Genomic DNA, 72,089 nt, shown 5'->3' with positions numbered 1-72,089 from the left:
AACCAGATTAGTCCCATTGAGATCAAGATCTCTTTTGCAAGGGAGACCTGGACAATTACAAAGTTTCCATTCACCTAACCTGCATGTCTTTAAATGTGGGAGGAAACCGGAGCGCCCAGAGGAAACCCACCAAACAATGGGGAGAACATGCAAACTCCACCACAGAAATCCTTTATTAGGCATGGGAATTGATAGATTTGATTGATACTGATACCATTATCGACTGTGCTTGTTGGCCCAATTCTTTTTCAATTCCTTTATCCATTTATGATGTTTTCTGTGTAACTCAGCTTTTCTGGTTCCTACATGCCGAGTTTGACATCATGACGTTACATCTGAAATTATGACACGAGTTTACAAGGCAGAACTATCAGAAAAAAAAAAAAACATACCGGAATTGATAACACATACAGCTCCAATGGACTGAAAACTTTTGAACAGATTCTCCAGTGGAAGTGGTTCTTGATTCCCATCCCTACTACTACTACTAAAATTAATTTTAAAGTAATCTCTGACTACTTCAACACATGGACATCTGAACCAATCAATGGATCGATTTTAATGTTATAAATTGAATTAATTTTTCACTGCTACTTCTGATCAAAGGTTGGTGTGATGCTCTTGTGCGACTATTCAAGGAAGATTTAACGTCGCTAGGTGAAAAAAAATAAATAAATCAACATGTCCGATAGTGGTAAGTGGTTTAACCGGATAAATGTAGCCTATTTGAACTTTACTTTTCAGTTCACAATTAGTTAATGCTGTCATACGATGACTGCTGGGAAAAAACATAACACTCACTCTGCATCAGAAAATAAATACCGGTGGTCCGTTAGTGTTCAAGTGTACATGTTCTGGTTGTGCGAGGAAAGCTAACAGCTCAGTAACACAGTGGAGGCTGAATCCAAGTGAAATTACTTTTTAGGTGCAACTTGATGCATAATACATCAAGGCTTTGCCTCTTCTCCTTTTCATTTATGGATTTTCCTGTGTTTTCCTTCTGCCCACTTCAGTCGCCACTGATCCCACTGTGTGCCCCCCACCACACCACCAACCGGCCCCCCCCCCCAACAAACAGCCCGACCAGAGCTCCCAGCAGGGCCTCCCTTCTTACAAACTTGGATAACCACGTCACCCAGCCTGACAACTTCTCCCACAAGCCCCAGACAAAAAGGGAGCAGAGGAGGAAGAGGAGACACTTTCACATGGGAAAATATCATCTACATCCACATTCAAGTCACTTATGCTCCTCTCTGCCTCCTCCCTGACTCCTTCCAACTCTTCCTCAGTCACTTCTGCTGGCTGTGGGTCACTGACAGACACCTCATCCTCATGTTCCTCTCCTCTCTTTTGTCTCACAATCTCTGCCTGTCTCTTTCTCACCTTCTCCTCAGCTTGCTGGTACAGGGAACAGCTGAAGTATGGCGCCCCGCTGTCTTTCACAGCCTGCTCCACCTTATCCAGCAGCATCTCCACAGCCTTCTTCTCTCCAGCTTCTCCACTCCGTGTTTCCAGAGTGTGGTAGTGGTAGCCGCATCTTTCCACCAGCTTTTGGAGGTCCTTACGCCATGTGATAAGATATTCCTCCAGCTGCTCATCCTCATCCAGCTCATCCATGTTGGTGAAGAGAACAATTGTGTTCTGCTGACTGCATCAGAGCCAAAGAGCTTCTCCAGGACATCCAGCACTTTAGCTTCTCTATCGGCTGGCAGGTTCACAGGGACACACAGCAGGAAAGCATGTGGTCCAGGGCTGGAGAAGGTGATGAAGGAGGAGATGTGTCTTCTTTTTTCCTCGGATGCAGTGTGAACCAAACCAGTCTGGACTGGTGACAACCACCACCTGTTGAGACAGGCCAGACATATCTAAATCAGTGCACAATAACAAACATACACACACAACTTCAACACATTATGTAATTTTACTTGAGGTTTTTTTGTAATTAGTAGTACCTTACAGTCATGTTCAGAAGTAGTTGGACAGTGACAATTTGTGTAATTTTGCATGTTTACACCGCTAAAATGGGTTTGAACTGAAACAAAATATCTTATTTAAGTTGCAGAGCCCATTAATAATAGGAAATCTTGTCTTCAGTGTAAAGCATCAATTTTACAGATAGTTTTCTTTAGATAAGTCGGGCTGGATACACAAACGTTCCTAAGTCAATGAACATGTCTTGGATTTTACATCAGTCATTAAGAAATACAAACAGCAGGGCTGTGAAATGAAAATTGTGAAATCCGAGGAAAATTTGCAGGGGGTCTGGGGGGGCATAGGCCCCCAGGAGCCGGGGTCTCGGGACCCGGGATCCCACAAACCAAGTAAGTTTTTTATCTAATGATACAGCATCTTCTGGAACAAAAAGTCTCAAAATTAGTGCATATATAATGACCCTGTATTTAACCTTTCATTTGAACCATCAATGATAATGTTGAAATAACAGATATGATGTGGAAGTAGGACCTGGAATGATTTTCCTTTTAATTGTAAACCAAATTATGCATTAACTCAGAACAATGAAATTACATGAAATTCATGAAGACTGAACAGACTGTTAAAGCATTTCGACAAGCACAGCTAAAACTTGGAGAATATTGAAATATTGAAAATCGTGGTAAATATTAATAACATACCTTATAGTAAAACAGCCACATATTCTTGTATAAATTCCTGTAAATCTACTCAAAGCCACAGCGTCTTTTTCCAATGAAAAAAGTCTACATTAATAAAAACTCATTTACATTCTTGTGTAAATTCATGTAAATCCATTCAAAGCCAGTCTTTTTTCCAATGAAAGAAAGTCTAGATGAATGAAAAAAGTCACATAAACTTGTCTAAAATACAGTTTGAACAGTACAATGTTTATTTTCCAGAGAGTTGTCTGAGAGCACAGTTCGCTTTTCCCGTTTCTTTTATCTTTCAGATGTGTGATGAAGTCAGCGGCAATTCCACGGTTTCTCGTCCTTATCAGACTTTTTCAAACAGTCTTTCTTGCCATCTTCTCTCTGTCCGACGTCGGTCCGTGACACAGACATACTGCACAAGTCTTGTTTTAAAAACTTCAGAGCTCTCAAGGTTTGCGACGTCCACCTGCTACATTTAGCTTAAGCTTCACGCAGGAGCCATACAGCGGCACCACAGCAACCAACCAGTCCTGCTTTACGACAACTGTCGTAACAGCTACGCTTTTTTCTCCTCGAAACTACGCAGATCCGAGGACACTGATTTGTATCTGTAACAGTGATTTGTATCTGTATCAGTGTCGTGGACTGCCGCAGTCTTATAAAACTTGCACAATGTCGTAAAAAAAAGAGAGAACACTTTGCGATAGACATTTTAAAAACTCAGTGACGATCACGCTTGCAAAGTAAAACACTAACACACACACACACACACACACACACCAATGATGAAATCCGCTGAATTTTGTGGATCCACAGAGCTGTCAGAGCCCTGAAACAGTGTGACGCTGTGGGGTAATTTGGGCTGGAGTAGGCAGTTCTCAGAGACTGAGTGACCGTGCAAAATGGAAACTAGTGAGGGAATCCACCAAGACACTCAAACAAACCTGATGGAGTTATAGGCTTCTGTGGCTGTGATTGGAGAAACTGTGCAAAGTGCAACTTTTGCCTGTTGGACCATGAGTCAGTTTTGTAATGGAGTGAAACACAGAAAGCTTTTATGACAAGAAAACAGATTAAATTTAGGCCTGAGTGTCCCATATGGTTTCTCAAAAACTGTAGTAGAAATTTCATGCTCCCTTTTTAAGAAAATCCATTTCTGTGTCATGAGCTCAGAGTATGCATCATCCCTCTGATCCCTTATGTTACCCTGCAAGCCACCATGCAGGCAGGATACAGTAATCACTCCTGTGTGTGTGTGTGAGTGAATAAAATAACAGATTTCCACAAAACTTACAGGAACTGGCGTGTTGCCCGTGGGGATCCATGGGCTCTAGATTGGGTAGTGTTTATAAAATAGGTAGCTGGCATTTTTCCAAGGGTGGTAATAAATGATGCAAAGTTTCTATTAGGGATGAGCGAGTACAGCACTATCTGTATCTGTTCAACCATCTAAATGATCTGTATCTGTATTCATAGTGGGCATGGCCTAAACCGGAAGTGGGCGTGGTTTAACACGAAATGGCTGGGTCTTTAATCAGTACATTAAGTCTGAAATTGATATGGATTGATCAGAAGTTGCTGTATTTATTGTTTATTTGAAAACTATTTACAGAACAGCCCCAAAATTGAGATTCAAATCAATGTCTTTGAATATTCTTAAGTTTATGAATGAATATTTACAGAACAGAGAATTGATATTCAATGTTTCTGATCACAATAGTAAATTAACTATTTACAGAACAAGTTTTTTTAAACTCAGAACATGAATATGTTTTTGATCACAATAGTAAAGGAACTTTTTTACAGAACAAGTTTTTTTAATAAACTCAGAACATGAATATTCGTAACTGTATGAGTGAGTAACAGAACAGTCTCAGAATTGAGATTCATTGTAGTAGGAAATTATGAACTACTAAGTATGCATGAACAAGAGTTGTCATACTCAACACAACTTTTTTTTTTTAATTTTATGATCAAACTGTGATTTTTTTTCAATTAATTATTTGTTTTTACTACCTAACGTTCTTGGCATTTTTTTTCACAAAGTTAAACAATACTGATTAAGGTATGTGTGTGTGGAGAGAGGGAGAGCGAGGTTGCTCGACTGACCAGTTTATTTTTATGAACTACAGTGAGAAATAGTCAGATACTGCATGCACCCATATACAATAAAAATATTAATATAGGCTACTTTGTGTGTTCACCTATGTGTGTGTATGTGTGTAAATGGTCTGTAAGACTATTTATTTTTTATGATCTGTGTGAAGTTGGTGATTCATGCAAACATCCATTGATGGCAAACAGGGAAATAATGTCAGCCTTTTCACTGTATTCTTCTCAAAAGCACCGCGTTCAGTTCGAGCAAAGTTTTCCAACTTTTTTTTACTGACTTTTTTTTTACTGACTTCGAAGAGCAAACAAATGGTTAAAAGAAAAATAAATAACCTGACGCAGGGACCGACGCGACAGGAGCCGTTTTCAGCTCTATCTTGTCAAATGCTCCACGTACGACACGAAACAAGTTCACCAATTACTTTAAATATCAGACTAACCGAAAAAGAGGTGAGCTGAAGAAAATTTAAGAGTACTGACAGAGCAATGTGAGGTAGAATCCACCCAAGCACAGAGGGAGATCAGTTCCTGACTGTCTGTGTGTGTGTGTGTGTGTGTGTGTGTGTGTGTGGTGTGTGTGTGTGTGTGTGTGTGTGTGTGTGTGTGTGTGTGTGTGTGTGTGTGGTGTGTGTGTGTGTGTGTGAATGAGAGAGAGAGAAAGCTGCAGACAGACGTGTCTGTGTAGGGAGGGGCGGGCGCTGTATGTGACTGGCCAATCACAGAGCGTGAAGACAGTCAGTTAGCCAATGAGAATTTTCCTTCAGCACAAGTGAAAAAGTATGAGTCCATTGAGAAGCTGTATAACCAGTCAGTTATGACACAGGCAACAAAAATTGCTCAGACTCCACTCACCCACTGTCCTCAGAGTATGAACTTCTCCCTTCAGGAAGAAGATTTCGTATACCAAAGTGTAAAACAAATCGTCTCAAATGATCATTTGTTCCAGTTTCTATCAAACTGCTAAACAATGCAAGTAACTAGTGTAATAGTACAACGTGCAATAAACTTCAGCATCTGGCACTTTTCTCAGCACTTTAAATAGTTGAATGTCTCTGTGTTGTCACTGTAATGTATTTCCTGATTTTAGTCTAGATTTTAATTCTTGTGTTTTATGTGATGTGTGTCCTTTTGTAAATTGTTCTCTGCCCTGTGAAGCGATAATGTAGTGCAACGCCTAAGACAAATTTCCCTAATGGACAATAAAGTTGACCTTGACTTGACCTTGAGTACAGATATTGATGAGTTTTATTCGGATCATGCTCGTAAAAATGCTTTATCCGTACCAGATACTCGTCTGAAACAAGTATCCGGCTCAACCTTAGTTTTCTATAATGATTTTAACTGAAAGAGCAGGAAATTAAAATGAGAAAGATTTGTGAATTACTGTATTTATTATTTGGCACATTTAGTTGATGTCATGCTTTACAACTGGCAAGGTTAAGGTATTTCCTTTGTTCAGAGCTTGTCTGCTTACCAGGGACTGATTAATGGTGATATCAATGTCCATTGTTCACTGTTTTTTTACTCAATATCCCTAATTTCTCCAAAATCTTAGTCCCATCAACTTCCCGTTTCACGGTGTGCATGCTTGACCCAAAATACATTAGCATACCAAACAGCAAATGTCAGCTCTCCCCAGTTTCTCCAAGATCAAAGTTAGATATGTACATAGAGGCCACATGGATTTTAACTCTCTGGGGCCGACGCCATCGTATACGACGACTAAGACCAAGCTTTACTAAATTATAAATAACTTTTGAATATTATGAGATAGAAACTTACTTTTATTTGCTGAAAAGTTAACTCCGCGGACTTTTGAGCCAGCCATCAGCCATCTTTGTACTCCTCATAGAAGCTGTGTGATGACGTGCGCAATGTGAGTGTCCAATCGGAATTGGTTCACCGTCACATGGTTTTCCAAAATCCAATCATAGGGCAGATTTACCTCATGTGAAAAGCCAAAGATCGTTTTCAGGAGTGAATGTTACTGGATAACTCTGTTGCTTTCCTCTGCGTAAAGCACTGTTTACCATATCAATGGACAACAAAACGCATAGACCATTTTGTATATATTGTTCAAAATGTGCATTTGTGTTTATTGTTTGAACCTTTTTGTTGTGCAGTCTTTCACACAAGACCTGAAATTACCTTAATAAAGTGTCAAAATAGTTGTTTATTATAGTTTGCTGTGTGTTTTGAATAAATGTGTGTGGAAAATTATTTTTCGCTTTATTTTTTCCTTGCCTATTTTTGATTGTAACCTTTATTACACTTATAAAACAACAAAAACATATATATTCTGAAAGCACAGGTTATTCTGAAAAAGAAGAGACATAAAACTTGATTGTGGGATGCAGGGAGAGCTGTTAACAGCAATAATAAAACATTTATGCCAGGTGAGTGAACTGTCCAAAAATGTCCTCGGACCCCAGAGGGTTAATATATAGATATTACCTGCGTTAATATGTCAAGATGATTAACTTTTGGAACAGTTAGTTAAAGGTCAAGATGAAATACAAACAAAACACATTTAAAATAACATCTCCCACTACCAATATGGCTAGAGATTTGATCAAAAGCTCTAATCAGTAAATATTTGTGACTGAAGTGACTTTATGATGAAGTCCTACAACCCCTGGCAAAAATTATGGAATCATCGGCCTCAGAGGATGTTCATTCAGTTGTTTAATTTTGTAGAAAAAAAGCAGATCACAGACATGACACAAAACTAAAGTCATTTCAAATGGCAACTTTCTGGCTTTAAGAAACACTATAAGAAGTCAAGAAAAATAATTGTGGCAGTCAGTAACGGTTACTTTTTTAGACCAAGGAGAGGGAAAAAAAAATATGGAATCACTCAATTCTGAGGAATAAATTATGGAATCACCCTGTAAATTTTCATCCCCAAAACTAACACCTGCATCAAATCAGATCTGCTCATTAGTCTGCATCTAAAAAGGAATGATCACACCTTGGAGCTGTTGCACCAAATGGACTGACATGAATCATGGCTCCAACACGAGAGATGTCAGTTGAAACAAAGGAGAGGATTATCAAACTCTTAAAGAGGGTAAATCATCACGCAATGTTGCAAAAGATGTTGGTTGTTCACAGTCAGCTGTGTCTAAACTCTGGACCAAATACAAACAACATGGGAAGGTTGTTAAGGCAAATATACTGGTAGACCAAGGAAGGACATCAAAGCGTCAAGACAGAAAACTTAAAGCAATATGTCTCAAAAATCGAAAACGCACAACAAAACAAATGAGGAACGAATGGGAGGAAACTGGAGTCAACGTCTGTGACCAAACTGTAAGAAACCACCTAAAGGAAATGGGATTACATACAGAAATCTAAACGAACGCCATCATTAACATCTAAACAGAAAAAAACAAGGTTACAATGGGCTAAGGAAAAGCAAATGTGGACTGTGGATGACTGGATGAACGTCATATTCAGTGATGAATCTCGAATCTGCATTGGGCAAGGTGATGATGCTGGAACTTTTGTTTGGTGACTTTCCAATGAGATTTATAAAGATGACTGCCTGAAGAGAACATGTAAATGTCCACAGTCATTGATGATATGGGGCTGCATGTCAGGTAAAGGCACTGGGGAGATGGCTGTCATTACATCATCAATAAATGCACACGTTTACGTTGATATTTTGGACACTTTTCTTATCCCATCAATTGAAAGGATGTTTGGGGATGATATCATTTTTTCAAGATGATAATGCATCTTGCCATAGAGCAAAAACTGTGAAAACATTCCTTGCAAAAAGACACATAGGGTCAATGTCATGGCCTGCAATAGTCCGGATCTTAATCCAATTGAAAATCTTTGGTGGAAGTTAAAGAAAATGGTCCATGACAAGGCTCCAACCTGCAAAGCTGATCTGACAACAGCAATCAGAGAAAGTTGGAGCCAGATTGATGAAGAGTACTGTTTGTCACTCATTAAGTCCATGCCTCAGGGACTGCAAGCTGTTTATAAAAGCCAGAGGTGGTGCAACAAAATACTAGTGATGTGTTGGAACGTTATTTTGTTTTTCATGATTCCATAATTTTTTCCTCAGAATTGAGTGATTCCATATTTTTTTTCCCTCTGCTTGGTGTAAAAAGTAACCGTTACTGACTGCCACAATTTTTTTTCCTGATTTCTTATAGTGTTTCTTAAAGCCAGAAAGTTGCCATTTGAAAGACTTAAGTTTTGTGTTCATGTCTGTGATCTTCTTTTTTTCTACAAAATTAAACAACTGAATGAACATCCTCCGAGGCCGGTGATTCCATAATTTTTGCCAGGGGTTGTAACATGACATCATATATACTTTTTTAAAAAGTTCCTCAACTGTGTGGTCCCTCAAAGCTCGCTGCATATATTGCTGACAATAAGTGTTCAAAATCTAAACTTATATCAGTCAGTCATTGTCAGTGTGCCATGTATGGTACACATCAGCCATCTGATGACTTTGATTTACTTTGAAGTCTACTTCCAGTGATCAGCAGCTTCTTGCAGCTCTCACTTTATTTTCCTGCTATATGACACAAAACATCAAACACACTTAAGAGGAAAATGTCCACTTTTGCACAATATAGTAGAGGTGAGCGATACGGGAATTTTGGTATTGATCCGATACCGAGTAAATACAGGCCCAGTAGCACCAATATCGATACCGATACCGATACTTTTTCATATTTAAGCTTCACAGATCCAAACGATCCAAAAGACCTAGGATAGAATTTTGCCAAACATAGTACATGACAACAAAATACTTTATTATCACAATCAACATTTTTGTTTAAAAAAATATCACTCAACAGAAGTTAAAACAAAATCTCCTGAGGTAGAGGGCTGACAAACCACAATACAACAAAATTAACATACCACAACAAATTGGCTGGCACCACTGAGCCACGTGACGGTGCAACAAAAGACCAGAAGGGGGAGAGTGTGCTCCTCCGAGCTGTGTGACACAATGCAGCGCTGCTCTTACAGAGAGTAGACTTTGGTGAATCTGCATGCGCAGCAGTCAGTGCGTGCGGGAGAGAAAAAAACTTGAGTATCGATCTTTTTACTAGAGGTGGACGATACCGGGAATTTTGGTATTGATACGATACCAAGTAAATAACGGCCCAGTAACGCTGATATCGATACCGATAGTTTTCATATTTAAGCTTCATAGATCCAAAAGACCTAGGATAGAATTTCGCCAAACATTATATGTGACAACAAAATACTTTATCATCATAATCAACATTTTTGTTTAAAAAATATCACTTAATACAACTTAAAACAAAATCTCCTGAGGTAGAGGGCTGACAAACCACAATACAATATAATACAATCGTTCAATAGCAATACCAGTGTTGGTATCGATATTAGGATCGATCCGCCCACCTCTACAATACAGCCCCTTTAAAAGCTGCAGTTGTTGCTTTGTCATCGTACCTGCCTCCCTGCAGCTCGGCCTCTGTGCTTGAAGCGGTTCTGGTCGTCTTGCACACCCAGGATGGTGCAGACCGCTGAACTGGTCCGAGCCTCCTCCCGACCCAGCACCACCAGCCTCAGCTCTGTCAACACAAACAACTTAAACAGCTTTTTACACACTCTGAACAGGTAGCAACTGCTGTTTCTTACTATTTTTTGTCAGGTCGTCGTGGTGTTAATAACGGGGTTATTAATGAATAATTACAACTTGTGGCAGTGCCCTTTGCAGCTACCTCCCATTACAAACCGCATTAAACTAACACGGAAAACGTTTGTGTGTTTCTGCCAAGTTCACCGGCTCAGTCATCGTGTAACTTACCTGTCTGTGAATACGATTCCATTTTTCTTCTTGTGTTCTCTTCTGTCGTGTTTGGGACGAACACTTCCGCGTTTCCGCGGTGTGACTCAGCACTTTTAATAACTATGATGTGGGTCAAACACGTTTTTTTTTGTTTTTTTTTTCGCGTCAGTCCATTTGTTCCCTTCTATATTTAGAAAAAAAAAACAGGCGAAAGATCGCGCTAACATTTACCTCAGCTGTTTTTTTTTTTTTTCCAGATATACAAAATCGTTCTTTAGCATCCCATTGAAGCTGCGCCAACTTTGACGGCTCAGTTGGACGAGTCTGAAAGTGACGCAGCGATGCCACCTTTCGGTGGAACTGCGTATGTGCAAACCAAGCCGCCACTTCAGTGAAGGGAGCTATGAAAAAAATAAAATAAAAAATGCTAAGTATTTATCGTTTAGCTAAAAAAAAAAAAAAAAAAGTGAAAAAATTATGCATTTCTTTTTGTATATCCATGTATGGTGGACACTGGCTACTATGTTGACACAGAATCAAGCCACAGTAGATGTAGTGCCATCTAGTGGTGAAGTTGCAGATTGCACTATCCCGTTGCGTGTCACTTTTGTTTCCCTTCATGGTTTTGCTTTTTTTGGTGACTAGCATTCATGCTCCCTTGCCTTCTCTCATGACAAGCAGTATGTACAACCCTACCTTTCAGAATTTTTTTTTTTTTTTTTTTACTTTTTAGCCTGTACTAATAACCATTAGGCAGTGTATAGGGGAGCAACAACTGATGCCTTTTTGGCTATTTTAATCAATAGGACACTGCAACATGGTGGTGCCCAGGAAGGGGCCCACTCCTAAGTAGAGATCTGAAGGGTTAATTCTGAGCTTGTGAAAACATCAATTTGCCATTACAGGTAATTACACACTAATAAACATATAGCTATGAATGCTAGATTCCATTTCTGCTAACACAACACCCCTAAATTCTTCACACTGCAGCTTTGAAGCAGATTTTATAGTGGTTGTATATCAGTCTTTGCGTGAACAAAATAACTTCTTTTTGATTGGGATCAAACTTGGTTGATGGTCAGCCACATACAAAATGATTAATCTGAGAGAAAAAACAATTAAAAGTCAAGGTTGGTTACAGCTACACCGATGGTTACAATTAAATATTTATATGTCATATCACCTTTCTATTTGTCACATGACACGTCACACTTTGACCCTCAGTCACCTTGAAAATTCAAGATCAAGGTTATAAACAGTTTGGAGACAATATGGATGAAATATGGTGGAAGGGATTTGGATTAGTCTAGGATGAATTTGTTCTATTTTTGAACAGAATTGATCAAATATCAAAATCACACAGAACCATGTAATTGAATCAGAATTTTTTTTTCAACGTTGCTACGTTTACACGGACTGTAAAATTTCAATATTAACTGAAGACCATATTCTGAATAAGACATGGCCACGTGAATAATTATCCCGAATAAGGCCAAAGCAGTAATCTGATCAAGACTTGTGGAGTAGTGGAGTATACCAATCTTAGCCTTACTATTTAAGTGCATTGCAGACATGTAGCTTTAACAGCATTTTGCAACACAAGACATAGGGGGTGTAATGGGGTTGAGCCATTGTTACATCTGAGAGAATGATCTAAAACTATGATCTGTAACATAAGTATGAACATAAGTGAAATACTGTTTAAACTACTGATGTCAATTCTATAATATAAATAAGGTCAACCAGAACACTGGCGTCATGTGAACAGTCAGTGTCAAACAAGTTGTGCTGCCTCTTTTGATAAAGTTGTGCAAACTTTTTAAAATTTATCATATGCCTCATGCTGAAGGGAAACATTCTACTTCATATTTAGTTCAGACAGAAAGTGGCTAAATAACTGCCTCATGATAAAAATAAGCAGCATAAACGCACAGTCCATCTGAATTAACTACCTAATCTGCCTGGCTACATCATTTTATGTAAATAACCAAACTTTTGCCAATCCTCTGACAAAGTTTTGTCAAAATAAATTCAATTGACATTTTTCTGCTATAACAGCAAATGTTGAATCAGACATGCAATGTCATTTTTCATATAGATACAGAAACATAAGTATTGTATGTATTTGTATCCCCCAGATCAACTCAGTAAAATGAGAAAGCAGAACATGTAATTATATAATTTATTTTTGCCACTTCAAGTGAAACTGGACTGTAACTTCTTAAATAACTCTTGATTGCTATGCTGCACTGAAGTTTTTCCTCTTCCTTGTGAAATTCTACAGTACAGTAAGAAACTAAATGTCATATATCAAACATATAAAACTGCAAGGAATGATGGTGCTTTTTATAATGGTAAAAGAGCAAATAAAAGCAGATGTCAAAAAAGGAAAACTGTTTCTGTACATTTCAGTAAAAAAAATATAATGTTGCACAAACCACTGGTTGTGCAGATGCACATAACACACTGCAAAAGTCATACATTAACATTCAAACCCATTAGACTCCCATTCATTCCTTTACGTTAATATTAAACAGAATCTGACATGCCAAGAAATATTAAGGTGTTCCGTAAAAATTTTCATTTAAAATATCACCATTATTAAGACTGAGACATTTAAAAATACACTTTAAATACGCTGACACCAGAATATGTAAAAATTTAACTTATCTACGGTTGCAATTGCTAGGCAATAACTTAAAAGTTTAATGATGGTCCTATAAAGAACATCTCCAGCCAGATCTGATGACCGGAATGATCACTGTCCTTCAGTCACAGTCCCGGCATGATGTAAGCGATGTTGTCCAATGTATTTGACTGCCATAAGAAAAAAGAAACGGTTAGAAAACTGCTCCTGAACATTGTAAAAATGCATCTTATTGAATCATGTGGGTTTTTTTTCCTTTCATAATAAGCCAAATCAGCATTGTCAATATGCATGCACTGTGACCATGTTGAATCTTCCAGTCAAAGTTCACCAATACTTTCACCAATACCAATACTTACTAATCAAAGGACATATGGTGTATTACCGGAGTGTTCCATCCATTTAGATCTCATCCTTAATTAAAGCAGCATGCCAGGTCCACATTGTTCCATGGATGATACACGTGGGATGCAGAAGTTGAAAAAAGCAAATTTTTTCATCACAGGAGTGAAAACAAGGCGCTGCCACTTTTCCACTGGAATTGTAAGATCCCGACGGACGTGCTGAGGGAACTAAATTAGTAAATTATAATTATTACTTTTATCTGTTATACAGTTGTGCTCAAAAGTTTACATACCCTGGCAGAATTTTTGCTTTTTTTGGCCATTTTTAAGAGAATATGAATGACAACAGAAAAACTTTTTTTCCCCCACTTTTTTTAGTGGTTGGGTGAAGCCATTTATTGTCAAACAACCTTTTCCTCTTTTTAAATCAAAATGACAAGAGAACTACCCAAATGACCCTGATCCAAAGTTTACATACCCCTGTTCTTAATACTGTGTATTGCCCAGTGCAAAGCTCACACTGTGCATAATTTCTCCAATCACAACCACGTAAGCCTATAACTTCTTCTGGGTTGTCTGGGTGTCTCGGTGGCTTTCCTCACTCTTCTACTTCTTGCACACTCACTCAGTTTTTGAGAACTGTCTACTCCATGCAGATTTACCATAAAGTGCCATACTGTTTGTATTTCTTTGTAATTGATGTAAATAAAGTCCAAGACATATTCAGTGGCAGCTTTACCATCAGAGAGCCTCCTCCATAACTACCACAAAAGACTCCAAGCTGTCACTGATGTTAAAGGGGCAATACACAGTATTAAGGTCTGTATGCTGCCTTATTGAAATCAGCCGGTGTTTTATTATGTCTAACTTGCTTCTAACTGCAAGAACAGGGGTATGTAAACTTTGCTCAGGTTCATTTGGGTAGTTCTCTTGTCATTTTGATTCAAAAAAGAGGAAACACAGTTGTTTGACAATAAATGGCTTCACCCAACCACTAACCATGAGTGAAAATAAAGTTTTTGTGTTGTCATTCATATTCTCTTAAAAATGGCCAAAAAAAGCAAAAATTCTGCCAGGGTATGTAAACTTTTGAGCACAACTGTATAGCCAAATAAAACCAGATAAATAATTGATGATGTCTATATTACAGTAAACTACTGCACAGATCTGATGATTCATAGTGTGTCATAGCATGAAGTATCACTGCAGGGCTTGTCATTATTCTATATACTAATACACAGAATATAGTCTATATATTAAAAAAAAAAGAAATGGACATGTCTCAGTCTGTGTTTCATGGCCATTCAAGTTTTGCTCATCTTTCAGTATGAGATATTCGCTGCTGTGTTATCTTTAGTTTGTACTATGGGGGAATTTTGTAGTGTGAGTGCATAAGATAGGGCCACAAGTTCTTTCTTCCATTTCTCACCTTTTTTTTAGCCCTGTCTTTTGCAAAATTATTTCAAAATGACAACTTTCCAGTGCTCAAAATCTTCAAAATTTACATTGCTGTTAGAGCGTATGGTGCGTTTTGGGTAGTGGTGAACTTTGACCTGGCCCGGCATGCACTGTGTGGACACAGACAAACAAGCATATGATGCTTAACTGGCTTATTGAACTGTGGACAACTTGAACAGAAATCTATTGGCGCTATTAAGGTGAATTCAACGATAATGACAGGCAGTACTCTACCAGAACATTTCGAGGACATCCGTTTAACTGTGGTATCTGTGCTGTGAGGCAGGTCAGTGGTCCAAGGGCGCACAAGATAGAGTCCAGAAGTACAGAAAGACTGCCCGACACAGCCACCATTCCCTGACACAGAACAAATACCAGTCACATTGCTTCCATATGCCGCTGCATATTAATGTAACATCTTCCCAAACCCAGATATCACAATTTGCAATGAAAAATCAAAGTGACAGCAATTTGTGGAGTTGGTCGTGACTGTCTATTTACTGTATAGATTTTTGTGTGCTTTCACATTCATGTTATCACATATATTTGGAAATGTTATTTGTAAATCAGTCTTCTGAAAGATGTCTGCCCAGGGAGGGTTCAATCCAGGAGCCAGGGTGGTTCCATGGTGTGTTGGATGCAGCAATGGGTGGTGGTCTTGCATGCTCCCAGTCCCAGTCTGAATTAGGTTAACATTGATGATCTTATGATTCTAACAGTAAAGATGGAAGTTTGAGACAATACGACTTCCCTCACAAAGAACATGTCTTTCTTTTTATTGGAATGTAAATATTTGTGATGGTCCAGTCACTGCTGGTGAAAATATCAGGACTGTCATTTAGATGTGGATCCATGAAATTTTAAGTGTGAATTAATTGTGACACCACAGGATTTATCTGCAAAAACACCAGCTATTGTGATTGGAAAAGTAACACAGCCACAGTCATACAAATTATGGATGTTGAGAGTTACGTAAGAGCCCAATTCCTTCATAAAGTCGGAACAAGCTTAATACCCCATTTCATTTGATTTTTACTCAGTTTAAGCTATGAGCCAAAGTTAAAAGCATTTGATGGACAAGCATAACATCTAAGTCCAGAACACTGGACAAAAATGGACACAAACGAGATTAACAGCCTCTTTTGGTAACATATGGGGCAGCCTGACACTGTGGCACAGGCAGATTTTAATTCAGCAACACCGGGTTGCATGTTGCCAGCAGGAAGTAACAACAAACCTCATGCTGTGATTTGTGGGCCACAGTCTATTGATATGGTACTAAAAATCTACATCTGGTGTGCCCAACCAGTCGATGGATCGTAATTGATGAGTTCCAGTCGTTCGCATAAAAAATTTAAAAATCTGGACTTATAGAGAGGATTTAGTGCTGCTATAACAGACTGAATCAGCAGGTGGCAGCAATGCACCAATAAGGATGCTGGCTGCTGTTAAGAAGGAGAAACACCACAGAAGAAGAGCGACTTTGTCACTAAATTTAGTAACTATTCAGACCCCTCCAGCAACTTTTTTGTTTGTTTGTTTTTCGAAAAAGGGACTATCAAGAAATCTAGTGACTTTTCCTGGTGTAACTGGAGACTCTGATGTGAAAGCATATACTTCTCTTCAATGAGCAGTGGGTGCTGCTGTCTCTCGCACGGAAAAGGAGGCACACAGCCAGCAGTGAGTTAGCTAAAGTTAAAACAAACAAAAGAGGGGAAAAAACAAGTAACTCCGCTAGAGTGTCTCTTTGAGGCCACTTTTGTCGGTTCACAGTCCATGAATCAATAGAAGAAAGTTCATTTGTATTTCTAAACATATCTTTTTAATCACTTTTCTCCTACAGCATGAGATTTTTTTTACTGTTATTGTAACCAGTACAACGAAAGTTAAGGTGCAAGCCTTTCAATGCAAATATAAACAACTATAAACCTCAGTAAAGCATGGCCGACTTGAAAGGTCTGGAGAAGAAAAGAAAAATAAACATAAAATACAACCCCTGGCAAAAATTATGGAATCACCGGCCTCAGAGGATGTTCATTCAGTTGTTTAATTTTGTAGAAAAAAAGCAGATCACAGACATGACACAAAACTAAAGTCATTTCAAATGGCAACTTTCTGGCTTTAAGAAACACTATAAGAAATCAAGAAAAAAAGATTGTGGCAGTCAGTAACGGTTACTTTTTTAGACCAAGCAGAGGAAAAAAATATGGAATCACTCAATTCTGAGGAAAAAATTATGGAATCACCCTGTAAATTTCATCCCCCAAATTAACACCTGCATCAAATCAGATCTGCTCATTGACACTGACCCTATGCCATGACATTGACCCTATGTGTCTTTTTGCAAGGAATGTTTTTGCAGTTTTTGCTCTATGGCAAGATGCATTATCATCTTGAAAAATGATTTCATCATCCCCAAACATCCTTTCAATTGTCCAAAATATCAACATAAACTTGTGCATTTATTGATATGTAATGACAGCCATCTCCCCAGTGCCTTTACCTGACATGCAGCCCCATATCATCAATGACTGTGGAAATTTACATGTTCTCTTCAGGCAGTCATCTTTATAAATCTCAATGGAAAGGCACCAAAAAAAAGTTCCAGCATCATCACCTTGCCCAATGCAGATTCGAGATTCATCACTGAATATGACTTTCATCCAGTCATCCACAGTCCACAATTGCTTTTCCTTAGCTCATTGTAACCTTGTTTTTTTCTGTTTAGGTGTTAATGATGCCTTTCGTTTAGCTTTTCTGTATGTAAATCCCATTTCCTTTAGGCGGTTTCTTACAGTTCGGTCACAGACGTTGACTCCAGTTTCCTCCCATTCGTTCCTCATTTGTTTTGTTGTACATTTTCGATTTTTGAGACATATTGCTTTAAGTTTTCTGTCTTGACGCTTTGATGTCTTCCTTGGTCTACCAGTATGTTTGCCTTTAACAACCTTCCCATGTTGTTTGTATTTGGTCCAGAGTTTAGACACAGCTGACTGTGAACAACCAACATCTTTTGCAACATTGCGTGATGATTTACTCTCTTTTAAGAGTTTGATAATCCTCTCCTTTGTTTCAATTGACATCTCTCGTGTTGGAGCCATGATTCATGTCAGTCCACTTGGTGCAACAGCTCTCCAAGGTGTGTTCACTCCTTTTTAGATGCAGACTAACGAGCAGATCTGATATGATGCAGGTGTTAGTTTTGGGGATGAAAATTTACAGGGTGATTCCATAATTTTTTCCTCAGAATTGAGTGATTCCATATTTTTTTCCTCTGCTTGGTCTAAAAAAGTAACCGTTACTGACTGCCACAATCTTTTTTTCTTGATTTCTTATAGTGTTTCTTAAAGCCAGAAAGTTGCCTTTTGAAATGACTTTAGTTTTGTGTCATGTCTGTGATCTGCTTTTTTTCTACAAAATTAAACAACTGAATGAACATCCTCCGAGGCCGGTGATTCCATAATTGTTGCCAGGGGTTGTATAACCGAATGAAAGAGGTATGTTCAGAGCACAAATTAAGGAAAACAAAAGCCAATTATGCAAATTAGGCAATGATGTCATTTGTTGTTACCAGCCCTAGGTCTACTTGTGCTTATTCTTTGCACCATGCACATTTACTTCAATAATGTATTATTACTGTTAAAACTTTATCTTTGTGCTAAAAAATTGTATTATATTGGTACACAATATATTGTGCCTATGCTACAGCTTGCGGTATGGCTTGGTAGATCTCGATACACTTAACTTTAAAAGTAGATCTTGGTTCAAAAAAGGTTGGGCAATCCTGATCTAAATGCTGAAACATGAAAGACACGTGATCCCAATAGAAAGACTGATGTGTTATTTTGACCTAATCATGTTTATTTTAAGGCAGGCTTCACCAACCCTGCTCTGCATGTTTTCCATGTGTACCTGCTGTAAGCACAGCTTATTAGTTAAGTCTGGTGTTTCCTCTTTGTTGATAGGCTGAGCACACCTAACTTAGTTAGTCAGCGGTGTACAGAGCAGTAACAGCTGGAAAACGTGCAAGACAGGGGATATCCAGGAGCAGGGTTGGTGACCCTGCTGGTCACTACAAAAATCTAAAATGTTTCATAGGTGGTTTGTTGGTAGTTGTAGGTATAAACATAAAATAGGCTGCACACACGTTCTTATGAAGACTCACCTCGGTTTCCTGTAGACGGTGACCAATCAGGGACAGAGATTCTCCTAGTAGCTGAAGATGAGCTGCTGCATCAATTGGATCAACATCTGGGACCCGAGCTGGTGACAGGGATATCGTGCCAGGTGCTCTGCTTGGTGACACAACTGTTGTTCCTCCTGCCACAGCTGTCAAGAGGAATACATGATTTTAAGTTAACAATATGACAAGACAGGAAAACAGGGATAGGAAAGCATATTGTGATTTGGTAGTATATAAATAAATTGAACTGGGAGTTAACAACACTAATCAACTTAAAGATTTATCCATCAGTAACTATCTTACTAGTTAAAAGAGTCATATTGTCAAAAATCTGTTTTTGAAGAGACCTTCTGTCAAATCAAGCATGGGAGCATGTGCTGGTGCTGTGCTTGGCTGCATCCATGACACTGCAGAACCACCCTGGGTCCTGAATGGCAACCGCGTCTAAAATAACTATTTATCTGCCGCAGCCAGGTTAAGTGTGTGTGTGCCCTTGGCCTTCTCCAGCCACTGGCGTCCGCAACACAGATTCACCTGTGTGCTGGATCACGCACAGAGAAAAGCACCACATGGACAAAATGTTGACACAGACGCTCCCTCAGAAAGCAAGTGATACTCCTCATCTTAGTCTCCCCAAGTAACTGCTTATTTGACACAAAGTCATTCCAGCAGCACCCGAAGGTCATATGAAGAGACCAGTACCAAAGACATCCAGTCATCACCTTACTTCACTGGATAGCGTAGAAGTCACAAACACACACAGTAAGACTGGAAGCACCAGGACACTAAAGACTTGTAACTTTGTTCTTCTGCAAAGACATCAGCATCGATCTCAAGGGCCAAGAACCCACGCACATGAACGTCACTGCTGAGGTAACGGAATGGTTCTACAAGTTCAACACTTTCACAACATACAGATACACTTCTGATGGCTTCTTCCAGGAAGTTATTAAAAGCCTGGATCTTGAATCTTAATGCAGGGCAATTGCAAACCTAAATTCCTCACTTGGCTTCTCAAGTGCTGATTGAGGAATCAGAGTGTTTGGGTTTGACCCTTCAACAGCAAAATATGTTTCATGTTACAAATCAACAAATCTGTAGTCACAGATGTTTAAATCCCCATGCTGGAAATGAAATGTAGGCCTGAAACTGCTTGTTATAGACTTCTGTCATAGGCATAACAGAAGACATATTACTACTGATTACACTGTAAGTAATGGAAAATATCTTGTTTTTTTTTTTTTAAGGAAACAAAACCTGATTACTATGGGGCATTTTTGGCTATAAACTTTAACATGGGTCTTTAAACTCACCCATAGGTCTACATTAGCTTGCTCTGAGGTTATACAATACAAAGCTGATACCTTTGATTTTAACATCACTAGAGCTCTTTTGTTTGAGTGTGGTGGCCTCAGCTTTGTTCTGCTTGTGCTGAAGATATTGGGCTTTCTGCCTCCAGACCTGTACACAAGAACAACCATTTCAACAAACCATGACAGCTACAAGCAAAAATGATGCTGAATACAACTCGAAAATCCTACTAAAATGGAGAGATTGAGGATTTCACCAGAGGCTGACATTAGATCAAAACTTACTAATTTGTCTTTCTCAGGCATTGCCTTCCATACTTCTGCTAATTTTCTGCTGAGCTCACCAAAATCTGGAGATGAAACAAACAAGGACATTGTTTCTGTACACGACAAAAAGAAACTTTGCAGTTTATCAACAACAACTTTTAATGGCTACCACCATGTTCTCACAAAACCACCACCTCTTTCTGCTCCTTCAAAGAAAAGTAAAGTGATGTGTGCATTTATACCCATATAGCCTTAGTTCAACTGAATATAACAACTACTACAAAGCATACATGTCATAATGCATTTCTGACATCTGCAAATGAACAGTTTCAATGTGTTCTATCAGTAATTTTTAACACTCCCCAGTCTATGATTGTGCAATATGAAAGTCAATTTGACTCACCTAGTCCTGGCTGCTCTGCATTTATGTTGACTCTGTATTCCTTACAAAATACCTGATATGCTGTGGTGATGGCCTTCTTCTTGGGCTAAATCAGGAACCAGAAAAGAACACTTAATCTAACACACACATACAATACAATGCACACACCCCCAACTCCAAATCAAATAGTCACACACTCCAAAATTCAGTCATAAACTTGTTTTGTGTTGAATATTTAAATCCACAGGGATTATGATTAAATACCCACCTTATCTTTATCCTTCTCATGTCTTTCACGATCTTTTTCCTCCTTCTTTTTCTTCTTCTCCATCATTCCTTCATTGTTTTGGTGGTGGTGGGATGGAATTGGGGTTCCCATGGCATACATCGGACCAACAGTGCTGTGAGCAATGGTGGGATGAGAGTGACTGTGACCCCTGGATGCATCTGAAGAAAATCATAAAAACGTGAAATTGTATATTGCATACAATGTTTGAGTGACTCTATATGGAGCTCAAACTTTATTACACCCATATTGTAATGTAATTATTGTATGGCTTTTGCCTTACAATATAAAGCGTCTTGGGGCAACTGTTTGTTGTGATTTGGTGCTATATAAATAAAATTTATTTGATTTGATATAACCTGAAGACAACTTTGGCTTACAATTACTTTCCATTTCAATGCTTGATTGATCCAAGTGAAAAATGAGACAACAGGGGTATGAATCTTCATTAACCTCATGATTCAGAATGACGATTTAACAGTTATTAGCTGTGACATGCTAGTATCCACCAAATACTGTTGTCATTTTTACACCCAGCACCCTCATCATCTAATGAGACCACTTGTGCTCCAGTGGACATGTTGGCATAAAAATGAGGTGTTGTCAGAACGTTGATATCATCAATCACAAGAAAGCGTTTGACTCTTAGACCACCAAAAGCCTGGTGGTCTGAACTCCAGCACTATGTCTATTTACTAAAAAAGCAAAACTCAGGTGTGCCTTATGTAAGCAGATTCACAACACACGTACACCCTGCTTGCCTCCACATATTATTCCCACTCAATGGTGTATCAGAATGACAGCGTATTATGGCCACAGTGGGGTAGGGGGGACGCAACAAAGACATTGAGTTATATTACAAAGGCTAGAGGGCGCACCTATCACATGACCCTGTGTTGAAAAGGCTGCATAGTCACCATTTTGGAAGTGGACAAAACCGTACGTACGGAATCAGCTCTCTACCGCAGAAGTAAGTTTTATAAGTTTTTATAAGGATACATATCCCAGCTGGGATGCCTGAGTCAGAATGCCGAAGACTTGAACATGTTATGGTTGCACAAATTGGAACGAGACCAAAAACGTGTCTTTTCACAAGTGAGTAAAGGCCTGTTTACATGAACTTTGAATGTGTTACATTAAACATTAAGTTTACTTATGAGGGTGAATGACTCCAAAATTACGTCCATCGTCATGTCCATCTTTCCATACTCTTCCATAACATGCACATTCATAACAAAAGTCATCTTTGTTGTGTTTCACCTCGCTTCATTTATTGTGGCCAGCCTAAGGCAGCAATTGCGCTGTCACGCATCTTGATATGCCACACCTGTGAGGTGGGATGGATTATCTCGGCAAAGGAAAAGTGTTCAGTAACACAGATTTAGATAGATTTGTGAACAATATTTGAAAGAAATAGGTCTTTTGTGTGTATAGAAAATGTTTTTGATCTTTAAGTTCAGCTCATGAAAAATTGGAATAAAAACAAAAGCGTTTTTGTTCAGTGTACTACACAAATTAAAACTTAGGACTTAATTTCACAGTCACCTACTGTATATTTGTTCTTTACTATAGACTCACCAGCAGATCCTTTACTGTGTTTCTTGTCCCTTCCGCTTTTATCTTTGTCCCTGTCTTTTTCTTTGTCCTTCTTCTTTTTGTTTTTCTTGCTCTTCTTCTTCTTCTTTGACAGGTGTGTGTATGAATCATCTATAACCAGTTCACCTGCTTCCAGTTCTCCCCCAGATGAGGAGCTATCATCACCCATCCCACCTCCATAATGGCCTGTGTAACAGCAGGGAAGAGAATGGTGAAAGTTAATCAAGAAAACCCATGATGTCTGAACAATTCAAGACAAGCAATTGGGCATACTGGTAGGCAGTAAATCAATGTTCTAAGCTAAATATTTAATTTATGTCCATTTCTTCAAAACATCCCTCTTCCTAACTTTATTATTAACTTAACCTACTTGGTTAACTAGATCTATACTCATTTGGAGAGGAAGCTAGTGACCCTGGAATACACACTGTGGTTGTCCAAACTTATAGTGAATATATTTACTATGTGATTCCGGATGTTATTTTTATTATTCAACTTACAATGGCCACTTTTTTATCGTAATATACTGTATCAATCAATATGCAGTATACAGTATATGGGTCCCAAATAATATGGTACACTGAAGTAGTGTGGCTACATTCCATTATTTTCGATTAACATACCTTCCACCTCCACCTCTTTCCCCACAACTGGCAGTGGATCTCGACTCTGCTGTATTTTCTTCTTAGGTGATTTTGAAAGCTGCAGCCGGTCTTTGTCCTTCTCTTTCTTTACACCTATTTTGGATAAGTGCGGTGTAATTGGAATGTTCTCTCCCTCCTCTTTCTCTGACGACATGATGAGCTTCATCTTTAGCCCATCTGCCTCACGTAATGTTAAGGGCTCTTCTTTGGGAGCTCCACCATGGAACAGAGATGACTTTGAGGAAGACGAGAAGTGCTTCTTGGAGGAAGAGGATGATAAACAAACAGGGCGGGAATGAGAGAAAGAGTGGCTTCCTTTGCTTCCACTGCTGCTGCTCTCACGTTTACGGTCCTTGGATGAATGCGAAGAGAACGAAGGGTAGGAGGGTTTTTTGTGCAAGTGGGGGCTGGGATCTGAACCTGTAGCTAAAGGGGAGGTTATGGCCTGCAAGAGTCCCATAGCTGTATCTGTTGAGTGGGAGGATGAGGGGGAAGAAAGAGGCGGGGAGCGATCTATAGACTTGTGCTTTTTCTTGTGGGGAGGTGGACCAGAATCCTCGTGATCTAATACAGGAAAGAAGAAGGTAAACACAAGACGCTAAAGACTGGAACAAAATCAATTCTTGTAACAATTAAAGCTCATTTCACTTTATTATAAACACCACTCACCTCCATAGTAATAGTCATCACTATGTCTTTTCTTCTTTTTGTGCAGATCCCCTGCCAGCATGAACAATTCTGCGTCCTGATAATGAATGATAGATTGACCTTTCATTTATGTATACAGAATTTTATTTATTTATTTACTTAAGATATTGTGAACAGATACAACTACTCACCTTGGGACGTTTCTTAGAAGAATTACGGACCTGAGCAGCAATCTCCTCCTCCTGCCTTAGAAGATCCTTGTAAGATCTCCTTTTCTCTCTCTGACTACGACCCGCTACAAGACCCCTGTCTCCCTCCATACACAAATCTGAAATGCATGAAATTATCATTACACTTGACTTTCAGAACAAAAAGTGATTATTTTATTAATGTCCACTGGAAAATGATTCACAGTGTTTACATGATGGAAGTAAATCTTGTGGGGGGTTTTTCTTATGCAAACTTGTGTTCAGTATTTTTAAAAACATACTTTTAAAATACAGTGGTAATAATAACAATAATAATAACAAGAACAACAATATATATTTATCCATGATAGCTCAATTACATGTACACTTTGTAATATTTCTAATTGTCACCATAAACATAATATTAATGTGGTCATCTCACAAATGTGCAGTTATTCATTATTAAGAGCTGAAATATGTAATTTTCAAATGGGTGGTGATCTATCATGTTTCAGTAGGCCACTGAAGTTTTTTTTAGGGGAAGCTATATTGTCCAAACAGACAAAAATTATGTTTTGTATCCAAAAATCCCTTTGGGAGGAAAATTACGGCTCTTTTTAGGGTAGGGGTTAAAGGGGCCAAAACAGTGACATAGTCAAAATGTGGATATTGACCTTTGAATATCTTTGTGCATTTTCCTCATTAACCCACAAAAACACCTTCTTGGTATCTTTATCATGAATAGCAGAGATATAGAGGAACATAAAACAGGTTTCACTGAAATCCATAGGGGGCGCACCGAGATATGGCCAAATATCGCGTTCTTAACATAAGGAGTGCCACCTATGGAAAAGCTCGTAACTTGGCACAGTCACACGGCACTTAAGGAAGGGTGACGAAGCCTTGACGAAACCAGAAATCTGGACTTTCGTTGACTGTCGTTGGCATCTTTTAACCTTCGCGCAGCTTCGTTCCTGCAGCGGGAGCTTCGTCAGGATTTTTAAACTGTTGAAAAATTTGAACGAAGAGCAATGAAAACCTCAGTTCGTCTGTGTTTCGTTTTGCTGTCGTTCTTGACGTTTTTTAAGCGTTTGTGTAGTTTTTGTAACGTTATTGTTTAATTTGACTTCGTTGGAGCAGCTGAATGTTTTCACACAGTGCAGAAGCCGGTTTGTGAGCGCTGAGGCTGCTGCTGCGTTCATGTACCGTCGGAAATTACAGGGCAAACTCAGCCTGCTTGCTTGGATTTTTTTTATCTGTGTGGGGGGGCAGCTTCAATGGGCTCAGGCACATTACATAAGACAGAATTAATCTTTTGTGTGAATATAATTAATTATTTTGCCACAAGCAACTGTTGAATTTGAAACAATGAAAAAGTTTTGTAATTTCCCATCGGTCCTTGAATGCAGCATCAGCGACAGCAGGGGCTGCTGCGTGCGCTTATTATTTTGTATTAAATATAACAATGTGAGTGTAGGAATGATAATCCAGTCCTTCTGTACATGTGGCAACAGGCAGCTGAATCAAAATGACTATATAAAGAGCTGTTCTGGAAGGAAGAATTCACGTTGTGGATCAGTGATTAGCTGGTGGAATAACCGCACATGTGAGTCGCGTTCACACGCACTGATTAATTTACTGCTCTGATATATTCAATCATCTTTACACTTATATTTATTCTCCCTTTTGACCTTTTTTCTGTTTATTTATAAATAAATATATATATGGCTTAGAACATAATACTGTGATACAGCAGTGAGCACAGCGCACTTTTTTTTTTTTTTTTTTGGAGGAAGACGGAGCGCGCAGCGTGTCAATAGACAGTGTGGATTCTGATAATGATGTACATGATCCCCCTTTTGTTCTGGACGAGGAACCAGAGCAGGTGGTCCACTGACGTGCACACAGATCTCCACAGATTCTGTTTCCAGTTTCTCCAGGACTCAGGTGCTCTGAGCTCCGTCCCAGCGCTGAGTCCTGGAACGCAGAGATGCAGACACACACTGCTGCAGCTGTGGCTCCAGGTGCGCTTTGTCGAGATCGTGAGCTTGGGTTTTGTTAAGTTCCTTTTTCGTCCCTTTTGCGTTCTTGCTTCGCAGAATGTTCGGTGATAAAAGCTCTTTCGTCCACCTTTTCTCAACGAATTGTGACGTTTTTTACTTTTTCCCTTCGTTAAGGAATCGTGTGCCGTGTGACTGGGTCATAACGAAGGGTGAAGAAGCCCTGACGAAACAAGAAATCTGGACTTTAGTTGACTGTCGTTGACATAGTTTAACCTTCGCACAGCTTCATTCCTGCAGCGGGCACTTCGTCAGGATATTTAAACTGTTGAAAATTTGAACGAAGGGCAACGAAAACCTCAGTTCGTCTGTGTTTTGTTTTGCTGTCGTTCTTGACTTTTTTAATCGTTTGTGTAATTTTTGTAACATTATTGTTTGATTTGACTTCGTTGGAGCAGCTGAACGTTTTCACACAGTGCAGAAGCAGGTTTGTGAGCGCTGAGGCTGCTGCTGCGTTCATGTACCGTCGGAAATTACAGGGCAAACTCAGCCTGCTTGCTTGGATTTTTTTTATCTGTGGGGGGGGCAGCTTCAATGGGCTCAGGCACATTACATAGGCCAGAATTAATCTTTTGTGTGGATATAATTAATTAATTTGCCACAAGCAACTGTTGAATTTGAAACAACGAAAAAGTTGTGTAATTTCCGACGGTACATGAATGCAGCATCAGCGGCAGTAGGCGCTGCTCTGTGCGCTTATTATTTTGTATTAAATATAACAATATGAGTGTAGGAATGATAATCCAGTCCTTCTGTACATGTGGCAACAGGCAGATGAATCAAAATGATGATATAAAGAGCTGTTCTGGAAGGAAGAATTCACGTTGTGGATCAGTGATCAGCTGGTGGAATAACCGCACGAGTCAATGCGAGCATTCACACGCACTGATTAATTTACTGCACTGATATATTCAATCATCTTTACACGTATATTTATTCTCCCTTTTGACAGTTTTCTGTTATAAATCAATATATATGGCTTAGAACATAAAACAGTGATACAACAGTGACCACGGAACACTTTTTTTTTTTTTTTAATTGGAGCACGACGGAGCACGCATCGTGTCGACAGACAGTGTGGATTCTGATGATGATGAAGATGATCCCTCTTTTGTTCTGGACAAGGAACCAGAGCAGGTGGTCCATCGACATCTCCACAGATTCTGTTTGCAGTTTCTCCAGGACTCAGGCGCTATGAGCTCCGTTCCAGCGCCGAGTGCTGGAGCAGACACGCTCTGGCTCCAGGCGCGTTTCTTTGAGATTGTGAGCTTCGGTTTTGGTAAGTTCCTCTTTCGTCCCTTTTGCGCTCTTGCTTCGCAGACTGTTCGGTGATAAAAGCTCTTTCGTCCACCTTTTCTCAACGAATTGTAACGTTTTTTACTTTTTCCCTTCGTTCAGGAATCGTCGTGTGCCGTGTGACTGGGCCAGCCACCGCCATTTATGCAAATTTGGAAAGAACTTGTCCCAGTGTATCCAAATATGCATAAATGAGCAAGGCTTATTCAGGGCGCAGGCCCTGGGAGGGTCCCAAATGTAGCCCAAAAATGCCAAAAGTTGTGACTTGAAGTGCCACCTATAGGCGGCGCCCTCAGTTAGCCTTGAAAAATATAACGCTACATGAGAGAACTCCATCCATACATTCATATACCATAAGATCAATGAGGCTTACTGAGGGCACACAAAGATATTCAAAGGTCAAAATCCATATTTCGACTATGTCATTGTTTTGGACCCTTTAACCCCTACCCTAAAAAGGGCCATAATTTTCCACCCAAAGGGATCTTTGGATGAAAATATAATTTTTGTCCGTTTGGACAATATATCTTACCCTAAAAAAAAAACTTCAGTGGCCTACTGAAAAAATGATATATCACCCCCTTCTATAAACCATTCCACAGTTACAGACTATGGCTCTTAAGCATACCACATTAAAATGAAGTGAAACCAGAGACAAAATAAAACAACATAAAATATACCAGAATGTGGGATTTAAAAAAAAATCCATAATAATGCACATGCGGCTGCCAGTGTACAAGTTATTTTGTGACTACTGTACTCAGAACTGTGCGTAAATAATAATGCACATGCAGCTGCCAGTGTGCAGGATATTTTGCTACTACCAGTACTCGTATTTGTATTTTTGATTGCATTGACAAAAACTCCTGACACATTCATACTGAGGGAACGCAGAAAGACATTACCCATCCCTTCTTTACTCCTGATCTCATCAAAAGCCATGGCCTTTCCTTTGTCAGCACGGGATTCCGCAACATACAGACAGGATAATTAGCTGCGAGCACAACAGAAAAGAGATTATTTTAAATCCAAGCCAACCTATTTTAAGTGTATTCCACACAAATCTAGTGTCAACCTACCACCGAATCTACAACCCCTGGCAAAAATTATGGAATCACCGGCCTCGGAGGATGCTCATTCAGTTATTTAATTTTGTAGAAAAAAAGCAGATCACAGACATGACACAAAACTAAAGTCATTTCAAACGGCAACTTTCTGGCTTTAAGAAACACTATAAGAAATCAAGAAAAAAAGATTGTGGCAGTCAGTAACGGTTACTTTTTTAGACCAAGCAGAGGAAAAAATATGGAATCACTCAATTCTGAGGAAAAAATTATGGAATCACCCTGTAAATTTTCATCCCCAAAACTAACACCTGCATCATATCAGATCTGCTCGTTAGTCTGGATCTAAAAAGGAATGAACACACCTTGGAGAGCTGTTGCACCAAGTGGACTGACATGAATCATGGCTCCAACATGAGAGATGTCAATTGAAACAAAGGAGAGGATTATCAAACTCTTAAAAGAGAGTAAATCATCACGCAATGTTGCAAAAGATGTTGGCTGTTCACAGTCAGCTGTGTCTAAACTCTGGACCAAATACAAACAACATGGGAAGGTTGTTAAAGGCAAACATACTGGTAGACCAAGGAAGACATTAAAGCGTCAAGGCAGAAAACTTAAAGCAATATGTCTCAAAAATCGAAAAATGTACAACAAAACAAATGAGGAACGAATGGGAGGAAACTGGAGTCAACGTCTGTGACCGAACTGTAAGAAACCGCCTAAAGGAAATAAGATTTACATACAGAAAAGCTAAACGAAAGGCATCATTAACACCTAAACAGAAAAAAACAAGGTTACAATGGGCTAAGGAAAAGCAATTGTGGACTGTGGATGACTGGATGAAAGTCATATTCAGTGATGAATCTCGAATCTGCATTGGGCAAGGTGATGATGCTGGAACTTTTGTTTGGTGCCTTTCCAATGAGATTTATAAAGATGACTGCCTGAAGAGAACATGTAAATTTCCACAGTCATTGATGATATGGGGCTGCATGTCAGGTAAAGGCACTGGGGAGATGGCTGTCATTACATATCAATAAATGCACAAGCAAAAACTGCAAAAACATTCCTTGCAAAAAGACACATAGGGTCAATGTCAATGAGCAGATCTGATTTGATGCAGGTGTTAATTTGGGGGATGAAAATTTACAGGGTGATTACATAATTTTTTCCTCAGAATTGAGTGATTCCATATTTTTTTCCTCTGCTTGGTCTAAAAAAGTAACCGTTACTGACTGCCACAATCTTTTTTTCTTGATTTCTTATAGTGTTTCTTAAAGCCAGAAAGTTGCCATTTGAAATGACTTTAGTTTTGTGTCATGTCTGTGATCTGCTTTTTTTCTACAAAATTAAACAACTGAATGAACATCCTGAGGCCGGTGATTCCATAATTTTTGCCAGGGGTTGTAGTTACCACGCTGAAGAGCCAAAACTCTGCAAGTAAACTCAACAATCCTCAAACTAGTGAAGCTCTTTCTTCCGTTTAGTCTTATTACATACAGTCCGCCACAACGAGAGAACATGACAGCTACACAAATTCCTGCCTACTTTTGTAAATCTACACAAACACACCCCCTGTCCATTCACCTGGACTACCAGCTGCAGCGCATCTATAAACTCGAAGCTGTACCGCGGGAGCCCTCAGCTCGGCCGGCAGAGCCGCGAACTACAGCCCGAGGCTTTCGCACAGAGGTAGGCCTTAGCCGCTTCATGTGGTTCAAGAAAGTCACCGTCACGGAATTTATCCTGCTCATGCATTCACCTACTCCGTAATGAAGCGTGTGTATTTTCTGAATACCATGAAGCATGAGCAAAAAATGTGCTTATTAAATTTTACTACCTGGCTGTGCGAGCTCCAATTTTACGCGGGTCCAGTAGCCATCTTTATTGTCAGAGGAACAACAATACGGCACTCTGGCAGGGGGCGGGACTTAGGAGAGACAGCTAATCAGTGCTCTTGAGTTCACAATACTGATACTGCTTTGGTACAACTACTTGCTACGTTCTTATAACATTTAAAGGAATTGTGCCAAGTTTCCCAAAATTCCTCCTCAAAATATGAGTTGATTTCGGAATGCAGGCACTAACTCACAAAACCAGCAGTGTCTAGATTTGTTAATCAAGGGCCATAACTCTGGAAAAATGAGCCCAACTGGAATTATATGAAAATATGAATATTACCAACCTATAACAAGGACTTGTACCAAGTAATATGAAATTTCTACTAAAAATGTAACAGGAATTGATTTCAGAATGCAGGCACCCAAGCATGAAACTGACAGCTTTGATTGATTTTATTCTGCAAAATTCAATGATACAATGATTATACACATGTAAATTCACAAGGATAACACAAGAAAGTAACAAATACACTTATTACTATGGTTGTTAATCAACAACAATGGTAAAATGAGCACAACTGGAATGATATAAAAATCTGCATATTACCAACCGATAACAAGGACAAGTTTGACAAAAAACTGTGACGAGTTGATTTCAGAACACCTATACCCTTTTTGGTACATACGGAGGGAAATCACAACGAAATAATTTCCCATTCGGGCATTCGGTCAGCGGGTGATAAAAAGCAGTCATAAAATTTGTATTCAAGTAAGTAAGTCCCTTCGGCTGCTCCCTTGTTTGCACTCGGGGTTGCCAGAGCAAATCCAAGGTGATCTGCATGTTGAATTGGCACAAGATTTACGACGGATGCCTTTCCTGGCGCAACTCCACATTACATGGAGAAATGTGGCAGGGGGTGGGATTTGAATCAGGAACCTTCCACACTGAAACCAAGAGACCAACCACTTGGCCCCCACCCCTGCAGCCATGAGGTTTGTATTAAAGATAGAAATCGCACAATGAGAGATACTTCACAAAGAGAATCAAACACACTTTATTAAACCACAAATTCAGATACATCCATCACCAACAACAGCCAAACGTAATTTTTTAAACATTTTTTACAGTACAGTTCAGTTCACAGATAAACAGCGTGCAATACAGAAAAGGCAATGCAATTCAAAGATTATGCTGAGAAAAAAACAAAAAACAAAAATACAACAAACACACTGACTTATTCAATAAGATATACGTCAAATATTTGTCAGTGAACCTGGCTAATAATGTTTGGCACAAAGAGAACGTATCAAGATAAATACAGTGCTTGCTTAATTGTCCAGGCAGCCCAGCTTGATATACACAGACCTCGATGTACAATGGAAGTATCTATCCGTACAGAGTTGTATTAATAAAACAAAACTCTAGTCGTGTGGCACTTCTAATTTGTTAATCTAGGTCACAATTATGATAGTGTACCCCTTTACTTTTGTTTTCTATCCATATGCAGAGCCAAAATAACCTTTCTGTGGTTCCAAATTATTTGTTATTATCGATCTTTATAAAGGCACCTTGACAATCACACAAATTTGATCCCCGCACGGGTACGCAATATTGGGTGGCAATGAGTAAATGCATCGTAAACTGCATGAACTTTGAGCAGCTGCATGCCAGTGTGCACAGAAAATTTTTAAATGTTAAAAATTTCTGGCATGCATACATTTCGTGCCACTTGTGTGAGCCAGTCGTGAACATTGTGCAACCTATTTGAAAACACTGCATGTCATTCCGCGCAGGGCATCTGAACCTGAGATTAGATTATGAAGAGATGTTACAGCTATAATAAACAGATGCATTATCTAACTCATAAGAAGGAATAAAATGCAATTGTTTTACCAATCCAATCCAATATGTATTTATTATCAATAATTACCTTTGAGACCAGATTCAAAATGCGTTCCCCACCACATGACAAGCACGAGACAACCTGTAGCTGTTGATAATTTCGTTGTGATTCTGGGAGCACAGAGAATGGTTTCATCAGCCAAGTTCTGAGAGCAAATGTGTCATTGGCTATGAAATGATATGGCACAGGCTTTATTTTACATAGTGTGCCTTCAAGCGGGACACATTGGCACAACAAATTGCGTGGCAGTGCGGGGATCAAATTCGCGCAAGTGTCAAGGTGGCTTAATTTTGCTGCAGCCACTTAATAGTTGAAGTCAGAGGTGGGAGGGGGCTGACATGACTGGGTTTCAAACCCAGGCTGCTAGCTCAAAAGTTTAAACACTGCACCGCTTAGACCACAGTGTCTCACACTCTACAAATCAGTCAGAGTTTGCACGTTGGCCGGCGATCCGGGTTCACTTGCCAATCACAGCCAAGATCCCAACTGGCACTTGTTCAAAGTGCTTAGTTGGAGGAGTGCTGGGGAGGTGGAGAGACATGCCGTGGGCTCTTCGGGAATAAGTTGCTATTAAGTGCTTTTGTTGGATACCCATGTTAAAAAAAGAACTTCTCCCAAATCTTAACCCTAATTCCTTACCCTAAAACTAACCACCAACATGGCAACGCTACGTATGAATAGAATTTGATATTATTAATACAGCTACATACAGATAGCCCCTTTGATGTACAAAGTGTTTGGAAAGCTATCATGTACACATGGTTTTACAGACTTTACCCACTGGTGGCTTCAATTAGAATCAAAACATGTGCAACATGTAACTTGTAAGAGGTCTTGGTGAGGTGACTTTGTGTACCAAGTTTCACCTTGAGACATGAAGTCTTTGTCAAGATATCATGTACAAATCAAACATACAATCATACAGACACACACACACACACATAGGTATGGACTCAAACAGTCCTGCACTGCTTTTGCAACCCAGGTAAAATTTTTTTGCCAATCTCAGTGGAATTTGGCAGAAGAGTCAGTCTCATCAAAAGCCAATAAAAATTTGTTGTCAATTGGTATTTGAATGTGGGTCCTGCATAATTTTATTACTTCTTGTTGGTGATGTTTTTTAACATATCAAAATGTAGTATTTTGACATACAGTGAATTTGTCAGTCATATAGTACTGCACACCTGACAAACAACAAAAGAAATACTGGGTAGATGCAGACAAGAAGCTATCAGTTACCATAAAATACAGATTTAAACAAGGGTGCTGAATGCCTTAGCCTCCACCAACAAACATGGCCTCTGCTTCAAGTAGTGAGTTAAGGCTGAAAAACAAGGCTTTATCATTTCAACATAGCACTTAAAACAATCATTCAAGGTTGTTATAAGCACGTTCTGGGGACGAACCTTTCACATGCAGTAGACAATATATTAGAATGCGCTTCTCTTTTGCCAGATCCCAAGTATCATGTTTCAGGTTTTCAGAAAAATCAGATTAAAAAAAAAAAACACTGAGAAAACAGTCTGTCCAGCGAGGAACAGATGTCACCTATATAACAAGGCAGGACACAAGCTTTTTTCTATTTGACGTACCATCTACCTATCCCCAAGCTTCTGTTTCTGTAAACTGAGTGACGTGAAACTGGCCAGTAAATCAGTCACCTCATCCACCTGTAGAAAGCAAAAATAAACATTTGAGATATTGTTGGTGGGTTAAATAAATGACTGACATTTCATCAGGGCAGAAACATACCCATCACAGTTTCAGTACTCTTAAAACTTTCATTTCCCAAATGTCAATGAGGTAAGCATGGCTGCAAGCAGCTGAAATGTTCTGACTGAATATTTTTCTTTGAGTGGACAGCGAAGCCACACAGCATGAGCACCACAGGCGTGAGGTCCCCTAGGGCAGTCTGGGGGCATGCACCTCTGGGAAATTTGGAAAAAATGGTACATTTGGTGCATTCTGAGAGCCCTTCATGATTTTGGTGCGACATGTCCTTTAAAACATAGGAGAATGGAAACAATCCATGCCACTATCCAGCACCAAAATCTCAAAGAATGAAAGTACAGTGAGGAAAATAAGTATTTGAACACCCTGCGATTTTGCAAGTTCTCCCACTTAGAAATCATGGAGGGGTCTGAAATTTTCATCTTAGGTGCATGTCTACTGTGAGAGACATAATCTAAAAAAAATAAATAAAAAATCCGGAAATCACAATGTATGATTTTTTTAATAATTTATTTGGATATTACTGCTGCAAATAAGTATTTCAACACCTGTGAAAATCAATGTTAATATTTGGTACACTAGCCTCTGTTTGCAATTACAGAGGTCAAACGTTTCCCGTAGTTTTTCACCAGGTTTGAACACATTGCAGCAGGGATTTTGGTCCACTCCTCCATACAGATCTTCTCCAAATCTTTCAAAGATTTTCTTTTGAGTTCAGGTCTGGAGACTGGCGAGGCCACTCCAGGACCTTGAAATGCTTCTTACGGAGCCCCTCCTTAGTTGCCCTGGCTGTGTGTTTAGGGTCATTGTCATGCTGGAAGACCCAGCCATGACCCATCTTCAATGCTCTTACTGAGGGAAGGAGGTTGTTTGCCAAAATCTCACAATACATGACCCCATCCATCCTCCCTTCAATTTAGTGCAGTCGTCCTGTCCCCTTTGCAGAAGAGCACCCCCAGAGTATGATGTTTCCACCCCCATCCTTCACGGTTGGGATGGTTTTCTTGGGGTTGTTCTCATCCTCTAAACATGGTAAGTGGAGTTGACTCCAAAAAGCTCTATTCAGGTCTCATCTGACCACATGACCTTCTCCCATGCCTCCTCTGGATCATCCAGATGGTCACTGGTGAACTTAAAACAAGCCTGGACATGTGCTGGCTTGAACAGGGGGACCTTGCTGCCCTGCAGGATTTTAAACCATTCCAACATCATGTGTTACTAATGTAATCTTTGTGACTGTGGTCCCAGCTGTCTTCAGGTCATTGACCAGGTCCTCCTGTGTAGTTCTGAGGTTTCTCAGAATCATCCTTACCCCACAAAGTGAGATCTTGCATGGAATCCCAGACCGAGGGAGATTGATAGTCATCTTGTGTTTCTTCCACTTTCTAATAAATAATCATAATAGTTGTTGTCTTCTACCAAGCTGCTTGCCTGTTGTCCTGTAGTCCATCCCAGCCTTGTGCAGGTCTACAGTTTTGTCCCTGGTGTCCTTAGACAGCTCTTTGGTCTTGGCTATGGTGACAGGTTGGAGTGTGATTGATTGAGTGTGTGAATAGGTGTCTTTTATACAGGTAACAAGTTCAAACAGGTGCAATTAATACAGGTAAAGAGTGCAGAATAAGAGGGCTTCTTAAAGAAAAATTAACAGGTCTGTGAGAGCCAGAATTCTTGCTGGTTGGTAGGTGTTCAAATACTTATTTGCAGCAGTAACATACAAATAAATTATTAAAAAAAATCATACATTGTGATTTCCAGATTTTTTTAGATTATGTCTCTCACAGTGGACGTGCACCTAAGATGAAAATTTCAGACCCCTCCATGATTTTTAAGTGGGAGAACTTGCAAAACCGCAGGGTGTTCAAATACTTATTTTCCTCACTGTATGTCTCGGTACCTCAAGAATTTCTATTTCTGTTCTGCCGTTTTCTTCATAAAAGCTTTCCTGTTCACTGTCACAGGGGCTGCGTGCCCCATCCCTAGATGGACTGTCAACTGCAGCGTCCCGCACGAAGTGTGGTCACCGCAAAGGCGAAAATAAATAAATAAATCAGAGATCATCCTCTGATCAACGGGCTTTGTGCAAAATTTACGTTGTGTCATAGTTTATGTCGTCTGGATGTAAACAGGATAAAATAAAGAGCTGAAGTTGTTTATGTGAAATTTCCCCGCAAAAACATGTTTGCGCATGGCCAGATTCCCACCAAGTCTCGTGCTAAAGCATCTCAAGATGACACCACTCAACAGCGCGGCACTGTTATTCCATTGTCTGGGGAGAACCCTGCGGTTTTATATGATGAAATAAACAGGAATATGGAAACACATTTCGAGGGAAATCCATCCACAAAAGCAGATTTTACAGCCCTGGGTAAGCATTCAGTCTCACCTGTTCTTTGGTGCACGTGTGCTGCAGCTGTGTCGAAATGTGTTCCAGCCTCTCTTTAGCTTCACTTTGTCCCATTAAGTTTAGATACTCCCTCAGCATTTGAATAATCTGAAATGGAGGCACAACAAAAAGCTACAGCAAGACTACCTACATAAAACACAAATGTCTACTCAACTTCAAAAATGAAAAATTGTGGACACAACAAGATGTCTGTAGTACCTGTGTGACTTCTCCTCTCAGGGTTTCTATGCTGCGTGAATCTCCCTCCTGCAGGATGTTAAGCTTGGAGCGTGCTAAATGCAGAGGTGTCCTTCCTGCACGGTCAAGGGCATCTACACGAGCTCCTGGACAGAACCAAAAACACAACATTTACATTAAAGTTTAACACTTTTGATTAAAACATTTGTGTTGTTTTACACCCAACTGTATTGCTCAACATTACATAGGATGATGACCAAACCGGTTCAAGACCACCCGTGTCCATTCTCCATTAAATTGGCTTTGTGTCAGGAAGGGCATCCCGAATAAAAGTTGTACCAAATTAACATGCAGATACATATGTGAATTTCTCCTCTGTGAGATCAATAAAGTTTATCTTTATCTTGATGCCGAGGGAAAAATAGGAGAAGCTGAACCCCCCCATTTAAATAAGAAAGTCCAGTCATACTTAAATGTAAAAGGTACGTCAAACTGGACTTTTGATTATATTCCCCCTTTAAATTACGGTTCCCTGAATACAGTCAAAAGTAGCATTTTTTTTTTTTTTTTTTTACCCTTTCACCTGTTTATAATATGCAAATTTTAATCAGCAAGTAGCTACAAGAACAATACTGATGCTTTGTGCTCTGTTAATAAATACTATAAAAGGTCAAATATACTAACCATACTCTGCATTGGCAAATATAATTTCAATCATATTTAAAGATTTACAGTTTTGCATATCTCTCATGTGGCCAAGATTTAACTGAAAGAATAAAAAGCAAACTCCGCAATCCGCTTACCATTTACTTTTATATAATGTGTTTTATGGAGTGCAAGTCGAAAAGGAGTATAAGCTAATTATAATGCTATTATTATTATTATTATTATATAAAATTCTCTGAGTGGAAAAGGAAGCATTTTCCTGCTGTTTTCTCTCTTTCTAGCTAATATGTTAAAATTGACCCTGCAACAGCAAATGCTACATATACAAATAATTTGGCAAGTCTAAAGCAGTCTCACCTCCTCTCAGCAATGTGGTGATTACAGGTACATGGTTGGTGCAGGCCGCTGCAGACACACAATGTGAATAGTCAAGTTGCAGTGCAATGCTCAATAATAAAACTATTGTAAAGGCAATGATGCACGCAAACACACCCCACTGACATTTTCTTAATGTTACTGCTTAGTATCTTTGTAAATACGTATATGTCTCAACAGCTGCACAGCTGTGCCCCCATTAAACCACAGTACTACAGATTTAAATGTCATGACCTGTTTTCTTACCCAGGTGGAGGGGGGTATTCCCCAGACTGTCTCGCTGGTTCGGGTCAGCACCAAAGCTCAGCAGTAACTGCACTACAAAGGCAGAGCATTTGGGTGAGAGAACAGAAACAACAACAACAACAAAACACACGCTGTTGTTCAGATGCACACAAATACTTAATGATTCAGCAATACAACAAACAAATGAATTTATGATTATCGTAATTATAGTACATGTAGCAGGGTAAGCAAAAAATGAAAATGAAAACTAAACTCAGTGACATCATAGGTTAATCATTACTTTTCAAATTGTGGAAAAAACTCTTTAGCCAGACAGAATGACTGCAGTCTGATTTTTTTTTTTTTTGGCCTACCAATGCTCTCATTGCCATTGCAGGAGGAGAAGTGCAGAGCTGTCCTTCCCTTGTCATCTGCTGCACCGGGATCAATGTCATCCTGCAGGAGCTTTCGCACTGGAAGAGCACAACTTCTTTAATAATACCTTTATTTTCAGTATCACAACTTATAGTACAGGTTGTAAGCAAAAGTATTGTTCAGATTATGAAGAAAGCATGAAATTTGGCACACATGTAGCACAGGGTATATAAAAAATAATTAAGGTTAGACACCAGTGAAATTGATCTTCTGAAGGGGTGTGGCAACATTTTTTAAAGATAACTGTCAGAGTGGTAAAAATGACTTTTCTGAATAGTTCTGTCCTTGCACACTTTGTTTTTTTTATGACTGATGGTGAAATTCTTTAAAAAAAAACTCACAAAGCAATGTGTTGTAGTCTATTAGAAGTGCATTCTCAACAGCTTTACCCCCCACCCCACCTTTAACTTTCACATTGCAAAGATTGACTTTTTACTTGAATAAATGACAGCAATTGTAATTATCTAAGTTTTAATGGTCAGAACCAGTGAAGAATGGTCCAGATTAGGGATGCACCGATACCACTTTTTCCAGACTGAGTACAAATACGAGTACATACATTTGGGTACTCGTCGATACAGAGTACCTATACGAATACTTAATGATACCATTACAGTTTTATGATGACATTGAAAACATGTTTCATTCATCAGTTCTTTTCTTTTTAAGTGTAACTGCTACCAATATCATTACCTTTGTTTTTATTTACAAACATTTCACTTAAATCATGTAACATCACTTTTTGACTACAACAAATTGTCCTTTAACATTAGCTGTGTGTTTCTTAACAAACATGACACTGCCAGACATCTCACTGAAATGTAACCTGTGGACTTCAGCACTATAAATATACAACACCACACCAGGAACAGAACTGAAATTGTCCATCACTAACTTTATTTATGTCTGTGAGCACTAAGCTGTTTTTGAAAATATGACGTGCAGATTCTTTTTGATGAAATGAAGCTTGTCTGCTTTATCAGCTGTGAGCCTGTTTCTGTTTTCATCTACAATGTGTGACACTGAGTTAAACAGCCTTTCACTCTCCAAACTATTTTTTAACTTTTAATTAAATATGTATCGGTAACATGCCAGCAGGGGTGGTGGCCAAGTGGTTAATGCGCTTGGTTTTAGTTTGGAAGGTTCTGGGTTCAAATCCCACCCCTGCCACATTTCTCCATGTAATGTGGAGTTGCGTCAGGAAAGGCATCCGGCGTAAAACCTGTGCCAAATCAACATGCAGATCCACCTTGGATTTGCTGTGGCGACCCCGAGTGCAAACAAGGGAGCAGCCGAAGGGACTTACTTTTTTTATAACTTGAGTCCACCCCTGAAATTGTTAATTATACCCTAAAGATTGAGTGAGAGAATTTTCATGCTTTCTTCAAAATGCAAAAAATGGGCCATTTTGTGGCACCATAGAACCTGTACTATTAAGTCAGCATTACGCCTCACTGTTCTGTACCTGTGTCAATGTCATTGCTGTTGGCTGCTTCTCTTAGCCTTTTTGCAGCTGTGGAGACAAGACATTGAAAATTTAATTCATACATATATTGCTTTATGATTGCATACAAGGTATCAAAGCAACAAAATAAGTCAGTATTCATATTCACACTCTGTACTTCGCATAACTATTGTTAACTTGGAAAATACAGTTGTTGCAGCTCAGTCCTGCACAATCAGTCTTTGAATGCATTCTACAATAGTTAAGCAAGTCCTGTGTCTAAAGAGATTTCCAACATTCTGGATTCATTTCCTGGTGCGATGCCTCATCTGAAATGAAAATGAGTGGTGATATTATCCTCCATTATCCAGAATCATTCTTCTGGATCTGGCTGGCAAAAATACACATTTCCACAGAAAAAGTGTTGGAATCTGGTAGCAACTGACATTGCTTCTCACATGTGGAGTCAATGCTCTCCATAAATCCTGGTCTTGAATCTCCCTTTCACTCAACTTCTTTCCCTTTATGTTGTTCATTACTCTGTAATAACAGCTGCTTGGGCCTTCCCCTGCACTTCCAGTGTCATCAGTCAAACACCAACACTTTAATCATCTCACACACACCAAGTACAGATGTGTCTCCTATATTAGTTGCACCCTGACTCTGATTTCTTATTTTATCAAGCTTTGTGGCTCCATATATCCGCTGATCAACTTCTTCTGGTTCAAACTGCTGCGAGCGTGAATGACTTTGCCTCTCCTCCATTAGTGGGAGCTACCAATCTTTAAGGACAGACTTGTAGTTGAAACAATTATTGATACGTGAATATATGAGTTTTTGGCAAAGAAACAGTTTGCAAAAAAAAAAAAAAAAAAAAAAAAAAAGTCTTCAGCCAGAGGCATTCGTGTCTCTAGGTCCTCAGCTTTTGAGATTGAGAGACATTGGTGAAAAGCACGAGTCATGAGGTTGCTGGACAGGAGGTATTTCGCAATTCAGATATCTTTGCAACAGAAAGAAGGTCAAGCTGTTTGTGTTCAGGTCCTACCCGTCTTACTGTATGGTTATGTGACTTGGATGTTAACCAGTGACCTAAGGTGATAACTGGATGTCACTGATACCAGGGACTGGTTTCATAAGCAATCTAATCTTTCAGTCTACTAAACTTACTTAGTCGACTGCAGTTCGTCACCCAACATTATCTGTCTAATCACTGTTTCACGTCGATGGTTAAACTTGTAGACCAGCCGTCTTACTTTAGTCAACGGCTTTCACAGGCATAACGGCCTCACGTGTGCCGTTGCCAAGAGATGGCTCCGACGCGCAACAGTTTTGTTTACCTCCGGGTTGGTTGTTGTCATGAACTATGTAGCCTTTGTTTTGTTAACCAGCTTTATTAACATTTACAGACCCATACAAACAGCAGAATGACGCACTTAGCTCTTAGCCTAGAAGTTTCACTCTTCAATTTCTTCTTCTACACTTCTGTCAAGCCTTTTTGTGCACACAACATTGCTCATCGTAACAGCAACACCCATTGGCTCGTGTGAGAACTCTCACAAACACATCATGACAATCATCTGCTGCAACCATAGCCAAAAGCAGAGGAAGCTCTCCATTTGAAGGAACACGAGCGACGTAAAGGTGCTCTTGAGTGTTCCATCAAGTGGTGGTACTGAAGTTTTGTCAATTAAAATAAGATTAGCTTCCCCTGTACCAGGCTAAAAACTTTAGTCGGGTAATGTGAAACTTTAGCCGCCTAAGCGCTTTGTGCAAAAACTAATGTCAAAAATTAGTAACTAAATGAGTTCATTCGACTAAACAAAGTTAGACTGCCCAGGTCTCTTTGAAGGATTCTTGGGTACTGCTGGAATGACTATCAAATAAGCTTACTTTGGGAGAGTAAGATGAGAATTATCTTGGGTTGTGTGGAAGCGTCAGTGTTTCCATACTTTGGCCATGAGGTGTGTTCATCTACACATTCATTCATTCATCTTCTACTGCTCAATCCAATTAAGGGTCGTGGGGGGCTGGAGCCTATCCCAGCAGTCATAGAGCGCAAGGCGGGGTACGCTAGTCTGTCGCAGGGCTACTGTTATGGATAAGACGCGGATTGAGGAGCGGTCCAGTATCTGACTGAACCCAGCATGTGTCAGGGAAAACCCCGAGACAAAACACCCCGCTCGGACACTCGCCCACGCTCCTTAATCCGATCATCTAGACGGATAACCAAGGATATTAACTCATCTAAATCCTTCGGTTCGTCACGGACGGCTAGCTCGTCTCTCAGGGAGCCATTCAACCCGTCCACAAACACCCCCCTCAAAGCAGCAGCATTCCAACCAGACTTAGCGGAAAAGACTCGAAAATCCACAGAATAATCAGCTGCGCTTCGTCGCCCCTGTCGGAGGTTCAACAATCGTTGAACCACGATATTTGTTTTCATCGGATGATCAAAAACCAAACGAAGTTCACGGGAAAATTCGTCAAAGGATTCTAGCAGTGATGATTTATTGCTCCACAACGCCGTGACCCACGCCAGGGCATCACCTCGCAACAGATTAATAACATATGCGACTCGGCTACTCTCAGAGGAGAAAGACGCCGGTCGCTGAGCAAAAACCAAAGAACACTGCATCATAAACGGCACACAAGCCTCCACAGTTCCCGAATAGGGCTCCGGATGACATATAACCGGTTCAGGAGCCGAATCTCCGGACGGCGAATTTATCTGCACCGGGCTCGATGGAACCGGAGCTGCAACCACAGGAAGCGAAACAGCCTGAGCTACAAGCTCCGTAACACGGGCGTCTGTCTGTTTAATTTGAAACGAAAGGTGCTGCACTTGCTCCCAAATCATCTCCAGGTGCTTCTGGACTTTCTCCTGAAATGGAACTGTTTCTGCCGCTGGGTCCATATTGATTTGGCCGGAGAATTCTGTTATGGATAAGATGCGGATTGAGGAGCGGTCCAGTATCTGACTGAACCCAGCATGAAATAATCAGAAGCAGTTCCAAAAAGAAAACACATTTATTTTTCTCCCTTTGTGCTATACATGAAATACTAAATAATTAGAGTTCTGGTGAGGTGAAAAGGCGGCGCGCTCTCTCAGCGTCTCAACAGTCGGAGTCCGAACGTTCAGGACTCAGGCGTTCCGCCAACACCCCCCCCAGGTGACTTTCCCAGACTGTACTCTGCGAAGGAGGAACAGAGATGAGATTATTCAACACTTATTACTACGAAATATTGTTTAGAGGCAAACGTATCAGCTACACGTTTAGGTCTGGTTTCAAAACTTAGTTCAAAGAGGCTGCTGCTCACAGCTAGTGGAGGATCATTAATCCGCACGCCACTGCCGTGAGGAGCACGCCAAACAATTTCCACCAATAATTACTTATAGCTGCGTATAAACGCCAATTTACATTCACGGCTAAACTTTTCAAATATTCACCTCTGTCGTGTGCTGACAACGTTTGCCTCTCACCCTCGTCCTCCTTCACAGGCGCGATGTCAGACTCTGAAACGGCCCTCAGCGTCCCCACACAGTCGTCACAAGGTCGTATTCTCCGGCAATCTTATCCAACTCACGGCTGGTTTAAATGTAGTTCTTCATCACTACATTGTACCAGCTGGAAGTCCTCAGATCTGCACGTGAACATCACAGGTGTCGTGGATTGTCCTGATAGAGAGCCGCACGAGAATGCAACAGGTGCAGCCAATCATCGTAACAGAGGAGAGAGACTCTTCTGCAGCACATTTTCCTCAGAGAACAGCCCCAAATCACCTGGGAAGGAAAATAAACACAAAACAACCCAACCTTGTCCAGCCAAACCCCCCCCCCCCAACACACAACAGCTACAAACAAACAAGCACAGACACACCCACACACACACACCTACAGACAATTTAAAGACTCCAATCCACCTAACCCGCATGCCTTTGGATGTGGGAGGAAACCAGAGCACCCGGAGGAAACCCACGCACACACGGGGAGAACATGCAAACTCCACACAGAAAGGCCATATTGAACCCACGACCTTCTCACTGTGAGGCAACAGTGCTAACCGCTAAGCCACCGTGTTGCCTTCATCTACACATGATCCGACATATACAGTGCTGCTTGAAAGTTTGTGAACCGCTTGATCTTTTAGATATTTGAAATATTTTAGGACATCAAAAAACAAAACAAAAATTCAGGCTTTTTATATTTCTAAAAATGATGCCCTTTAAATTTGGTGAAAAGTAATCTCTCTGTATCATCAATTAAAAGAAATAAAAATCTAAAAGGAAAAATGATTGTGTGAATAAGTAAGTGCACCCTTTAGGATAACACATAAACCATAATTTTTACATCCAGGCTTCTTCAGACACGTCGGGTGATGGATGCATGAACATTTCCAAGACACTGATTATGTCTTGAACTTTATGTACATCAGTACTGAAGAAATACAAACAGTATGGTACTCTATGGTAAATCTGTGTAGAAGCGACAGTTCTCAAAAACTAAGGGACAGTGCCAGAATTCTTGCTGATTGTAGGTGATCAAGTGCTTATTTCATGCAATAAAATGCAAATTAATTATTTAAAAATCATACAATGTGATTTTCAGGATTTTCTTTTCTTTTCTTTTTTTTTAGATTCAGTCTCTCACAGTTGAAGTGAGATAAAATGATAAAATTACAGACCTCTCCATTCTTTGTAGATGGGGAAACTTGCAAAATCGACAGTGGATCAAATACTTATTTGCCTCACTGTATATATAATTTTTTTGTCCTTTAAAAACTCAAGTGACAAAAACCAGGCTATTGTAAAATATATTAAAATGTGCAGAAAACAGAACGCTTGTGAAACAGTTTTTACAGTACAATTTGCAAGTTGGAATTAATAAAATTCACAGTTTGTTGGTATCTAAAATCTGGTAGTAATATTATATTTTTATTTTTGTTACCCTATTTTTTTTTCCCATAATTACTGGTGTTTTGACGCTTACATTTTTATGTTAAAACAAAGTTAATGTTAACAAGCTGTCACTGAGACTGGAACTATGCTAAATGCCTGAAATATCAAATTGTGAGCGAAATTAGAGTCTGTCCGATATATCAGTTGGCCGATATGAGCCTTTCGTGCACATACCTGCCTAGCTATTATTTTTGTCAATATGAAAGCTTTTATTTTGCAAACCATTCAGAGAAACACTTTGGCTGTTGGAAATGGTGTCATTATGTAGTTTGTCCAGCACAGGTACGTCGACATCATTGTTTCCAATACTGTCAAGCATAGCAGGGATCCCCACTGCTCCTTGGTCACATTAGCTACCAGCGACGACAGCAAAGCGACCAACTGCCTTTCATTTTCAATCAGAGTAGGCGTTTTAGAGCGACAAGAAACAAGTGGTCACTATGCAGCCAGCTAGGTGAGGCCAGAACAGACAAGAAGTCTATTTTATGTAAATGCTGAGCAAACCAAGATGGCAATTGCAAATCTGAGTGAAGTTAGTGTGATGTACGTTGGTTAACTCTTGGCTATATTCATCTTTATTTATAATAAAGTTAATGTTTGAGCTATGAAATATCAAGCTCAATTACATTTCTTTGTCATAATGGTTTGATAAGGAAATGTTAGGAATCATTGAGATTTATTTATGCATCTATCAGCAGCTTTATCTCTATTGTAAATTCTGGACTCCATATCAGTATCGTTCTGCCAAAAACTCCTATTAGACAGGCTGTAAGTAAGACAACATCAGTTTTATTTGCACAATTGTCACCAAACCTGGCATTTGCATTACTCATAGTGACTCCAAGAAGCTTACTAATTTGGCAGTGGCGGCGCCAGGGGGGGCTTAAGCCCACCCAATAATGAGCCAAGCCCCCCCAATAATTCTGCCAATAATGTGAATAGCGACTGACATATTTGTGGAGCTCAACTGCAGTTTTGTGCTGAGAATGTCTCAATATTGCGTAACTGAGCAAAGTGATGAATGTGTGTTTGGTGAGCCACCAATGCTGAATCACCCTTCACAAACAGAATTTCAGTTTTGCAAATAAACATTTGTAAAAACCCACACACGTTACAAATCAGAAATTTGTGTTTGTGGATCACAAAGCACGTGTACAAATCAAAGGATATTTGTAAATCACCCTCTGTGCATTTGCAAGTATTAATGAGACAAATTTAACTCCATACTCCAAAAAATTTAGATTTCCTAAATATTTATTACAGCCACGCTTAAAACTTCACTTATCTTTATTTATACCTATGTGCAAGATTACTGAACTTGCAATCATTCTAAGTGATATGTGTGCATTGATACCACATTTTAGAGGAGCACAGGTGACTAAAACCTATACCTTGGTATTTATAAAGCAATTTACTATATATTGTTCATTTCGATGACATTTTGTGGAGCCCCTCCAACTTTTACCACAGCCACCCCCCAAAAAAACAAAAAATTCCTGGCGCCACCACTGTAATTTTGGGATGGAATGGAGTGGAATTTGTACAAATCTTCTAAGCGCAATAACTTATTTCCCAACTGCCTGATTGCCACTAAACTTGATTTGCGAGTCAGACATGGTGACCTCAAGAAATCCATTGATTTGGGGGTTAAAATGACTTAACTGCACTTTGTAAAATGTTCTTTTTTTAAAAACTCTTACCATAAATATCTTTACCAATAGGACCCAGACTCCTGGCGGCTCTGTTGTACCTCCTGTTTCTGCTTCCAGTCATCTTCCCCAGCTTGCTTGTCACCTCACCTGTACACAGCTCGGCTCGGTTTGGCTGCCACAACAAGTGCAGGTACCGAAGTTCTTTGTCATCTCTCGGTTCGACTCGACCCAACACCATTTTTCCCTCCCCAGCCACGCTTAACCCGAACCCGAGCGCAGCAGCGCCGTCGTCCATCCGGTCCACGCAATCCCGCTGCTGTCGGTCCTCCGGCCCCCGGGTTCCATCGTCCTCCCCGGGTTCCACCACGTACTCCCCCTCGGAGCTGGACCGGTCGTTATCGGGGGCCGTCGCGACCGCAGGACTCCAGCCGTCCATCCTTTACAGTGACATTCGGAGACCATAAAACGTGCGCTCCTCACTTTTCCAGCCAAACCCAAAAGGAAATGAAATCGATATTAACTTTAAAATTAGCACCTGGCCCGTAAGCGACCTCTGCAGCCATTAATCAGACAGCGCCCACTAAAATATATCCATCTTGACTACTTAAACGAAAAAAATATAGACATGAGTATCAGAAGTTGTTACTAGTTTCCACAGCACCAAAATGTCCCCTAGTTTACGTTTTCCATTTTTATCGGCAACACTGTAAGTCACACCCACTGTACTACGACGACCAATGACTGTTCACGTTGTTCAGTACACTCGACCAATAGCATCAAAGTGTTCAGACAGCCAATCACCAGCTCCCCTGAGAGGCAAGCGAATGCGCATGCTTGAAATTAGATTTTACTATTATTTATTTAAAAATATGAACAAATATACGCCTTTATTGCCTTTTTTATTTCGTATTTAAATATATGAACCAATAAGCATTGTGTAAAATAATACATTTCATTTTAAATCACTCACTCTCCACCCATAAACATTCACATCTAGACACGTTAAAGTGTATCAATATAGAAATATCTTGAATGATATTCTCAAGGTTGGGCACACAGAGCCGTATATAAGAACCAGAGAGTGCAGTCACAATGCTGCCTATGCAACACGCTGTCATGGAGAGCAAGTCGCCATTTTCAAACCAGGCAAAATATTGATAAATGCCCGGATGTGAAATGTTTGTGTGCATTTTCAATGTGGACGTAAATACTAGGGTGAACACACATGGAAAAAAGCTTGCAAAATACGTGTTAAAATATGGTTCTTACCTGGATATTGAGCCAGTAAAATTTAATTCTTACGTATATACGGCTCTGTGGTCGGTATTGCTCTGGTGGCCGTTTTTTGGTCGGTGAAAACATCGCAGAACTCAGCAAAAATATTTTGGTCACTTTTCAAAGCAGTCAGACTCATCAATAAAGTCAATGTAGTGGATAATGGTTCATTTCAGGTCAGCTTGGTGTATAAATCTCATCATTCCAGGCAATGACAGCTATCAGCTGGCTGATAGAAGCAAGCTAGAGACAATAAAAAAAAAACATCTGATTTCAATAGACAAGGATACAGCCTGAGCATGTTTTCACCAAGTGACCAGTTGCTGAAGTTAGAGGTGGGCGGATCGATCCTAATATCAATACCAACGCTGGATGCAGCACACCCTTGTATTATGGTTTGTCAGTCCTCTCCCTCAGGAGATTTTGTTTTAAGTTGTGTTGAGTGATATTTTTTTAAACAAAAATGTTGATTGTGATAATAAAGTATTTTGTTGTCACGTACAATGTTTGGCAAAATTCTATCCTAGGTCTTTTGGATCCTTTGGATCTATGAAACTTAAATATGAAAAAGTATCGGTATCAGTATCGATATCGGGGATACTGGGCCTGTATTTACTTGGTATCGGATCAATACCAAAATTCCCAGTATCGCCCACCTCTAGCTGAAGTTTGAATTCTTACCTTCGGATTTGTTACTTCGCGGAAAGTGACGTGTACCTGACCTCACCCATACTGCTTTTTTAAATTACACAGTCTGTCCAGTGATATATACCTTTTTTTTTTTGTTCAAAATGTGTTTTAGCACACACACTGGAGGTAATGGCTCATAAGCAGTGGAGACCTAAACAGCCTTTGGTCAAGTGATTAAAAATCAAATTTTAGTCCAGAAGACAGGCGCTCCCGCTTGTTTCAGGTTGTCGGGGAATGAGGGATCAGCCTCGGATTTTTGTGGATCCTGCTCAGGAGGGCTCAGTCCAGCATCATGAGCATGCTGCTGTATGTCACCATTTGCAACCACGCCCCGCTGCTTCAAGTACCCTTGGCGGCAGAACAGCGGTGGCTTTCGGTGGGTAAGGGACAAGCGGAAACATGACTCTAAGAGGTGAGAAAACACAGGAGAGTCATAACATTTTTAGAATAAAATCATACCAACATGTTTCACTTAAATAATTAGACATCGTAACACCACAAACATTAAAGATTAATTACATAAAAACAGATGATTTCTAAAATATACAAATCATTTCTAAAATATACAAATCATAAAAAGTTAACATCAAGCATTTCAACTGATAGTTCTGAAAAATTTGTGTCTCTATATAGTTACACATTCAAAACAAATTACTTCAACATATAATTTGTGTGAACAGTGATATAATTATGCATCATGTATCAAATTGCAACAGGTGTATTGGGATATGTATCGTACTGTGAAGACAGTGTATCGTTCCACCCCAATCTTAAAATACTAATACAAATTCATTTAAAGTATACAGGGTAGTCCAAAAAAAACCCGCCCTATTTTCTTTTTGATCTCATTTTTTACTCAGATGAGATATTTTGAAAATTCTTTCACCAAATATTCGCAGAATGATGGGAGATTATGTCCTTCAAATCTGATAGAAATTGATCATGTCAGCTGGTATGTGCCTGATTTCCCTTCTTATGTTGACATGATTGGACGAGTCATTGAAAATTTCAACATTCGTGTTGCTGCAGTTATTTGTCAAAGAGGAGCCTGGATAGAACATATTATCAACTATTAAGGACAGACCACCAAAAATGTTTCAATTTCTATCAAATTTGAAGGACACAATCTCCCATCATTCTGCTAATGTTTGGTGAAAGAATTTTCAAAATATCTCATCTGAGTAAAAAATGAGATCAAAAAGAAAAGAGGGCGTTTTTTTTTTTGGACCACCCTGTACATTAATTCTAAACAGCAGAAAAGAGGTATGTTTTAGCTACAGATATGATACTCATATCCCAAGTGTTAGTGGCTACAGGTAAGAGACATTTCCATGCAGCTGTGCTCTAATACTCTGAGCGACTACGACAGAACCCACTAACGCCATTGCAATGCTACAACTTTATGAGGTTGACTTAAAAATCTCTGATATTGTAAAAATGTTGATCTTTTTGTCAAATCTGTGTTTTGAATTTTGTCTATAATTATGTGAGACATGGCAGACATGAAGACACAGAATGAAAAAACTAAAGATAATAGAACTAAACATACAAACATGGATCATGACCATAGGGTGCTACTGAGCTACTAGTAGTAGCACTACAATACAATGTTAATACAACTGGGTTCTATCATACCTGTTCAGAGTGCCAGACCACACACAATCAGTACTATCGCTGGTCATGCGCAGAAATGTCTTGCATTATTTGGGGTATAAGTCTCATAAGTGCAGCCATGCCCTATTCCATATGAGTGGAATCTAGTAAGAAAAAGCTCTACATCCTGCTGGTTTCTTCTTAACCCTTCAAACACAGAGCACATCAGCACCCCGAGACCGCAGGGCATAAGATTGAACACAAGGCTCGATAAACTCTACAAGATGAGCGGGTGCAATGCCTTTTAGTATTTTATAAGTTAGGAGTGTTAGACATGTATTATGCCAGCTATGTTACCTGCATAGTAGGCCCTGAGGTCAGTCTGGACACAGTGTTCCAGGAAGCGACGCAATGGCTGGATATGAGATTGTGGAGCATTCCATGTTGTTAAAAAGTCTTCAACCATGTGATGAATTGCCTTTGGTCTTGGCAAAGGCCAACCAGTGGGACGGAGCTTCATCTCATCTTCTGGAAAGAAAAAGGATGCATTTACTTTGTCAAATCTGTACTCATTTATTTGTTAAACAAACTCACTTTAAGTGTAACAGCTTTACTCACCAGTAGGTAGGGTGTCATAAAAGTATAAGACAGGGTGCAGAAACTTTGAGTTCCAGGCTTCAGTCCAATCGGTCTCTGCCCTGTCGTTTCCCAGAAAGTCAATGTGCTTTGTGCCGTACTGCATGAGTACAACTAACAGTCCATGTTTGGAGACCTCATGGCCTGACACAGAAGAAAACTGAGGCAAGGCCTGAAGAAGAAAGTCTTCCAAGTATTCAACATGAGACCTTAAGAGTCAGACAGAGGACCAAAATACAATGAACATAATAAGAATTGAGTTTTCTTAACTGAAATTGTTGGTGTATTGAACTGGTATCTTAAGTGTTTTGATTCATAAACCATACATAAGTATCACTGAAAAAATAAATAAAAGTTTAATTATTTACGGAAAGGCTACAGGAGTTTGTATTCGCATTAGTACGTGTTGCATGTCCAACCCCAAATCAGGAAAAAGTTGGATGGTATTGAAAATGAAAACTAAAATAAAAAAAAAAAAAAAAAAAAAAAAAAAAGGTCACTGATTCTTACTTTTAATTTGATTTATTTCATTGTAGACATTTCAAGTATTGTGCACTCAACTTCATTTAATTTGTTAATCAATCAATCAAAGTTTTATTTCTAAAGCGCTTTACAACAACCAAAGTTGATCAAACACACACAGTTAAAAACAACCATAAGATAAAACATATACATCTAAAATATATTACAGTTGTCGATTTCCAGGGAGTCACAGCTCTATGTGTCTATAGATTCCTGCATTTCAAGCCTGCTACACATTGCAAAAAAAGTTTGGACAGGGCAATGGGCAGCACAGTCTCATTTGAACCCTGCGTGATATTGCGGGATTTGACCACTTATGGGGACAGCCACTCTGTTGTGCAATATATACACAGTATAACTTCACACAGGAAAATGGTGTACTGTTTTGTTTCAGCTGCAATCACAGAAGCAGTTGTAAAAAGTGTAGTTTTTTTTATGGTTCCCCGCGGAGAACAGAAGACGAGGCAAATGGGAGACATCATGCCGGTAAGTGTTAGCCTACACAGCTAACCAGAGTAGCTGCGTTCTCCCGCCTGCAAAACCGCCTCAACACGTTTGAGCTCCGGGTCATAAACAAACCACATGTCCACTTTCCACCGCATCGCCACTTTTTCTTTGCATTTTTACTTTGTTTGCATGTAATTTGCTCAAAGATTCAGAGAAGGTGCTGTGTTTCTGTCCCGGAAGTAGAGAAATTACATCATATGTGTCACATTTTAGCCCTTTAGCGCCCGCCCACAAACAAGACTGCGCTGCCCAAGTTTAGACTAGGAATGAGAAAAAAAATAATGAACTAATGATGTTATTTCAAACTAGTGATGTCAGCAGGTAATATAATCATGATTTGGTACAAAAGTAATATTCACAAAAGGATGAGTGTTTGTGGAGCAAAGATGGGTAGAGGATCTCCTTTTTGTCAACAAATGCGTGAGAAAATTATTAAAATGTTTAAAAATAATGTTCCCCCAAGAGAGATTATAAGGGATTTGCATATTTCTCCCTCCATAGTGCATAATATCATTAAACGTTTTCAAGAATCTGGTGAAATTTTAGTGCGTAAAAAGGGGAAGGACACAAACCTAAGCTGAACACTCGTGATCACCCATCCCTCAGATGACATTGCATCAAGATCCGTCATTTCTCAATAGCTGTTATCACACAGTTGAAATGTATATTGTGGTCAGACGAATCAGTAGTCCATATTTTTTTTTTTTTTTGGAAGAAATGTATACCATGTGCTCTGGACTAAAGATGAGAAGGACCATCCAGACTGTCACCAGCAACAAATCCAAAAACTAGGGTCTGTCATGGTAAGGAGTTGTATTAATGGCCTTGGCAAAGGCAATTTGCATTTTTGTGATGGCAAAATGAATGCAGCAAAGTATACTGAGATTTTATAGCAACATATGCTGCCATTAAGATGACATCTTGTCCAGGGACATCCATACATTTGTCAACAAGACATTGCAATACCATATCCCGAACACATAGTGTACAGGTACTAGACTGACCTGCCTGCAGTCCTGACCTGTCTCCAATAGAGGATGTGTGGAGAATTTTGAAATGAAAGATGCAACAATGACCCTCTACTGTTGCACACCTTAAGATATGTTTGCAGGAAGAATGGTACCAAATAACACTTGAAACTCTTCATCACTTGGTATCCTCAATGCAAAAACATCTTTTAACCATTGTGAGAAGCAATAGCAACATTACAAAGTGACAGATGCTTTAGCTTTCAAACTTTTTTGGAATGTGTTGCAGGCCTTAACCCGTTTTGCCCCACTGGCAACAACTGTTGCCGAAGTGTATCACTGTCATTTTCTACTCACAATAAAAAAATCTCAAAGGTACTAATGCAACTTTTTCCACTTATAAAAAAAAAAAAATCTGGGTATAACGGGTTAAAGGCTGGAATGGATGTATACTCAACAAAAATATAAACGCAACACTTTTGGTTTTGCTCCCATTTTGTATGAGATGAACTCAAAGATCTAAACCTTTTTCCACATACACAATATCACCATTTCCCTCAAATATTGTTCACAAACCAGTCTAAATCTGTGATAGTGAGCACTTCTCCTTTGCTGAGATAATCCATCCCACCTCACAGGTGTGCCATACCAAGATGCTGATTAGACACCATGATTAGTGCACAGGTGTGCCTTAGACTGCCCACAATAAAAGGCCACTCTGAAAGGTGCAGTTTTGTTTTATTGGGGGGGGGATACCAGTCAGTATCTGGTGTGACCACCATTTGCCTCATGCAGTGCAACACATCTCCTTCGCATCATCCGTGAAGAGAACACCTCGCCAACGTGCCAAATGGCAGCGAATGTGAGCATTTGCCCACTCAAATCGGTTACGACGACGAACTGGAGTCAGGTCGAGACCCCGATGAGGACGACGAGCATGCAGATGAGCTTCCCTGAGACGGTTTCTGACAGTTTGTGCAGAAATTCTTTGGTTATGCAAACTGATTGTTTCAGCAGCTGTCCGAGTGGCTGGTCTCAGACGATCTTGGAGGTGAACATGCTGGATGTGGAGGTCCTGGGCTGGTGTGGTTACACGTGGTCTGCGGTTGTGAGGCTGGTTGGATGTAGTGCCAAATTCTCTGAAACGCCTTTGGAGACGGCTTATGGTAGAGAAATGAACATTCAATACACGAGCAACAGCTCTGGTTGACATTCCTGCTGTCAGCATGCCAATTGCACGCTCCCTCAAATCTTGCGACATCTGTGGCATTGTGCTGTGTGATAAAACTGCATCTTTCAGAGTGGCCTTTTATTGTGGGCAGTCTAAGGCACACTTGTGCACTAATCATGGTGTCTAATCAGCATCTTGATATGGCACACCTGTGAGGTGGGATGGATTATCTCAGCAAAGGAGAAGTGCTCACTATCACAGATTTAGACTGGTTTGTGAACAATATTTGAGAGAAATGGTGATATTGTATATGTGGAAAAGGTTTTAGATCTTTGAGTTCATCTCATACAAAATGGGAGCAAAACCAAAAGTGTTGCGTTTATATTAACAAATGAAATTATGTTGACCTGACAAAATGTGAAATATCTTGGGCTCATACTATCCAATTGTTACTGATATGGTGTTGTAAGCACAATGCATATATAATGTGATAACCATCTAAAAATGAGCATCACTCAAAATAATCACATCAGCGATTACTAGTGTTATTAACAGAAATATCAAAACAAAACAGACTTACCCTTGAAGTAGTACAATGTCCCCAAGCATACCAAACATTTGGTATGGCCCAGAGAACTCATTGATCCGTCTCAGAATCCAAGTCAGCAGCTGGGATGTCATCAGTTTTGTTGACGGCCAACGATTACTGTGGTGACGATTCTCAAGTACATGATGTACAGCTCGCACTGTGGCAGAAAATTTATTTAAATGTATCAATAATCATATACTGATTTCATACACTTTCCACCCCATTTGACCAGAATCAATTAAATTCCAGTTGGAATTTAGTAAAATGCTCATTTATGTACAATCTACAACAAGTTTCAGTTGGAATGGGGCCTGTCTACCAAGTTACAACAGCTATGGCATAAGGAATCCTTTACACCAATGAGGAATTTAGGCTTTAAAGCTATTTGAGAGACTTTAGCTGTACTCAAAAATCAGTTCAGTTTGCACCTGTGTAACGGTATCCGTGGATGAACCCTCCAGCAGATGACCGAAAGTCCCTGGAGTGGGCAGCCGCTCCCAAAACAAACAGGTCGGGCGTCTTTTGACCTTCATACCATGCAGTCACCTCCGGCATCTTCCCTCTTCCAGCGGTACTCTTCGGTAGCTTGGCAGAGCTTTGGAACAAATTTATGGACATTTGAATGCACTCTAAAATAAAAAAGTATCATCTTTTCTTTACATTGGTACTACAGTATTTATGAGAGCATAGACACAATACACGTTTAAACATCTATACCTATCAAATATGCTGAAGTTGAAATGGAAGCCAAGGCATCGAATCACGCGGTCATAGGGTTTCCGCATTGAGAAGTTGTCGCGGTAATAATCCGGCAGGTTTGCTGCTTTCACTCTGGTGCCGTTCTTTGGTTTAATTTCTTCAATGTATCGTGACAGTGTCACATATAACTGATTCTTCTTTCGCTCGGCCCCTTCTCCTTTGATGTGATTTCTGCCCGATCTGTTACGATCTTTATATTCTTTTTGTACAATAGCTAGGTGTTCCACTCTCCCTTCTGCAACTGCATCAAGTGATTTCAGCTGGTATGTGTCAAGCAACTCATTGTTGAGCGCTCTGAAAGAAAAAAGGCCACTTTCCATTTACAACGATGAAAGCTCCTGTGTGAAATGTTTGAAGATGACTTAATGAAAACTAGAATTATAATCAATCTCAAAATGTTGAGGTTTACCTGAGATCACCAACATAATGCGTTTGCCAAGCCAGTCGAACAGGGTTGGAACTGAACATGTGGACGTGGCTTGCTCTTCCCAGGATGCTTTGGGCTGTTTCAAAGGCAGAGTTCCCCTTGCCTAGGATAAGTACAGCTTGGTTCCTGTAGTCCTCAGGGTTAGTAGAAATGGACTCATAGCCCTCAACCAGCTCAGAACCCAAAAAGTTGGGCTTCTGAGGAACCCACATCCCTGTGGCTACCAGAAGAATGCTGAGGGAAAGAGGACAGCTTGATGATGTGATCCATGAGCCTTCTGAAGTGTTTAAATCACATGTTCTCTTTCAAACACAAAATACCTGCATGTGTAGTTTGATGCATGCTGATCAGTCAAGATGTAGCTCCTCCCATTGGCTGACTCCATCGACCTAATATTTCCAATATCCACACCGTAGTGGACTTTCAATCCAAGCTTCTTCTCAAACATGGACAAATACTGTAGGTACGCATCAGCATGTGGGTAAAATTCACTGCTGAACTGCTTGAACAGGAGTTCAGGGCTATCACTCAGCAATGAGTTCCAATCATGTCGCAGGTTGAATTCTCGGTTCTGTGTTCCTGTGTTAATTTTGTTAATGCTAATGAGCTTCCTGTGTCTGGGATATCTAGAGACACAGAACAGAGACAACAATTCATGCTATATTTTCATTCTTCCAGCATGAAACAGGATCTCTTGCCAATCAAACAAGATATTGTCACAGAACTACATACATGTTAAAGAAGCTGCCCGGTCCAGAGTTTCTCTCCAAAATGATGTAGTCTCTTTTAGCCTTGGAAAGAAAGTGTCCCATTTGCAGTCCTGCCGGCCCAGCGCCAAGCACACAGTACTGATATTGGCGGGTGCCATTGTAGTGATGCTTATCAGTAAGAGAGTTGACCAAACCAACCAAGAAGAAAAAGATCAAACAAGGGAGGCTCAAATCCATTACCTGTGGACATGAGGCAATATGAAAGTGTGTAAGTAATGTGCTAATGTAAAGAGTGTTAACAGTCTGGAACTGGACTTATTACATACCAGCAACTCTTCTGGCACTTCCAGTTGTGCATATGCAATGGGTCCAATATGTGGTCAGACCTCTATCACACACCAGATGTATTTCCAGATGTCGGGTAATTACACTGTACTGAGTTATGGCACGGCCAGCGAGTATCAGTGGCTAATAACTGGGCCTATACCCTAACCTACATCAGCTTCAGAACCAATGTTGCCAACAGACACTGCACACATAAACCAGAAATGGTTCAATTATAATGCTGGAGAGGTCACCTTCACAAACCTAGACCTATAGACACTTTGTTAATTACATTAATTCAACATTAAGAGAAAAAAAAACAACACTGAAATTTAGACTGTTTCACAAACATAACATTTGGGAAACAACTATTCCCATTCACTTCTTATTTGGACGCATCTTACTACGGGACTCTTTGTCTGCATCTTTCATGTTATTTCACATTTTGACATTAAATGTAATTTTGTTTATGCCGTGTTAACAACCATGTGCTATTTCTGACTCTTGGCCTGTGTCATTTGGGCAAAACACTCGTTCCATTCGTGAAGATGGAAAATATCCCAATTCAACACAATATTAGAACATGCAAGTAAAAACAAAAGATTCGTTATTGGTCGCGATAATGAAGTCGAAAGAGGTGAAAAACAGGTCTAAACTGACCCAGGGCTGTGCGCGAGCTCTCCGCCCGACATAACCTCACTGTGCTGCGGATGCGGACACTGCCATCAACCGTTGAAGCAGGTATTAAGTCTGAAAACAGATCACCACAAATATGTCAACAAAATCGACATCACCTGTTACATCATCCGAAGCCTTGCGCGCAATATTTGTTGTTAAGCCTGTAGTAAAATCGCCACGATAGCTACATGTTGCATTTTTATAACGTCGTTTCTCTCCTCCTCTCCTCTGCTGCTAATCCAGCGGCACCGCCCACTTCTCCCTCAGCAACCAATGGAAGCCTGCCTGCGCAAGGAGGCGTGGCCTAAAATGTAATTCAATCCCACAGAGAAAGGAGGCAAAATAAACAAATAAAAAATCACAAAATAAAGATACTGTAAATAATGGAATGCATTTTTTTTTTTGCATGTTGTACTCGTATTAAATTATTACATTCAATCCTTTAAAGTAAAGACCGCATGTTCCAATGTAAGTAAGCACTATTCTCACCACATGGTTTTAAATTATTTTATGATTTATTTTTGAGTAGGTCAAATGAACCAGACCTTTTTTTTTTCTTTTTGCTCTTATTATTTCTGATTAAATTTCCTCTTTACTCACCAAGAAGTAGACGCCGTTACCAAACCTGTCAGCTCAGTACTTTGAAGACAGGTGTGTGTGTGCTAACTCTCATAGTGTGACAGAAATCTACAAACACCTTCCATTTTAACGCCCATTTCTGCTGCTAATTTCATCATTTAAAACACTGCTTATAATTCTTATTGTTTTTTTGTTTTGTTTTTTTTTAATCTGACTCAGTGCATTTGCTGGACTTTGCAAACACATTAGCCAAAGACCACTGACTCAGCAGTTTCACTTCCCATTTGATCCAGTGTTTCCGGTGGACCTAGCATTTTGTCCTACGTCAATATGGGTAAAATGTCAGTAATAATGCTGATTTAAAATACATGTAAATTATTTTTGTTTGATTTGACAGTGAGTATAAGATTTTTATTCTGGAATAAGCAGGTTCAGATGGATGGATGGATTTGACAGTGGTTATAAGCTAAATGTGTGCTTCTTTCTTACCTGGTGCAAAAATGTAAACCATATGTAAATATTCTTCCTCTGTTTTACTAAATTAATCAAGCACGAGGCTAAAACAAAGATAGCCTTTCCTCCTGGCTGTTTGCTGTTTCATTTCTGTCAACAAAGGCAGCACATTTTGTAAGACACAAAGTCAAAAGGCATATCTACAGTATTAATGACTGGGACCCAACTCAACTGGTGAAAACCACTTTATTTTTGTACACATACGTTGTCATGTTATAGCTCTCTGATGATGGTGATTCAGCAATCACACTTCCCATTTGGCTCGTATCGATAAGAGAAAGCGACAAAGCCGATGTGTGACAGTCGAGTAACATCGAAAGAAGTTACAACTGTTTAATAATACAGACTACAGGCATGGAGAACATGAAGACTGCAAGGGGAAAAGATACAGGGATCCCTGACAGGTATGGCCAGTTACCTACCAGCTTCTGTCATAGACAACAGTTTGATTTTAGATCTACTAATGCATGATTTCATGATATAATTTAAAAGGATTATATTGCAGTCAGCAGTAGCATAATGCCTTAGTGGTTACCACTGTTGTCTCACAGCAAGAAGGTCATGGGATCAATTCCCACCTGTGGCCTTTCTGTGATATGCAGGTTAGGTGAATTGGAAACTTCAAATAGTCCGTAGGTGTGAATGTGTTTGTCTATATGTGGCCCCGCAACAGACTGCCATCCTGTCCAGGGTGGACCCCACCACATGCTCTATGACTGCTGGGATAGGCTCCAGTCCCCCATTACCCTTAATTGGAACAAGCATTTGAAGATGAGTGAGTGTGCAATATATATATATATATATATATATATATATATATATATATATATATATATATATATATATATATATATATATTATTGCTGTTTGTGTTAAACATCCTCAAAGTCACACAATTTTATGTCTGTGCATAAAGTATCTCTGCTCCAAGTAAAATTTATGCCCGAAAAGGCTTTTTAGAATTTCTTAACGTATGTCACCAAAAATTCCTATCTGTACTCCTGTCTGATCAGTGAGATACACTAATTGTACCTGTGTTTGGTGTGATAAGTGAAACCACTCCTTGTTCCCAGATCTCCTGATAGAAACCAGTCCAAATTAAATAACTTCGCTCTTCAAAAACAGTCCAAAAATAAATGACCTCCTAAATCTGGTTACCACATTTGTCAAATAATTTTATTTATTTGCTACATACATAACAAAAAAGTAATCCTCTAATAGTGATAATTACAATAATAATAATAAGAATGAGAATGATGTAAATGAGGTAATATGGAATAATACTAAACAGGTCCTTCAGATCCTAAAATTCATGCAATCACTTTATTTGTGCAACTTGTAGTGACAGAGAAAGAACATCACTACTACTGATGTTACTGTAGTGCTTGAGTGATGGTAGATGGAAATAATAAAAAAATGGAAACTGTGAATCCCCAAATTTAAAAAGGGAATTCATTAACAAATATGCTTGGTTGACAACACTGTCACAGGCATGACTTGGTATTTGTTGTGGATATTGCACGCATGCACACTTTGCCAATGATGATATCTCTGAGCAGATAAATTTCTCTATACGTCAGTCAACATTCTGTGTACTTACACAGTTCACATGAAATGCATGGATGGCTACACCTCATCGATTTGTAGATGGGGCATATTGAGCAGAAGCTCCTTTTCATTTAAAGCAACAGCCACAGAAACGTATATGTAGTTTCTTAAAGATCTGAGGTATTATTATTAGTAAGAATTCATCAAATCAATTTAGTTTATTCATCCCAAATCACCTCAAGATGCTTCATGAGAGTAAGATCGAACCTTACCCACCCCCTGAGCACACACATTGGCAACAGTGGTAAGGAAAAACTCCCTCGGGCAGTTTTGATTACAGGAAGAAACCTCAATCAGACCAGACCAGGCTCAGTGGGGCAACCATCTGCTTTGGCTATACTACCAATAACAAAATAACAAAAAAATAATGCTGCGTTCAAAACCCTTGGAAGCTCAGAAAGACCTGACCTAAAGAACAAAACCTACTTCCGGAAAAAGAGCATTCATGAGAGTACCTCGGAAACAAATATGGATCAACTATTTAGCCTATCACAGTAGAGCTAGAGTAACAATATCTAAATGAAATTGTCATCGCCTTTTTTTCTGATGTGTGGTGCTGCTAACTTGACTAATTGTACATAGAATGTGAATATATTACATATAGCGGTAATGTCTTGTTAAAAGTTCATTTTAAAGATGCATTTTCAACATTAGTAACATTGTCTCACTGGCTACAAAAGCGGCTGCCATAGATGTGACATCAAACTTGGATACCTTGGGCTACTCAATTTCCTCATCATTTTCTGAGCCAAAATTCCAGCCGACAGAGCGTTCAAGTAATTTTTCCCCAAGCTAGAGGTCGGAATTTCCAACCTTCTGAGGATTTGAAATGCAGCATACATAGAGATTCTCGTGGTCAAAAAACATCCATGGTGAAGAGCAGAGTCTCAGTAAATGGAATGTCATTGGCAAGACAGTGTTGAAAGCCAGTTCAGTCATTTGGTGACCTCTGTATCTATGTGCTGTAGAATTTAAAATCTATTTTTAATACATGTGGTCAATTACCAAGTAGCTGCATGATTTCTTCAAATGGTTATTCTGAAAAGCTACTTCCTCTTTGTGTTGGCTGCTTCACTTCAGTGATTTATCAGAGCAAATTAAAGCAGCCACTCAGGACAGCCACATCAAAGCCGAAAACACACAGCTGATGCTGAATTACCAGAAGGGACAAATCAAGCTATCACAGTACAAGGTAAGTTCCACTCCAACTGGCCCCAGAAGAAAGAAATCACTGATGAGTTATATTTTTTTAAAAATGGATGTAAAATTGGACTTTCTTTCTGACAGGTGCTGTTGTGCTCCCTCTATGAGATCTACAAAGCTTTAGAAGAAGAGCTGGACAAAAATGCCTCCCATCCTGGTGTTGCACCAATCTATTTCCCCCAAGAACTTGGACGACTGGAATCTCTAGAAAGAGATCTGGAGCACTTCTTTGGCTCAGACTGGAGAAACAGAGTGGTTGTTCCTGCAGCCACACACAAATATGAACAGAGATTACGAAAAGTGAGTGTGAAAACTGAGGACGTCAGTATTCATTAAGAAATTATTCATGAAGACACATGGTCTTTTTCAGATTGGCAAAGAGAACCCAGCGCTTCTCGTGGCTCATGCCTACACCCGTTACCTTGGTGACCTGTCAGGAGGGCAAGTGCTGGGAAAAATTACTCAGAAATCTTTTGGACTGAGCAGCAAAGATGGTGTTTCCTTTTTCTCCTTCCCTGGTGTGACCAACCCCAACCGCTTCAAACAGCTGTACAGGAGCCGGATGAACAGCATCGAGCTGACAGCGGAGGACAAGGCGGTAATTCTAGAAGAGGCCGTCTCAGCATTCGAGCTAAACATCCAGGTGTGCAAGACAGAAAACAGGACAATTTATCCTGATGCTATCAATAAATGTTTATTTTCATATATTTTTCTTTTTTTCTTCCCTCAGGTTTTTGATGACTTACAAAAAATGTTGAGCATCAGTAATGAAACTGTTGATGAACCAAACAACACCGTAAATTTTACCTCTTCACCCGTAATGCAGTTCACCATGGGAGTACTCGTGGGCTTGGCCGCAGCTGGAATGAGTCTCTACGCTATGTAATGCTGAAACTTACTAATCATTTAACAACCAAGAATGATGATTTCATATCTAAAATATCAAACTACAAGCAAAGCTGTACTATAGCAGTCATTTATGCTTTCTTACCTTTGCTGCGGATGCAATGTTTTCAGCCCGTTTTGCCGTGAGCAGGATATCACAAAAACATAAACCGATTTCAGTAAAATTTGGTGGAGCGGTTCAGTTGTCTCAAAGCTTTCCAACTCACCTTTCTGCAATTGCACATAGTCTATTTTATCAAACAATACGCATGTTAACCTTTAGATGCACAAATGGATCAAAAATGACCTGGTGAGGTAGTTTTCTTGCAATATCTTTGTAATGAATAGTTATCATTTCATATTCCAGCTATTTCTCAAAAAAGTTGCTTTTGATATCATTCCATTTAAAATTTTCAGGTACCTTTTATACTTTTAAAGAAACTGGAATATTTGTAATATGCATATGTCGCGGACATGAATGAGCGAAGCTCATCAGCATCTCACCATGTCATAGGTCCTTCAGAGTTTATTTTAGATGCTTCAGGGGAACATTAGCATGGCAAAATCCTTTCAGCTTCTGGAGGGCTCTGCCCCCCATACCTCCCACTTCTTTAAGTATTTTTCTTTTTTTGCTTTTCAGCTGAGCCCCCCTAATTACAGCTCTCTTAACCCCCTGCCACTTTAAGCATTTTTTTTTAAGTAGATGTAAATTAATATTCAAAGTTTTTAGCTAGTTGACAGTAGGGCCTTACAATATGGCCAAATTATCGTATTTCAATATTGTCATATAAATTGTCATGTAAATGTCACTTATATACATGCTGTCCATATTCTTGAGCTGCTTAGGTGGGTATGGAGAGTTCCCATGGGATAAAAAAGCTTTTCAACCTACCATCCCTGGTTCTCAAGAGCAGGAACCTAAGTTGCTCTACTCTCTCTCTTTTTTTAAAAGATATTTAGGTGTACCTTAGTAAACACTAGTAGAATTCCACCTTAGATTTGGAATGTATAATAGAAGATATACCGTACTGAATTTTCATATCAATACGATATACTATGACTATGATTTGACACAAAGTGCAGCAACAGTGAAAATTAAACATTCTTAAACAAAACAGTAATAATATCACACTCATTTTGCACTCATCATAAGGTTAGGATACTGTGCCCTCCAAAAGTATTGGAACACTTGGAATTTCACACATTTTAATTTGTTTATGCCATTTTAAATACAAGAAATACAAAAAATAAAGAATTTTTTTTTAAAATTATCTTCCTCAAGCTCAAACTGAAAGCAAATCGCTAAAACTTGATAAAACCTGTAAATAATAATCTGTTTTTTTTGTTTTTTGTTTTTTTTGCCAGTTTTCGTTAGACAAGTCAGGGGATGGAAACATGAACATTTCCAAGTCACTGAATATGTCTTGGACTTTATTTACATCAATTATGAAGCAATACAGAAGTTTCTTTTACCAAAACATCAAATCTAGGCTTTCATCTGAGATGTACTTTCTGTCAAACTGTAGCTGAACTTTTATTTCTTCATTTTAAGAAAATCCTCCTCTACACCACTTCATCAGGAAGCTGGATTTTATATTTTTAATTCATTTATATTACGTTGTAGAGATTTGCTTTCAGTTTGAGTTAAGGAAGATAATTTTTGAAAAAAATGTATTTGAAATGGAATAAACAAATTAAAAGGTGTGAAATACCAAGTGTTCCAATACTTTTGAGGGAAATTGAGAAACTGGGGAGCAGAGCAACATCTTACATCTCATATATAGTGCAGCAGATAAGAGAATATTTAGAGTGTAATCCTGCAAATGCTGATACAAGCATCAAATTTGGCACAAAAAATCCATAGACATTAACTCTCTTAAAAAAAAAACTGATCGGCCACTTGAATTTTCAATAGGCAGCCAGGTAGGAGTCAATTGTAGAATGACACATGGGTCAAAATTAAAAGATGCTCCAATCATATAGAAAACTACACGACATTATTTGCCTGATCATAAATATTCCAAAAAGGTATAGCTTGGACAATCTGTGACTGAATGTTATGGAGTTATGACGTAAAAGCAGGAAGAATGGTGACAAAGGTCAGTTTAAGTTTGTACAGGGGTCAAAAGTTAAAGTTGCTCCATTAATTTTGCTCCACCTGTATTTGTGCTGAATTTGATGCTTGTATCACCATTTGAAAGATTGTTTCAGTTATCTGCTGCAATAATAAGCCAACAGAGCATGAACCAGCTGCTGTCTGTTAGCTTAAACGTGTTTATAAGACAATCTGAATTAAAGGAGAAATGTTGCTTTAAACAACCTGGACCTCATTTCTGGCATAAAATACAGTCATTTACTCACCAATATAAGTTTGGTGTTAGTAGAAGTCCATAGTTCAAGCGACGTGTTCAGTTCAAATATGAAGCAAACATTTTTCTTCTACTAAGGTGGATTAGAACTTTTTGTGGTACACAGCACTAACTACTGGACCAGAGGAACCTAGCAGTCAATGTGACTCACTGATTTCAAAATGCAGGTCTTTCAACCAGATGTGTGGTGCCGTGACATGTCAATCATCTGTGTCCAATCAGATTTCAGGGGAGTCCAGTGAAACCCCGGCCTACGCTCTAGCTCCACCCATGCCAGGAAGTGTTTAACATTTGACATTTCCTCTTTCACTGTGACTGAAAATTTGGCACTTCCTGTTTGAGTGTGAGCTTGCCACTGATTTCCCACGAGATTCCATGGGATCTCGTCTGTCAATCTCAGAAGTGTTTGACATTTGAACATTTCCTGTTTTACTGTGGATTTGAAATTTGGCACTTCCTGTTTAGGCCCTGTACCATGAATAAGCTTCGTAGCGCTACGTGACAGTTCAATCATATTACTACCCCAAGCTTCCATAAGTGGGTGAAAAATGACCCACATGCATTTCCTATAGAAAATCACCGGAACCTGTGAAGCTGTAATTCTTATCAATAGTGGCTGTCAGGAATATATTTACGGACCACACACACACTAATAATATTAATACATTTTATTTGTATTGCACCTTACATTTCAAAGAAATCTTCTATGTCAGAAGTTTCATAGATGAGGAAGATTACTTTACACCGCAAGACCTGATACATATATTATTGGCCATTTTGTGTGCCTTATTATTATGTGTCATCAAATTAGCCTGAGCAAGCAGTTACTGCGCTTGGTTTCAGTGCGGATGGTTCATGGTTCAAACCCCTGCCACATTTCTCCATGTAATGTTGAGTTGTGTCAGGAAGGGCATCTGGCATGAAACTTGTGCCAAGTCAACATGCAGGTTCACCTTAGATCTGCTGTGGTTACCCCAAGTGAAAACAAGTGAGCAACCAAAGGGACTTACTTACTTTAATACAAATCTTATGACTGCTTTTTATCACCTGCTTGTACAGTTGTTTCCAATGAGGAAGGTTCCTGGTTCAAGCCCCACCACCTCCCCATTCTCTATGTACTATGGAGTTGTGTCAGGATGGGCACCGCACCCAGCATAAAACATGCCAAATCAAACTGCAGATTCACCTTGGATCTGCTGTGGTGACCCTCAGTAAAAACAAGAGAACAGCAGAAGGTGCTTATGTCTATAGTTATCTAACTAATATTATTGTATGTGTGCACCCTCAGAAAATAAAATATGTCATCAAATTGATACATATTTAGGGAATAACCCTGTTGTGTTTGTTGATTTGCGGACGTTCATGCTGGTTATCCGGTCGTAAATTGAGCTTTTCCCGCGCGCATTAGCGGAGCCGGTAAAACGGATATTTGCGACCATAATCCAGCATGAACGTCTGCAAATCATCAGACACAAGGGGGTTATTCCCATTCTAATCCAATTCCATTGTTTGCACAGTTTATTTTTCTGTCGGCGAGACGTACCTTCGAGCTGAGGCAGCGTCACTCCAACAGCGGTCAGGGCGCGGAGTAATTCATCAAATGTGAAAATCCATCACATCAACGGTAATTCTGTATCAGAATCCACGTCAATATTTTCGTATGGTATCTTAAAATCACCCATCATCGTTGGTACACGACTTTCTCTCTCTCTCAGCTAACACCGCCATTAATGACATCTGCGTAGCAGCGTACGCGGCCGGTCAGGGTGCGGAGTAATACATCCAAATGTGAAATGGTTTAATATTTTGTCACCTTTACCCCAATATTATACGATCTGAAATCTCACACGATTAACCAGTCAGATTTGCGGAAAAAAGTGTAACTGGATTAGAATGTGACATATATTGTGTTTGACTCCTCCCACTTGCTCCACTCTGACCTGAACTCATGATCTCTGGTATGGGAGGAGGATGCTCTAACCAGTTGGCTAAAACCTGGGCTCCTGCCTGTGTGTCCATAGTATCCTTTAGCTGTCAGGGGAGTGAGGCCTTTTGACTGCCACATGCACAGCGACTCCTGCTGGCCTCCATCACACTAACACTAGCTAGTTAAGTGAGCTCACACACACACGTGCATTTATTTATATACGTAGCTACAGAAACAGGTAGTTTGTCACAAATGCATACAATGAGAAGACAAGAAAGCAAAACAGGGACGTCAAAACCTTCAAACAGACACCTGCAAGAGAATAAAAAGACACACACACACATTCACACAAAATTGATGTTGACATTCTTCTATTGCTGTTCTTTATAATGTTCTTTTTCAATTATCCAAATATTCAAAATCTGTTATAAAGTGAAAAATAAACATATTTCAAACATGAAATCATTCTGGTGTGGTGATACAAACTATAATACAAATGATTATTCGAAACCAAAATGACAAAAATGGCATAAAAACATTGATTCTTACACACATTACCTTTGATCCACTTATGAAAGAGTATAGGGTCCAGTCACTCGTGCACCTAAGAGTTAAGCCAGTTATAACATCTACTATATTTGCATATTCTGAAATAAAATTATTTTATGATACATCAGTCATATTAAAGCTAACTGATTTATTTTAGTAGAGGTGACTCATTTCTGTTACCTTTAACTGGACTAAGTGGGTTTTAGGACATGGAACTTGTTTTCAATATGAAGGACTGCATGCACAGAGAGACCTGTACAACCCCAATTCCAGTGAAGTTGGGACATTGTCAGTGGTGGGCACAGATAACCAAAAAATTAACTTCGATAATAGATAATCAGATAACTTAAATGTTATCTTTGATAAAGATAAACCACACAAAAATGTATCGGAAGTTACAGATAACCCATAAATTCCAATACTGTCTCCGGTACACTTGCAACTACTAACAAGCTGATTTTGAGTTGTAACACCACAATCGCTTCTGGAGGCATTAAAAGGGACGAGAGACCCAAACAATGAATCATTACTTCTGTCTTGGAAAATAAAGCAATGCTGAGTTATGGTTTGGTGTATAAATAAAATGAATACTGATAGAATAACTGTCAAGTCTGTCATTTGTACAAAGTTAAAATATAACATATATCTTTTAATGTTGAATTATGCACTAATTCTGAAGTTTTGTAACAAACACAGACAGATCACAAAGGATTCTGGGTAAAATGTGCCTCGGCTAACACTGATTGGTTGACTCATACATTATGTAAACCAACACGTTAATGTGAGGTGTGTCGTGTGTTGGTCTTTATAGATAAATGTGCTTTTGTAAATATTCCATTTTTGTATTTGTAAAAAGGCATTTTCAAAAAAAAAAAAAAAAAGCCAAGTTGTAATTAGATTATATAAACTGTGTCAAAAATAAATAATAGAACACTGCCATGATCTACTGGTGCCAGATGTTCAGTACTTAAGCTGGGTTTACACTGTGTGAGTTTTGGCCCTTTTTCAGCTGATTCTTCATTCGTGCGAGAATTTTTTGGATCGCACTGAGTTTCAGGTTAATCGCGTGTCCTGCATTATTTAGTATACATGGAGTAACGAGCTGCGTTTAACATCTCAAGACCACCTCCTGATCGGCAATCGTATGGTCAGATGAAAATCAAACCTGTTTGATATTCTGGTCGGCCGTCGTGAGGGTATCCCACTGCTGAAGAGCTACAAGCATCCAACCTCTCGCACTGTGCCTGTGCAAACACCGCAGACCTGTCTTGTAATTTTTTTTGTTTGGTTTTTAAACTTTGATGTCTCCCATCGAGAGTTTTTGTAAATTAAGTTTGAAAAAAAAGCTTCTGTTTACAATTTGTTTTTGTAAACACGAGTCCGACATGTGGTTTTTGAACGTACGTGTGTGAGAACATAAATCGTGCGCTCTGAACTTTAACACCGTGCGGTTCTGTGGTACAGTTTGAGCTGGAACCGAGTACAGTGATTGAAAATATCAGCCCAGCTTCAGTTTGAATACTGCCATGAACACTACTGGCCAGTAGATGGCAGTAGAGACGATGAAAACTTGCCAAAACAAAATTCCAGATAATCCGTGTTTGTGACATTTAAGATGTGTGGAATTTAACAAACTCAAACACAATAACAACATCTATAAACCCAGAGAATATATTCACGAGAGTTTTAGGCACTAGAGTGTAATGCTGTTGTCCGTGGAGCCTGATCAGAGTGTCTGAAATGCATTTGTCCTGTCGTGAACATACTGAGATTACTCTATCCTACCAATAATGCACTGCCACAGCATGTCCACACTAAAACCTTAAAAATTAGTGCATTACTTTAATACTAAAACATATATCTGATATTTTCACTTTATAAAACTTCAGACGTGACAGTCATTTTAAATAACTTGCCCAAAATTAGTTTGGTTAAAATTTGAACCATAAGTTCAAAATGTATGCCTCTGGATGACTTGGGTGATACAGCCAGTGTATCAGTATGGGGTTTAAAAAAAAAAGAAGGGTTTTTTTGTGATCAGTTCTCCTTTGCCTGCAGAGGATAGAGCAGTTTCTCCTAGAAGCAGCTCTCTTCTGTTTGCAGATGAGAGAACTACACATCTGCTATGAAACATTTAACAGGTAGGTGCTCAACTGATTTTAAAAATGTTTGTTTACTACATTAACGGTCTAAAAATTACTGGACGGAAATTTATCGGAAGATAATTAGTCCGATAATAGTTTTTAAAGTTATCTGAAAAGATAATCTGATAATGAAAACATTATCTTCGATAATTATCGGATTATTGGAACTGTGCCCACCACTGCCTATTGCTCGCAGAAACTTCATACTTGGTGGGTACATGCCTTGGAGTACTTCACATGGGTTTGAAGGCCGGTGACCTTGACCTCCATTTCAAGGTGGTTGCATTTGTTTTGAAGGCTGGTGACTGTGACCAACTTTTTATGGTCACTGTTTGTCACATCCTCTAAAAAAATATTATGCCAATCTACAATTTTTTCATTGTATATCCCAGTTTACATCAAACACATAAGGCTTCAACCAAATACTGACCCCATACAAGTACATATTACTGCACTTTGAATGCAAAATAATACTGCGCGTGGGGCATTTCCTGATGTCTCTAGTTTTAATTCGTGATTGTTGCTTTTCTACGTCTGTTGTTCTATATTTGTTTTGTTTTTTGTGTCTTAAATAAAACTTTCAATCAATCAATACTTTGTTGATACACCTTTGGCAGCAATTACAACCTCAAGTTTTCTTGGATATGATAATAATATTTTATTTGTATTGCACCTTACATTTCAAAGAAATCTCAAAGTGCTACAATATATGATGCCACAAGCTTGGCACAATCATTGGGCAGCTTTGCACATTCCTCTCAAGCTTCATCAGTTTGGATGGGGAGCGTCGGTGCCCAGCCATTTTCAGATCTCTCCAGAAATGTTCAATCAGATTCAGGTCTGGACTCTGGCTGGGCCACTCAAGGACATTCACAGAGTTGTCCTGAAGCCTATCCTTTGATATCTTGGCTGTGTGCTTAAGGTCATTATCCTGCTAAACGGTGAACCGTCATCCCAGTCTGAGGTCAAGAGTGCTGTGGAACAGGTTTTCATCCAGGGTGTCTGTGCATTGCTGCATTCATCTTTCCCTCAATCCTGACTAGTCTCCCAGTTCCTGCTGCTGAAAAACATCCCCACAGCATGATGCTGCCACCTCCATGCTTCACTGTAGGGATGACGCCTGGCATTCACACCAAAGAGTTCAATCTTTGTCTCATCAGGCCAGAGAATTTTGTTTCTCATAGTCTGAGACTGAGAGTCCTTGCCATGTGATTTTTACTAAGGAGTGGCTTCTGTCTGGCCACTCTACCATACAGGCCTGATTGGTGGATTGCTGCAGAGAGGGTTGTTCTTCTGGAAGCTTCTCATCTCCACACAGAGGAATGCTAGAGCTCTGACAGAATGACCATCAGGTTCTTGATTCACCATTTCAGTAGGATTAATAAACAGAATAGTTTTGACTGTGTTGAGTGGTTGGTCTGCAAATTAAGTCAAGCAAGGTCAATATCCATTGGATTCTATGGCATGTGACATATGTTACCCTGTAACGCAGATAACCAAAGCATGATACGTGGTCCAAACTATTTCTTTTTAAAACCCCATTAACTCAACCAATAATTTGCATCACTTTTTACCAAAATTGGAACAAATTTAACTTTTGACCCCTGTACAAAATGAAACTTATCTATGTCACCATTCTTGCTGTTTTTACCCTACAACATCCACCCATATAGTCCAAACTATACCTTTTCGGATCTTTGTGATCAGACAAATAATGTGGTATAGTTTTGACCCCTGTGTAATTCTTCAATTGTTCCCTACCTGGCTCTCATTGAGAGGATTTAGGACTGCTATAACAGACTGATGCAGCAGAGGTTGCAGCAGGGCAACAATAAGGATTGGCTGCCATCAAACCGGGTAAGCTTGATTTACCCATAGGGACACCCGTTATGAGAGGAGAGCATTTCGTGTCAAAATAAAGCCATAAAATATATGTATTTTAAATGAGCGGTTTTATATATATAAACGGAACATGGAAACAAATATTGACGGAAATCCGTATACAAACGGAGGTTTTGCACACATGCAATGGTTACTCTCCAAAAAAGAGCAATAACAAATATCCACAAGACTGATTATCTGAACCATATGAACAGTCACAAAATATTCAAAACATGTTCACTGTAGAGGAGAGAGGTTATAGCTAAGGGGTTCACTTTTTAAATACAGAAGGGTATGCATGACTGTGAAAAGTTTTCATTTTGGTTTATGGGGTGAAGTGGTGGAACAGTTTGAATGAGGAGGTAAAGGGATGTCCAAGCATGATGCATTTTAAAAGGCTGTATGAAAATCTGATATTCATGAGGTACAAGGAAGAAGGTGTTCAACAATAATGGGCTGTTTGTGTATTTGTTTTGATTTGTTTGGTTTAAACTATTATATAGTTTTTTGTTTTTTTTTGGAAATCGCAGATTTAATTAATTTAGGTTGAGTTATGGAGAAGTGGTGGTGCTATACAAGTTTATTAGCTCACTTTTTGACATGTGAACTCAATTCTGCAAAGAGCAGGTACTTGCTTTCATTGTTTGAGTTTTTTTTCTTCTTTGTTAATCTGTTCACATGTTCAAAATTAAGATTTCATAGTTAAACAAGTTTCTCAAGACCCACTTTCTCAAGAGCTACAATCAGGACATCCATTGATTCTCCAAAGATCATAGCATTGCCTGCAAAATACATGTAAAACACTACCCAACACCCAGTCCATGGAAGCACTGACCAGCGTAGGATTCAAAACACACCCCTGATGAACA

General features: G+C 39.4%; 4 protein-coding genes and 1 long non-coding RNA gene across 9 annotated transcripts; 2 read left to right on the top strand and 3 right to left on the bottom strand.

Annotated features, from left to right (window-relative positions):
• Positions 1 to 13,202: 13,202 nt before the first annotated feature.
• On the bottom strand, positions 13,203 to 30,822 carry hmgxb4a (HMG box domain containing 4a). Of its 4 annotated transcripts, none has more exons than XM_034189831.1 (13): positions 30,744 to 30,801; positions 28,742 to 28,830; positions 24,484 to 24,620; positions 24,314 to 24,389; positions 23,624 to 24,208; positions 22,983 to 23,186; positions 21,387 to 21,565; positions 21,140 to 21,224; positions 20,755 to 20,819; positions 20,524 to 20,620; positions 19,142 to 19,305; positions 15,211 to 15,333; positions 13,203 to 13,344 (listed from the first exon to the last, which is right to left on the bottom strand). In XM_034189831.1, the coding sequence occupies exons 2-13, from the start codon at positions 28,776 to 28,778 to the stop codon at positions 13,300 to 13,302; spliced, it is 1,797 nt and encodes a 598-aa protein (XP_034045722.1). In that variant the 5' UTR covers positions 28,779 to 28,830; positions 30,744 to 30,801; the 3' UTR covers positions 13,203 to 13,299. The 4 variants fall into 4 exon arrangements, with proteins under 4 accessions (XP_034045722.1, XP_034045723.1, XP_034045724.1 ...); XM_034189832.1 differs by lacking the exon at positions 30,744 to 30,801 and adding an exon at positions 30,491 to 30,639; XM_034189833.1 differs by lacking the exon at positions 28,742 to 28,830 and having other exon boundaries at positions 30,744 to 30,822.
• LOC117527477 lies at positions 13,242 to 23,313 on the top strand. The gene is made up of 3 exons (XR_004565538.1): positions 13,242 to 13,390; positions 17,785 to 17,786; positions 23,301 to 23,313. It is a non-coding gene; the product is annotated as an uncharacterized LOC117527477 (long non-coding RNA).
• A 961-nt stretch (positions 30,823 to 31,783) lies between the features above and the next one.
• Positions 31,784 to 47,435, bottom strand: ankrd54 (ankyrin repeat domain 54). The gene is made up of 8 exons (XM_034189837.1): positions 46,762 to 47,435; positions 40,127 to 40,174; positions 38,601 to 38,699; positions 38,248 to 38,319; positions 37,984 to 38,031; positions 36,982 to 37,106; positions 36,763 to 36,870; positions 31,784 to 34,318 (listed from the first exon to the last, which is right to left on the bottom strand). Exons 1-8 carry the CDS (start codon positions 47,147 to 47,149, stop codon positions 34,244 to 34,246), a joined length of 963 nt encoding a protein of 320 aa, XP_034045728.1. The 5' UTR covers positions 47,150 to 47,435; the 3' UTR covers positions 31,784 to 34,243.
• A 1,257-nt stretch (positions 47,436 to 48,692) lies between these two features.
• Positions 48,693 to 58,185, bottom strand: foxred2 (FAD-dependent oxidoreductase domain containing 2). Its single transcript, XM_034189830.1, is given in 11 exon segments — positions 48,693 to 48,880; positions 48,882 to 49,083; positions 50,629 to 50,799; positions 50,890 to 51,116; positions 54,656 to 54,821; positions 55,093 to 55,259; positions 55,382 to 55,717; positions 55,833 to 56,084; positions 56,171 to 56,476; positions 56,583 to 56,800; positions 58,163 to 58,185. Coding segments are annotated over 10 exon segments (2,070 nt in total). The 5' UTR covers positions 56,798 to 56,800; positions 58,163 to 58,185; the 3' UTR covers positions 48,693 to 48,852.
• Positions 58,186 to 58,930: 745 nt separating this feature from the next.
• Positions 58,931 to 62,802, top strand: hmox1a (heme oxygenase 1a). 2 transcript variants are annotated; one of them, XM_034189838.1, is made up of 5 exons: positions 58,931 to 59,058; positions 61,343 to 61,454; positions 61,550 to 61,762; positions 61,833 to 62,108; positions 62,196 to 62,802. In XM_034189838.1, the coding sequence occupies exons 1-5, from the start codon at positions 59,009 to 59,011 to the stop codon at positions 62,349 to 62,351; spliced, it is 807 nt and encodes a 268-aa protein (XP_034045729.1). In that variant the 5' UTR covers positions 58,931 to 59,008; the 3' UTR covers positions 62,352 to 62,802. The 2 variants fall into 2 exon arrangements, with proteins under 2 accessions (XP_034045729.1, XP_034045730.1); XM_034189839.1 differs by having other exon boundaries at positions 61,550 to 61,765; positions 61,836 to 62,108.
• Positions 62,803 to 72,089: the final 9,287 nt, after the last annotated feature.

The sequence above is a fragment of the Thalassophryne amazonica genome, chromosome 16 (assembly GCF_902500255.1).
Source record: "Thalassophryne amazonica chromosome 16, fThaAma1.1, whole genome shotgun sequence".
Classification (NCBI taxonomy): domain Eukaryota; kingdom Metazoa; phylum Chordata; class Actinopteri; order Batrachoidiformes; family Batrachoididae; genus Thalassophryne; species Thalassophryne amazonica.
Note: the sequence above shows the minus strand (reverse complement) of the source record. Positions and strands in the feature narration are given on the sequence as shown.

Coding starts and splice junctions, on each gene's coding strand:
- ankrd54 (XM_034189837.1), bottom strand. CDS start 47,149: ATGGACGGCTGGAGTCCTGCGGTCGCGACGGCCCCCGATAACGACCGG. Junction 38,700..40,126: donor CAGCAATGACATTGACACAG/GTACAGAACAGT, acceptor GTGCTCTTCCAG/TGCGAAAGCTCCTGCAGGAT. Junction 34,319..36,762: donor ACACGTGCACCAAAGAACAG/GTGAGACTGAAT, acceptor TGCTTTCTACAG/GTGGATGAGGTGACTGATTT.
- hmgxb4a (XM_034189831.1), bottom strand. CDS start 28,778: ATGGCTTTTGATGAGATCAGGAGTAAAGAAGGGATGG. Junction 24,390..24,483: donor CTTCTAAGAAACGTCCCAAG/GTGAGTAGTTGT, acceptor ATTCATTATCAG/GACGCAGAATTGTTCATGCT. Junction 15,334..19,141: donor ACCGTCTACAGGAAACCGAG/GTGAGTCTTCAT, acceptor GTTCTGTGTCAG/GGAATGGTGGCTGTGTCGGG.
- hmox1a (XM_034189838.1), top strand. CDS start 59,009: ATGGAGAACATGAAGACTGCAAGGGGAAAAGATACAGGGATCCCTGAC. Junction 61,455..61,549: donor TCAAGCTATCACAGTACAAG/GTAAGTTCCACT, acceptor TCTTTCTGACAG/GTGCTGTTGTGCTCCCTCTA. Junction 61,763..61,832: donor AATATGAACAGAGATTACGA/AAAGTGAGTGTG, acceptor CATGGTCTTTTT/CAGATTGGCAAAGAGAACCC.